At 40.2% G+C, this 72089-nt stretch overlaps 1 protein-coding gene and 1 long non-coding RNA gene across 2 annotated transcripts; one reads left to right on the top strand and one right to left on the bottom strand.

Annotated features, from left to right (window-relative positions):
• Positions 1 to 14884: 14884 nt before the first annotated feature.
• On the bottom strand, positions 14885 to 62488 carry DSG2 (desmoglein 2). The gene is made up of 15 exons (XM_046025293.1): positions 62430 to 62488; positions 42418 to 42453; positions 40520 to 40654; positions 36832 to 36993; positions 36555 to 36699; positions 35588 to 35754; positions 33489 to 33626; positions 33187 to 33372; positions 28748 to 29013; positions 27859 to 28001; positions 27328 to 27555; positions 22872 to 23099; positions 20909 to 21030; positions 19458 to 19787; positions 14885 to 17634 (listed from the first exon to the last, which is right to left on the bottom strand). Exons 1-15 carry the CDS (start codon positions 62466 to 62468, stop codon positions 16624 to 16626), a joined length of 3336 nt encoding a protein of 1111 aa, XP_045881249.1. The 5' UTR covers positions 62469 to 62488; the 3' UTR covers positions 14885 to 16623.
• Positions 62489 to 62562: 74 nt separating this feature from the next.
• On the top strand, positions 62563 to 71447 carry LOC123954267. Its single transcript, XR_006821055.1, has 3 exons — positions 62563 to 62692; positions 71140 to 71236; positions 71330 to 71447. It is a non-coding gene; the product is annotated as an uncharacterized LOC123954267 (long non-coding RNA).
• Positions 71448 to 72089: the final 642 nt, after the last annotated feature.

The raw sequence follows: 72089 nt of genomic DNA, 5'->3' as shown, positions 1-72089 counted from the left end.
CATTTGGCATTTCCCTCCCTCCTCTTCTTTCTAGGGACCGTGTTCCTGGCTGTGAGGGGAAAGGCACCCATCCTCCTGGTGGGGCCATGCGCTCCTGGTTCGCTGAGCTCTGCTGTGGTATGGCAGGGCGATAGCTGGATGCCCTGCCTGGCTCTCCCCTGACATGTGGCGACTTCCACATGGTCCTTTGGGCCAGTGTTCTGGACCTGCTTTTGACCTCCAAGGCCCCTGACATTTGCCTTCACTGACCAGGTTGTCGCCTGCTCTGGCCTCATCTCCTGACTCCACATCTCCAACAGCTCACCGGGCCTCCCAGCATCTCCACATACCTCCACTGGGGCCTCCTGCATTCCTGAATTCTGTCACAAGGCTGTGTGGAAAGCAGGGTGCCATGCCAGAACCAATCTGGAGGTTTATACATGGAAAGGGGGAATCCACAAGCAGGGAGGAAAAGGTTCCTAGAAGTCTCCAGAAGGTTGAAGGGAAGATGTCATGGGGACGGAGATGTGCCCTGGGAAAGCAGGGCACGGAGGTTGAGGTTTCCGAGGTGGAGCAGTTCCAGGAGCTGCCAGGCTCAGGGGTGTTCCCTGGGAGCAGGAGCATGACAGGCCAGCAATGAAGTACCGGGAAAGTCACCTTCTTTCATGCAATCTGATCTCGTTGACTGTGCTTTGGCAAGGGTTCAAGGAGAGCAGCATGGAAGCCCTAGGGTTTGGGGAAAAGCAAAAGGAGGCCTAGGAGAATAAAATAATTGTGGATTTTGTTAGCAAGCCTCCTGAGTTTAAACCTGGATATCTTGGGTCAAAGGTCTATTGTTTCTTCAAGCCTTGCTTTCCTCAGGTGCTAAATGGGGACAGTGATAGCCCTTCTGCAGGACGCTTGTGAAATGCTCAGCATACAGCAGGTGCTTGGTGCACTAAATCTGCACTAGGCACATTTGCTACTCGTCATTAGCTCTCAGTTGCTAGAAAGTGAAATAGTTAAGAACACATCCCTGTATTTCCTCAAGATGCCTGCACTTCCCGTTGGGGTCTAGAATCCAGAGGATATATAATGTATCTATATAAATATAAGATATACTATACCTTACATTTTGGCCTTTTATCAAAACAAAAAAATTACTATAATTTATAGTACCTTGAATTGAGGAAATATATTATTTGCTTCCGCTCCATGTAAGTACAAAGGATACAAGATACAAGTTTGGTGTTCTTGTGTTTTACCTCATTTTGTCATTAGATGGTGGGTCCATTCTCCTATGGCTACCCTCACCCCCTGCCATTTAATGAAAGAATATAGCTAGCACTTTGAAATGGAAAAATTACTGTAGTTTTGAATGGACAATCTTCAAAACACCAAGTTATAAAAATAGAGAAGTCCTGGACCTCACACGTCACACTGAGCTGCCATCGTTTCTTCAAATATCTGCTTCGCCCCATGAGACCGTAAGTTCCCTGCAAGCAAGGAATGTGTCATAATGATCTTTGAGTGCCCAGGATTTGGTCTGTCTAGTGTCAGGCTCAGTAAATACCATCCTAGTGAGTGATTTAAAAGTTGAACCTGGAGAAGAGAAAGGTCCACATGAATTCCTGATGCATGTCAAGTTAATGAAAGATTAAGAAAAATCTGAAGAAGGATAGATGCTTCTGTTATGAAGAGTACAAGAAGAGATTAGCTTGGAACAGTAGCATGAGGTATTCTAGTGAGACTCAAGGAAGAACTTTCTGACACAGAAGCTGCGAATGGGAGCTAGTAACAAAGAACGACGATAGTGGCCGCCCTCCTTTCATTGATCCGTAGGTGCCCCTGAAGGGGAGGGTAGAGCTGGCTGACCTTCCAAGCTTGATTCATTTCTCTTTGAGATTGCTCTTTTTTTAGTGGTTTTTCCTCACTTGCTGCAAACCATTGCTGTTTTCTCCACTGGTGAAAGCTAGCCTGGCCAATATTTTTGTAGTCTTCAGAGCATTTCACAGCTGATCTTCGTGATCATGGGCTGGTGTGGATGTCTGCAGGTGTTCAGAGACTCAGCAAGCTAGGGACCCCCCCACCCCCACCCCACCCTACCCACCCTGCCAACAGTCCAGAATCTGGTCTCTTTCAAAGACCTACATGAGTTTTAGAAACCAAACAAAGACAACTTGTTTTGCCCTGAAGGAAAATACCAAACCAAAGCAACAACTTTGCCTGACCTTTAAAACCCCTATAAGCCTGAGGGCAGTTGGCTGTACCTTGTAAAAACTCTGATCTTTTGACTAAGGAAGAATGCTAATCAGCTCGGCTTTGCCAACCTCAGTTTGTTGCCCGTTGCTAAGTGATAGCTAAAGAAGATTAGCGATCGTAGATCATAGGTGAATGGAAATTTCTGCCCTGGGCTTTTGTTTGCAGTGATGAAAAATAGTTTAGGGTATTTGAGGGGAAAAACCCCTCTTCTAAGTCTTTGGCTTTTGAATCGTTTTTAAAGAGCCCCTCTCTGTCTCAACAGACTCAAAGACCGGAAGAAGCAATAAATGGTTTTCTGCCTTCCTGAGTGCCCCTCGCTCTTGGTTTTTCTCCTGCTTGTTACCATTTCTTTGGCTACGTGTGTGATGATGGAAAAGGCACGAGATCACCCAGCAGGACCTATTATATTCCTGTTCTCACCTCAGCTTACTCCTCCATAAAATGGGAGAAAATAATAGGGTGTTTCTCTAAGATTGCTGTGAGGATAAAATCAGACAACACTTGGAGAAATGCTCAGTTAGCCTCATACCCGCAGATTGAAAGTGCCAGAGTGCCAGTACATAACACGAACTAGTCTTATTACCACCAATGTTATCATATATCCGTGTCTCTGTGTGGCTCCAGAGTAGTATTATTCCAAAGTGAAATGCACATTTATTTTCTGCTCTTAAAGACTACCTACAGTTGCAATTTTGGCTGGAGCGAGAACCACTGAATGAAAGGCCTTGCCTATCCGAAAGCTTTAGCTTGCCATGTGTGCCCGGGAGCTGCACCCCTATGAGATCCACTTTCCGTGGCTTGTCTCAAAAGTGGACCATTGAGCCTCCTGTAACTGATACATGTGGTTAGGAAGGGCTGTGTAGTGGCAAAGACCTGTCCCACGTTCCTTGGAATTACTGAAAGTAATTTAGGAGCATCTCTGTGCTGTCACTTTCAAGTGCCTCCTTAATCCACATGTGGCACTGCACAGAATTGCCCTTTATTTTTTTAGTTATTTGAATCTTTTAAAATTAAAAAAAAATTTTTTTACATAGAATTGATTTTTGGTTAACTCTGCCAGTAACCTACTGTTAACGATTTTTACCCAATAAACAACACTGTGATGAACATCCTTATACCTCCATCATATCATAATTGTAAGGTTATCTTTTGAAATAAAATCTAGAAGCTGAGCTGCAGAATCTGATGACCTTTTGATGGGTTGTTAGAATGACGATCGGATGCATCTGGTAGTGAATGTTCTTCATCTCCCCTTACCAGGGCCATGTGAGAGTTGGAGAAAGATCTGGAGAATTTGTCTGCCTCTATGTTCAGAAAGAACACTAATTTTAACTTTCTGATTTTTACTTATAGCAAAATATTGGAGAAAGAGAGAGAGAGAATATTCTTTTTTTAAAAATTATTTATTTATTTTTTATTTTTTTATAAACATATAATGTATTTTTATCCCCAGGGGTACAGGTCTGTGAATTGCCAGGTTTACACACTTCACAGGGCTCACCATAGCACATACCCTCCCCAATGTCCATAACCCCACCACCCTCTCCCAACCCTCCCTCTGATGTCAAAGTTGCTTATCCATTTTCATCTTGCTGGACATCTAAGCTGTTTTACAATTCTGTGTTATCAAGAATAAAGCTATATGGGCATTCTTATTCAAGTCTTTGTGGCCATATGTTTCCATTCCCCTTGGGCACATAACTAGGATTGCAATTCTTTCATCATAGGGTAAATACTTAGATATTTTCAGGAGCTCCTTTTTTTTTTTTTTTTTTTTTTTACTTTGTTTTATATTTATTTATTTATTGTAAATAATTTAAAAAAATTTTATAAACATATAATGTATTATTAGCCCCAGGGTTACAGGTCTGTGAATCACCAGGTTTACACACTTCACAGCACTCACCATAGCACATACCCTCCCCAATGTCTATAACCCCACCACCTCTCCCTACCCCCTCCCCTGGGCAACCCTCAGTTTGTTTTGTGAGATTAAGAGTCTCTTATGGTTTGTCTCCCTCCCAATCCCATCTTGTTTCATTTATTCTTTTCCTACCTCTCAACCTCCCACATTGCATCTCCACTTCCTCATACCAGGGAGATCATATGATAGTTGTCTTTCTCTGATTGACTTCGCTAAACATAATAACCTCTAGTTCCATCCACGTCATGGCAAATGGAAAGATTTCATTTCTTTTGATGGCTGCATAGTCTTCCATTGTGTATATATACCACATCTTCTTTACCCATTCATCTGTTGGTGGACATCTAGGTTCTTTCCATAGTTTGGCTATTGTAGACATTGCTGCCATAAACATTAGGGTGCACGTGCCCCTTCGGATCACTATGCTTGTATCTTTAGGGTAAATACCCAGTAGTGTAATTGCTGGGTTGTAGGGTAGTTCTATTTTCAACATTTTGAGGAAGCTCCATGCTGTTTTCCAGAGTGGTTTCACCAGCTTGCATTCCCACCAACAGTGTAGGAGGGTTCCCCTTTGTCCGCATCCTCGCCAGCATCTGTCATTTCCTGACTTGTTAATTTTAGCCATTCTGACTGGTGTGAGGTGGTATCTCACTGTGGTTTTGATTTGTATTTCCCTGATGCTGAGTGATGTGGAGCACTTTTTCATGTGTCTGTTGGCCATCTGGATGTTGTCTTTGCAGAAATATCTGTTCATGCAGAAGCTCCTTTTTACCAAATCCCCTCAATTGATATTCTAAGAGAAATCCCTGAATAAGAGCATGCATACAGGTCCATTGAATACTATATGCCCCACTGAAACTTGCAGAGCATCGGTGGGGCCCTTCCACTCCAAACAATGCACATATGCTGTAGACTGAGTGTGTCTCCTCAAAATTCACATGTTGAAAGCTAACCTTCAATGTGATAATGTTGGGAGGTGGGGGGCCTTCGGGAGATGATTAGGTTAGGTGGGTGAAGCAGTGGTCCAAATGGACAAAGACAACACACACACATACTGATGAGAGAGAGGGATGCTTGGCCCGAGAACAGTCATCTATAGGGTGCCCAGAAGCCCAAGGGTTAGACAGGTTTGAAGATCTGCCCACAACAGAATGATGGTGAATACCTGGTCCAGTTCATTCCTTCCTCTGAGAATTGAAAGGGAAACACTGGAAAGGGGCCTATAGTTAGAGGTGAATGCAGAAGAAAAAAGACATAGAAACAAAGCATTCTTCAGATTTCTTTGAGAGCTGCTAAATCAGAGATAGAAGGGGATTCTTGCTTTTCCAAGGGATGAGCTTGTCCATCCAGGAGCTTCCTTTGCAAATGAAGAAAAATAAAATTCCCACACAACCTGAACCATTCTCAGGAAAGGTAATGTTATCCACTGTGTTGTTACTAGTACAGGATTTAGTCTTAAAAATTAGGAAGATGGGGGCGCCTGGGTGGCTCAGTGGTTTAAGCCTCTGCCTTCGGCTCAGGTCATGATCTCAGGGTCCTGGGAGAGCCTGTTTCTCCCTCTCTCTCTGCCTGCCTCTTTGCCTACTTGTGACCTGTCAAATAAATAAATAAAATATTTAAAAAAAATTAGGAAGATGGTTTAGCAATATACCTACCCAATTCACGGTCAAAAGTAAGGAGGAAACAGAAATGAGGATAGATAGTGATTAAAAAGAATATTCTCTCTCTTGGGGTTGGGAGGGAGACAAAACATAAGTGACTCTTAATCTCACAAAACAAACTGAGGGTTGCCCAGGGGAGGGGGTAGGGAGAGGTGGTGGGATTATAGACATTGGGGAGGGTATGTGCTATGGTGAATGCTGTGAAGTGTGTAAACCTGGCGATTCACAGACCTGTAACCCTGGGGCTAATAATACATTATATGTTTATAAAAATTTTTTAAATTATTTACAATAAATAAATATAAAACAAAGTAAAAAAAAAAAAAAGGAGCTCCTGAAAATATCTAAGTATTTACCCTATGATGAAAGAATTGCAATCCTAGTTATGTGCCCAAAGGGAATGGAAACATATGGCCACAAAGACTTGAATAAGAATGCCCGTATAGCTTTATTCTTGATAACACAGAATTGTAAAACAGCTTAGATGTCCAGCAAGATGAAAATGGATAAGCAACTTTGACATCATTATTCTATAGGACACTAATGCCAATGAAAAGGAATGTATCACTGACACAACACAGGTGAATCTCAAAAACATGTTGAGGGGGCGCCTGGGTGGCTCAGTGGCTTAAGCCGCTGCCTTCGGCTCAGGTCATGATCTCAGGGTCCTAGGATCGAGCCCTGTATCGGGCTCTCTGCTCGGCAGGGAGCCTGCTTCCCTCTCTCTCTCTCTCTGCCTGCCTCTCTGCCTACTTGTGATCTCTCTCTATCTGTCAAATAAATAAATTAAAAAAAAAATCTTTAAAAAAAAAAACAAAAACAAAAACAAAAAAACATTATGTTGAGTGAAAGGAGCCTTATCCTAAGGGGCACACACTAGATGACTCCATTTACATGGAGTTCTAGAAGAAGCAAAACAAAATAATACAAATATTATAAAAAATTGGTTGCTTCTGGGGGTCGGGACTGGGACCGAACAAAAAGAGGCATTAGTATTTTCTGGTTTGATAGTAATGACTGTATCTTGAAAGAGCTGTGGGTGACAAAGGTGTATGCATTTGTCAAAACTTAGCAAATGGGCACTTAAAATTGGTGCCTATCATCCTGTGCAGTTCTTGCTAGGAGAAAAAAACGTAAACAAATCTTGAGCTCTCGTTTAAGATACGGACATGACATATTTAGAGTGATGTGTAATTATAGCTAGTACATCCTTTAAAATTCACGAAAAAGATGGGTTGATGGGTGGATAGAGAAATGGGTAGGTGATGTGATAAAGCAAGAATAGTAAAATGTTCAGTGCTGAAATCTAAGTGATGGACCGTGGGTTTTCACCAAAATGCTTTCAAGCTTGCTGTGAGTGTGAAAAGATTCCTAACAGTATTTCGGGAAGAATGCCTAGCAAAGCAAAATATACCATTCAATTAATTTCAAAAGTACCTAGTTTAATTTAGAGACAACTCAACAACAAATGATAATGATTGAGCATCTGTCATAGCATCATATATGTTATATTATATACTGAGGATACAAGAATAAATACAGACTAAATTTTTGGCTCAGAAACCTTACAATTTCATAAGGGAGACCAAAGTGAAATCAAACTGTCATGGGAGAAACCATATGTCAACCGTTTTTTTGGAATACTCTAATTTCAAATACTTTTACTTTTTAAGTGTTAAGGGATTCGTTAAGTAAATGGCCAATGTCACTTTGATTGCTTAACATTGCAAGACTTTTAATATAAATAAAATAAAAATCAGAGAAAAAAAAACTCTTGTCAAATGCTGTATTCTATTTTGTTTAGCACAACTTTTTTTTTCCCCCCATAACTGTACCCTACTTCTCTGTTGGTTCTGTGACCTTGTTGACATAATATTTAAAACTTATGGGGTGCCTGGATGGCTCAGTAGGTTGAGAACTGGACTCTGGGTTTTGGATCTGGTCATGATCTCAGGGCCATGGGATCCAGACCCACCTATGGCTCCCTGCTCAGAGGGCAGTGAGCTTGAGATTCTCCTCCCCTCCCTCTGCCCTCCCCTTCCTCCTTCACCCCCACCACTCTCTCTCTCTCTTTCAAATAAATAAATAAATAAATCTTTAAATGGAAACATGCAAGGAAAAAGGTACTAAGAATATTTGGAAAATTCAATGAAAGTCAGAAAAAAAAAGGAAGTGAATATTAACATTCACATGGGTTGGGAATTATCAATTTCCCCACCCTCCTCCTTTGATATCTCCCATCTGCAGTCCATCTCCCTCTATAGCCCAAGGGCTCTTTGATCATACCATTATCTTGCTCCAAAATTTTCTCTGACTCTCTACTGTGGTAATGTAGTCCTACAACCTTAGCCTGTGGTCTGTACCTGCCTTTTTCACCGTACTGCTGCTGGGCCCACTCAATGCCACTCTCCAGACACTAGCCACTCTCACTGGTGTGAGGGGAGCCTCTGGTCCAGCTGATCCCTGTTTACATATCTTCACTTTTTCCTGAAAAGTCCGTCTCTCTAATGAAGCCTCTTAGATAGTTCCGCCCCAACCTCACAGAACGATTAATCTCTCCAAGCAGTCTTGGAATTTTCTTTCTATCTCTGATGGTTTATTTATTGCAGGATGTCTTGATTTTCAGAAGAAGGTGTTTGCAACTACCACCTCCACTGCTGTGGGGGCCCTTGGAGGGCAAGGGCTGGGCCTTACTCATCTTTGGATGAACGTAAAGTCACTGAACAGTGCTCAGCACATAGTGAGAATTCAACAAGCATTGTTTAATTAAATCTCAACATTTATTCTTAAAATTAACCCACACCAGGCTGAGTGTATTATTTGTAAATGCACTGACCAGTATCATTTCTTCCAAAATGCAGCCTTTTTTCCCCCTTAAGATTTATTTATTTGAGAGAGAGAGAGAGAGAGAGAATGCAAGCACATGGGTGAGTGAGCGTGGAGGGGCAGAGGGAGAGAGAGACAATCTCCAGCAGACTCCCTGCTGAGAGTGCAGTGGGTCATCTGTTGTCAAGGGGCTCCATCTCAGGACGCTGAGATGGTGACCTTCGCTGAAACCAAGAGTCAGACACTCCACTGACTTGGTCACCCAGGCATGCCTAAAGGGCAGCCTTTCTAACAGAGCCAAAGGCTCATGACTGACCTTCAGCTAGACATTGTGTATTTCACCACCGAAGGAACCATATAAGTACTATTAGGCTTCTATAAGTCTGTGCCTAGTTTCCCAGGCAATCCTGAAACATACCACATTTTATCTGGGAGGAGCATGGTTCGCAAAGTCAGATATTGGCCTTTGTGGGTTTGCACTGCTTATCAACTTAATAATTTGCTTAATTCTTTTTCTTTTAAGCCTTGACGCTGATTGACTTTGCTTCTTTCGCTGCGTGCATAGTGCCATCTAGTGGCCAGGGGACATATAACACTTATTGACTGACAGCGAGTGAAACAATGGCTCTTGGATGTGCCCAGGCTTAGGTAATTGTGCTACTGTTACTCCATCTGTTTCTGTAGTCCGGAGGACCTCCAGGTGGAGACACATGTGAGTTATTACTAGATGAATGGTATACATAGTTTATGCCTAAGCCAACTCAGCATGGACTTTTTCTAGCGGGAGTATATTTAGAAGCGTTCAGGAAGTTTGTATTTTGTGCACTTTCTCACTTCTTTCGTAGTTTCCCCCAAGGGGTGTTTTCCCCTCCTCAACCTGGTTTTTGTCCTTTGAGAGAGAGCCGTGGAACACTGGGGCCACAGCACCAGTGGTTCTTGGAGGGGTAGGGAGTGAAAAATCTCTAGCAGGGTTCACCTCAAAAGGGTTGTATGACCAAACTCTCTGCTAGAGGAAGCCGCAGATGAGAGGAGGCGGGATGTGTGGGTTCCAACCTAACACTGGCCCTGGGTAAAAGGGCAGAACAATTCAACGTCCAAGCAATCAGCACATAGAAATTCTGGTAGAAACAAGAGTCTTTGAGCCCCCGCAAATCGTTTTCACTGTGCATTAAAATCTCATAGTTCTCTTCACACCAAACCCCCTCAAACCTTTTCTCAGAGTCCACTGATTAAGATTTTATAGTGAGAACAAAACTTGGGTTTGGTTTGGTATGCACGAATTAGAGGTTGCAGATTCAATGAAGTATTGACAGATGGGATGCTGACATCATCCATCATACACAGGCTTAGGAAATCCATTTTGAAAACTTGGTTGAATTTTCAAAATTCACAATTGTCCTATTTGGGTGTATCATGAGGAGACAAAGATCAAAATGGCCCATTCCTGCCTTCAGTGATCTCAGTTGCTAGGGGTAAGGGGATTTGAAGCAAGAATAAGATACATGAAACAAAGAACTAGAGAAAATCATTTGCTTTTTCTTCTTTCATCTGTATTTTGCTTTTCTCCAACAAAGTACATGTAATTCAACAAAATATTTTGATAAAATATCACTTTAAAAAGAAAATTTGGGACAAAATAAAGAAAGGGTTGAGTCCAGGCAGTACATCTTCCAAGAAAAATAATTAAATAGCCTCATTGCTAATTTTCCTAAGCCATCTTACCATTAAGCAAAAGACAATTAAAAAATTTAAAATATGGGGCGCCTGGGTGGCTCAGTGGATTAAGCCGCTGCCTTCGGCTCAGGTCATGATCTTAGGGTCCTGGGATCGAGCCCCGCATCGGGCTCTCTGCTCCGCGGGGAGCCTGCTTCCTCCTCTCTCTCTGCCTGCCTCTCTGCCTACTTGTGATCTCTCTCTCTGTCAAATAAATAAATAAAATCTTTTAAAAAAATTTAAAATACTGATATTTTCAGCTAGTTAGGGATAGATGGGGGCTATCCTAGTGATTTATTATAAAGCAAACAAATATGAAACCAGTTCCACAAAATGTATAAATATTTATGAGCAGACAAGCATGAACACAGCCATATAACCAGATTTTATAGCTCAGGACACATCCACTCATTTCACCAATGAAAAATCACGTCTATCCCTTATGTTAATTAGCAAACTCTCTAATGGTAGATTTTAATAATGATATTTGAAGGGCTAAGTAACCACCCCTGGAATTTCAATTTCTGATTAAGATTCCTCAAACACCACTCTTGTTAAGTGGGAAAACACTAGAATATAATTTGAATACATATTTATCACATACCTGATAGTGAAGTATTTTGAAATGAATTACCTCATGGGCATGACAACAGAAGTCATAATCAATATATTTTTATCTTAAGGTCTTTGTAGCCACATTTTTTTTTTAATTAGGTGGAAAGACCAAGAATAATTTACTGACTTAAATTAAACATATAAAAGAAAACAAGGAAAGGCCACTTTCTTTGCTATGTATAGAAACCTCAGAAGTAAGAAAAAAAATTAATCCTTAGAATGAGTGCCAAGGGAAAGAATCATTATGCTTCCCCTAGCTTATTGGAGTCATTGGTGGTGCACGTATTGCAAATATCTGAGGAAACTGAAAAGCAATGCAGAGCACGTTGCCAGGGCCACCAAGCTGGGAATGTCAGCTGTTGTCAACAATACTTGGGTCCATGGCTTGGGACAACCAGACGTGTTTTTGCTTTGATTACCTTTGAAATTTCTCTGTAGGCTTCATAGATACTCTGCAGCCTCCTCATTTAGGCTGCTTTCAACCCAGGTTTCAACTTTATTACTGCGACAAGCAAATTTTTATTAATAATTAACCAAATAGTGGGATGAAGAAATTCATGCATTTCGTGGGAAAAAATAGTACAGCTTTTCAAGTGAAGGCTTGTTGTGCACCAGGTCTTACCGGCTGATTTGTGTTCCCTCAAAAATCATGTTAAAACCCTAACCACCAATACCTCAGGATGTGACAATATTTGGAGATAAGGAGGTCTTTACAGAGGTAATGAAGTTAAAAGAAGTCATCAGGATGGGTCCTAATTCAATATGACTGGTGTCCTTATAAGAAGGGGAAGTACGGACATAGATATGGACAGAAGGAAGACCATGTCAAAACACAGGGAGAAGACTGCCATTGCCAAGCCAAGGAACGACGCCTTGGAAGAAACAGACCTTGCTGACACCTTGATCTTCAACTCCTAGCGTCCAGAATTGTATGAAAATAAATGTAATTTAATCCTCCCAGTCTGTGGGTTATGGTAGCCCAAGCAGACTAATGCAGCAAGATTTGTACTGTGTCACTGACTGTCCCAGGGGGAAGCAGACAAATGTGAGGGGAGTTTAGCGGATCATAGACACATGGTGAGGCAGGTGAGGAAAACTTCAAGGCAAAGGCCAGGGTCCTGAGTCTGACACAGTCGAGGAGGGAGCCATTACCACCAACAAGCCTCGAGGAGAAAGGAGAGGGAGTGGGTCTGGGAACTCAGAAAAGGAGTTTCTGTAAAGAGAGAGATGCTTGACAGGTGTCCGCAGAGGGAGAGAGGGGAAGACATGCCCTGACCTTGTATTTCTCTTTCTGGACATTCTCCAGCCAAGGTTTCCCACTGACCATACCCACCTCAGAGGCAGAGGGCAAGGATGCCCATCGAAGTCTCTGGAAAGAACAAGTTCCAGGTCTCAGAGCAACGTGAAAAAGAAGAGTAGAGAGTGGACATAAAGAGGCAAATGGAAAATGTCCAGCCAGGGGTATATCTGGAGTTTTAGCAGAGGCATACCTGCTTCATTTCATTGTCTCTACTGGGCTAACGGATTGGTGGAAGTTCTGGAAGCTGTGCAACAATGAGAGCCCATTTCCATTCACTAATGGACTTGATACAGGTTTCAGAATATTTGTGCCGATAGTACACGGGTATGGAGGAAGGTGTGGGGGACAGGAGGCAGCGGCTGAAGGTCTAGTGACATAGCAGGATGCACAAAGTGGAAGTTTAAGGCTCGGGTGCATTGTCTGTGAAGTAGTAGAAGAGTTGAAGGCAGACTCTGGTAAAGATACGCGCTATAATTTTAGAGCTATACCACCCCAAAAACATTTCCACAGCGGTAGAAATGGTCTAAATTTGTGCCATCCAATTGGTAACCCCTTGCCACAGGGAGCATAGCCCTAAAGTGTGAGGGTAAGAACAAATCTAAGAAACAAATTAAATTTTTCTTGGTACAAAAAGGGAGACACGTGCTCTCCCCTTTCCTCTTCCTCAGAGCATTTTCTTTAGAAAACTTAATCATTGCTAATTCTTTCTCTGCCCTTTTCAGATACTATAGAAAATCTTTTTAAAACTAAATGAGCTTTTTGTCAGATTTCCAAGCAGCAATGTCTTTCTCTAAGACCTGGGACTCGTCTCTTTGAACATCAAAGATGAGAACATCAAGGAAGAGAGCACCTCGATCTCTCCTTCTCCATGGCGTCTGGCTCCAGATTGTAACTAGCTACCTATCACAGAGATATTAGAAGTCTTATTATTTCTTTGGATAAAGTCAGCAACACAATGGCTACCTCAATTCCCAGGTGATTTTAAGACATGCTGTGTATAGCCAATGGTGCTGGCAAGCGTTGCTTGAGGACAAGATCTCATTAGGTAGTGAACACAAATGTAATGGGTTGTGTCTGCCGGGCTATATAAAACAGTGAGATTTCTGTCTTTGCAGTTTCTTAATGGGTTGCTGTGATGCACATCCCATTCTGGCATAATGCTTGTTCAGTAATAAAACTCTTTTCTGTCTCTTCTACTATTGCAGAGTTTTTTTGGGTTGGCAGGAGATTTTTATAATTAGATTTCTATAAGAGTAACCAGTTAAAAGGTCAACAGAAGAGCTACGGTGGCATCCTAGAACATTTAACACACAAAGGAAGGCAGGAAAGGAGCAGACAAATGATAAACAAACAGATGGACAAAGAGAAAACAAATACCAAGATGGCAGGCTTAAGCTCATCCATATGAATAAACACCCCCCTCCCCATTCTAAGCCAGGAAGTGTTAAAATGGGTAAGAAACAAGACCCACCTCTATATGTATAAGAAATACACTATAAAGTTGAGAGTAAGAAGATCCAAGATATAAACTATGTGAACACTAAGCGTAATAAAACCAGTGTGGCAATATTAATGTTAGGCAAAGCAGATTTCAAGACAAAAAATATAATCAGAGAGAAAGAGAGAGATTCTGTAATGATAAAAGGGTCAATTCTTTGAAGAGACACAATAATGCTAAATATATTCATACCCATTAACACAGGTCTAACACATTTCCAGATATAGGTAGCAGAACTAGAAAAAATTAAAACGAGGAGTAGTCAGAGCCACAATCAGCCAGAGATTTTAATATCCCTCTCTCAGCAGTTAATAGAAACAATAGACCAAAAAAATCAATGATGATAAAGAGGACTTGAACTCCACTAAAATAGTGAAGCCAAGTAATTTTGGTATGTTTAAAGAGGCAAGATTTAATTACCTTAACACTGTCTTTGGAAGCACCACATTTCTAGGTATTACTTGAGAAGCAACATCTTACTGTGAGCATTTTGATGTGGTGGTGGTTGGAATATGGTCTGTAGGGATCAACCAAATATTGTTGGGGTAGGAGCCCTGAGGTCACAGAAATACTGCATGGCTTTTGTGCTTTAGGATGTCTTGATGTGCCAGTGTTGTGAAATATTTATTATTAATGTTGCATTACAGTATAGGCAGAAACGCTGATCTTTTCTCTCGTAAACTATAATAAGTAACTAAAGCAGCTTAACACTGATTGAATGATTTCATCTCTTTGAGTTAGATGTGTGAGCTTGCTTTAGCTGAACCCAACAGCTTCCTCCAATGTTACTCTGGGGGCAGAGAGCGAACTCCAGTCCCTTAGGAACAAGGTTGCCAGACTTGGCCAAAGAGAAACACGGAGTGCCTAGCTAAATCTGAATTTCAGCTAAACAACAGAGAATTTTTTTTGTCTTTTTCTACTATGGGACATATTTATATTAAAATACATCTAAATTAAAATTTCAGCAGGCCTTCTGGAAATGATGCTTTTCCAAGGTTGTAAGCAGTTCTAATTCAAATACCGAAGTCAAACAAACGCCTCCGTTCGGGGAGCTGTCTCCTGTGATGCAGAACTATAGTCCTTGTAAACTATGACGGAGCAATAAAAAGATGATGGAAAAGTCACTCTCAAGGTCATCTTTTTATTTAAATATTTTATGATGATGCCCTTACAAATATAATTTCCCAAGGAACAAATGCAAAACTTAAATCATCATTTCAGGTACAAAAAACCATTTAGAAAATGTGATTATATTACATACGAGACAGGTTAGGTTTCCCGAGTCTGTCCAAGGAGGAAGGTTAAGATCAAGTTTGGATTTTTGGAGTATGCAGGTCATACTCACATTCCACACAGTAGTGAAATTCCTGTTGCATACATGGCAAAATATAACTACTAAGTATATAATGGGGGGAAAAAGCAACAATTACTAAGTAGAGAGTAAAAAATTTAGATCATAGAAGACTGACCTTCATCTTGGCCAATACTTATATTTAAAAAATTTGCCTTTTACCGATATATATAGTCAGTAGGGGCAAAACATATCAATCTTTTGTATAGCATAATTCATGTCAAAACATGCCTAAAAAAATAATTCTTGAAGATTCATTTCCCTAGCAAAATACCTTGAAAAATAAAAATTTACACAGTCTTTAAAGTTTACGAAAATTATTTTGTTGTGGGAAATATTCATATAAACTATTACTGATGTGCATGTATGCTTTGAAACTTTAAATGCCCTGTTTTTTCAAGGAGCAATTAAAATACAATCTACTGAGAAGTCAAAATACGCAAATAACTTTGCAAAATGAAAGGCACGGATGTTGTCCAATTTCAGGCCCAACTGTTCAACTGAATGATATTTAATATTTAATATTCACATAGTTAGGACTGTCCAGTCAGTGATTTTGAGTTGTAGAATAAACTCATAATTTCAAATTCACAATTCCTGACAGTATAGGGTTTTTCAGTATTTTTTCCAACTGCAAACAAAAGAGGATGGTCTAAAATTTGGTTTGATTCCACAAACATTTATTCGGCACTCGTGTTATGTACTGAGGATATATAGCAGTGAAACAGGCAGGTTCTTATTACAATGGAGAAGCCAGTCTGGTGGTTAATTTAGCTGTACAAAATCAGAAGACCGTGTATCCTGAGTTTGTAAAAATAGTATATTATTCTAAAGAGTAAAATGATTTTACATTTATGAACTTTGCCATGGATTATTCAACTGAACAGGAAGTGTTCATTATTTTCATGATTTTGGGGAGACACAGGGAAGCAATAATGCTATTTTTTACGGTCATACAAGACACACGCACAGAAGCATACAACGTGTGTTCTTTACCATGTCGATGTCCCCAAATTCAATCATCCTAAAACAGATTAAAAGGCCAGGCTTCTAGTCTTAAAGAAAACAGTCATCCGGACCGTGCACCTAGTTTTGGAGAAATGAGGTGCTGATAATCTACTAGGTGCAGTCAAGTATGGGATACAGAACAGCAATGTTCAAGGTCAATGCAGGAGGACAAGAGGCCCCATCAGCTTCATGGGTGGCTGGATTGGACAGCTGATGCCCCGGCTACCCTGTGTCCATTTGGTAAACTCTCACAAGCCAGACTGACTCCCTGATTTGCTTTGTGAATATTGTTTGGCCCTAACTCACTAAAAGGCACTTAAGACACAGCATCGTCCTTATGCCCCCAGCAAACTCTGGAGGCTGGGGCGGCGAGGCCAGTGATAGATTAGTACCTGAGCTGTGTTTTAAGCCCAATGTGTATGTCTCTCAAGTCTACAGGCTCATCCAAAGACTGGCCCATTGAACACATGAAATGGGACCCTGGGTCAGACTCTGGAGGACTACGGTTTAGGAGTAAGAATGCTGTATGATGCTGTGCTTGGAGACTCTGGCGGAAGGGGTGGTGCGAGTAGAAGTAGAATGACCAGACTCCTCTAAACTGAAATTTGGCAGAGGGCCACGGACCGCAGCTCCAGAAACCTCTGTCTTTCTGGCCATCAACGAGGTTTCAGTAGGAAATCGGTAACTGGAGGCAGAGGTTTGCACCCTTTCTGTCACTGTCATGTTCCCTCCCACTGCCGCAGCGGGCACGGCCAGAGGGGATGGCAGCCCCGAGCTGGGGGCCAGGAAGCGCTCTCTCTCCCTCACCATAACATAACTCCCGTCTGGCAGAGGCTGAGAGCCTTCCAGAGGACCAGGCAGGCCCCCGTTGGGCTGTATGATTCTCTCGGTAATCACGACACTACCGTCATTAACATACTGCTGCTCTACCAAGGGAGGGGCTGGTGCGTACACCCGCTCGGTCACAATAAGGGCCTGGGACTGGCCAGGACCCAGGATCACAGTGCTCGGCGGCATCGTGGAGCCCGTGGCGTAAGAAGTTTCTGTTACTACAACGTTACCAGAAGCCAGCGGATCAGGGAGCCGTGTAGCTACCTTCTGACTCTGCCTGGAAGACACAGAACTTTCAGTGACTATCTCCTGAGTTACTTTCTCTGTGTTTGCTTCAGGCAAAGGTTTTGGAACTTGAAAGCTACTACCAGCGAAGTAGGCATTCTCTGAATTAATCCTAGTTTGCTCACTGAATGAATGGGAAGTTGCTTTCGTACTTGACGCTCCCACAGGTTTTTGCCTCGGCTCAATTTCCCCATCCATATCTATTTTTTGACCCAAGCAAATTTCAGCTAGTGTCCTGAATTTAAACCCTAAATCATCTAGAAACCGATCATCGAGTTCTCCTTCAATAAAACTGCAGCAGCCAATGGAACCATGCAGAGACTCAGTGTCTTCCTGAGAATAAACCAGAAGGCAATCTTTGCCTGTGTGAATGTCGTCTTCGTCAGTGTAAGAGGCAGCTTTCTAAAATGGAAATAAAACAGAGGCACAGAATTAGTGACAGCTTCACTTAAGAATAAGACGGTATTTCGGGGTGCCTGGGTGGCTCAGTGGGTTGGACCTCTGTCTTCAGCTTGGGTCATGGTCTCGGGGTCCTGGGATTGAGCCCTGCATTAGGTTTTCTGTTTAGTGGGGAGCCTGCTTCCCCCTCCAGCCCCCGCCTGCTTCTCTGCCTACTTGTGATCTCTGTCATATAAGTAAATAAAATCTTAAAAAAAAAAAAGAATAAGGCAATATTTCTGTCCCAAAAGCATAACCAGAGTCTCCTTATAAGAAAACATCAGAGAAACACAAATGGAAGGGCATCCTGCAACACAGCTGGCCTGTATTCTTAAAAAAAATTCCTATCAAGAAAGAAAAGAAAGGCAGGACTCTGGACTGGGTCTCGGATGGGAAAAACAATGGCTATAAAAAGACATTACTGTGATAACTGGCAAAATTAAATACGGAATATGGCACTGTTAAATCTCTAAATTTGTTCACTCTATTGTTAAGAAAATGTGCATGTGCATGTGTGTGCCTGAGCCTGTGTGTGTGTGTGTGACAAAGAGAGGGGGACGGAGGAAGGGAGAGATTAGGAAAGCAAATAGCAAATACGGCAAAGGGTTAATAATTGGGTAATGTAAAGAATACACAGTAGTTCAAAATGTATATCATTCTCGGAAATTTTCTGCTAAGTGTGCAGAGATTGCTGAGTAAAAAATTGCTCACATACACACACAACCAAGTCTGACTGGAGCAGGATAAGAATGGAGAGGGAAAATCATCAAAATGCAACTAATAGGGCACCCCAGAGTGGAGCTTGCAGTGAGACTGAAAGGGGACGAGGAGAAATGGTTTTCCTGACATGAACCACATCACCATCTTCCCGTCAAGCTAACAGGTGGCAGATGGTCTGAAAGAAGGGAAGAGGGTAGGAGACAGGAAGGGGAAAAGCACTCTGGTAATTGGCTATCATGCACAGAGGGGACAGAAATAAACTTGCCTCCTCAGAAGCCCATCCTTCCACTCCTCTCAAGTATCCCTCAGATTCCCAACACTCGGACACTGCCCATCCCTGTGTGGGGCCCATGGACCTTCTCAAGAAAGGTACCCAGCCCTGCTTCTAATTCCTCATTCCAGGCATGAGATTTCTGACTGCATGCATCATCTTTCCTGTACTTCTTCTCCTGATTTTATGAACTGCCTCCACAGTGAAGCCAAGTAGAGAAAATTTAAACAGACAGGATGGATTGGGATTTTTAAGTCTGGTAGTCTCTCTGCTCCCCGCAGGCTCATCCCTATCAAGTCTGCTACCACAGAGGAACTGTACTTTCTGACCCACTGACATCTGGCTTCGTCATGGGACTTGCTCTGACTACTGAAATGTGAGCACAGAAAAGGCAGCTGTTTGAGGAGCTGGTCATTGCCTGGCTCTGCATGGCTCTGTTCCCCGTTCCCCGAGGACGGCACCTGCCCAGTCCAATCAGCTCTCTCGGTGTGTGTCTCAGAATGAAGGCAACATGGAGAAGAGCAGAGTTGTGTCAACTGACAAAAACAGGAATGTGAGAGATAAGCTTCTGTAAAAAGGAAGATTGTGGGGTCATTCTTTATCACTACATAATGGAGCTAACTGATTTAATGGGTCTCCTCTGTCTTTCCTCACAGCCTATAGGCATTCTCTTAAAAAACGACAAAATCCTACTTAGATCCAAGGCAATGATTACCCGAATAATACGACTTTCAAATATAAATGTCTGCCCTCCCACCCCCGCCCCGCCCCAGCACCTGTAAAAACCAACCCTTACCTCAGTGAAATAACTTCTTAAGAATTCTTCATTGACTGTAACAGCAGCTGCTTGAGCTCCGACCAGGTCTCTGGAAGATCCTGTGACTTTCACGATCCTTGTCCTATCAGCACCCATGTTGGCTCCTGTTGTCCCTGTCACTTCGGTAACTTCACCAGAAATCAGGCTTCTGTGTTCTTCCCACCTTCCATCCACCTCAGTCACCTTATGATGCTCTTTGCTGAAGGTAGACTCACTTTCTTTTGTGGTTTCCTTTGTCATTATACGTCCCACTCTCATGTCCGCTCCTACACCCTCTCTGTGATCTGTTGGCACAGGCACAGGCACCACCTGTGAGAGCAAAGACAGTTGAGAATTGAGAAGGACACAGGGTCGGTATCGGTGGTAAAAGGATCTGAGCTACGCGGGCAGGCGAAGGGAATGAGCTACTTCCACGGAGGCAAATTAGGAACAATACTTTGGGTTGAACAACATGTATTTGAGGCTTCTGGAGATCTCCATTCCAGCATCTTGTTTTGTCAGCTGATTATAACCCGGGGAGAAAACAAAAATGACTTAAATATGGTCTCAGTTCATTTATGCTATTGGCATCAATGGCATTTTGACTTTCCTTTGGGGTTTAATTCCTCCTTCTATAGATATTGTATTTCTGTCTCTCTTCCCCGCCCCCCGCCAGGTGGACACATGCTGCTCCAAATAAAGACTATCCTTGCAAGCCTCCACTGCTACTCGGAATAGCTACCTAAGTTCTTCTTAATGTGATTTCAAACAGAAGTGGGGTAGGCAACTTTTGGGAAGTGTTCTTTAAGCACATTTCTCCCAACCTGCTCTTTGGAATGTGGGGACAGCAACTAGTGTCGGGAGCATGACGACAGCATGGAAACGAAACAAGGAAGGAGGAGCCTGTAGAGGAATCATCATGCTGATCCTTGACTGCCCATGTTCATATCTAAGCCCCCGTTCTCTGAGTTCTCTGACCCTTGATGCTAAATAGTGTCCTACTGAACACAATGCTTACTGCAGATGGTGATGAAAGACCCGGGGGTGGGGGGAGAAGATGCAACAGAGAGACAATGGGGCCTCCTTCTATTAAGTAGGGAGGAGGGGAGGTTTTGCAAGATTTTATAACTGTTGTGGGGGTGGTGGGCTTCCCTTTCCCAACCCTATGTACTGGGAGGAGCAGAAATGGAGAAGCACATCCTTCATTCCCTGATCCTTTTTTAACATTCTCTGGAACATAAGGTCTACCACAGTAGAGCAAGACCACTTCAACTCTGCCCTGGCAACAAACACAAAATCATCTGAACTCTGTTTAACGAAGACATGTGAATGAAATCTTATAATGACTACTTGACTTTCTCATGACTTAGCTGTTCGGAACAGTGCCCAAAGGCCCTTTAAAATCAGGAAAAAAAAAAAAAAACAAGTTTCACAGCATCTGATTATCTGACCTTGTCTTCAGGTGGCGCCCCTTCATTATTCCAAGGATGCAGCATCTCTATCGTGCCAGGAATCGGGGTGAAGCCTTTGGCACCGTCTCCACATTGGCACATCAGCAATAAAAGTGGTACAACTGGATAGAAACACAATGGAGTCCAGAGAGGGTGAGTCCCAACATATTCTAAATTTATATTGCATGATTTTGGAATTTGTATCTTGCTTCTTAGAGTTCAGTCTTCACTTATTTACAGCCCTAGTTTTGCTTTTGTCTTTACTCCGATTTGACCTCACCAAGCTTGTTTTGGTGAATCATATCAAAGCCTGAAGGCAGCATGAGGGAGTCCTCATCCATCACTAAAAGGCTGTGTGTGGTTTCTGGATGGAGCACCAAGGCTGGGTTCAATAGCATACAAATCACCAAGACCAATTTGGAGACTTAAGTCTTTTGTTGTTCTTTTTCAATAGGAGAAAATTCACTATCCCCAAAAACATATATTCTAAAAGATCAAAAGCTCCTGGGGGTAGGAAATTTTAGTATGTTCCAATGCTCTAGAACACTGGAACTTCTACAATACTTCACCACTTCATCCTGGAATAGAATTTAGCAGAAGGCATGGCAAACAGGTTCAAATTAACATTTGAATTACCCGAGTATTATTTCGAAAATGACTCTCCATTAAAAGCCCTTAAAATATACATAACATTTCATCATGAATTCAATGAAATTTCAGAGCTCCCTCCTTACATTTTATTCTACCTTAGGGAGGAAGTGAAAGCCAAGGTTTTCTTCCTGATCGAGGCAGTAAAGAATTAATTACACCTGCAGGCAGTCCTTCCCAAATTAGTTTTTATGCCACTTCCATTTGCCAGCTTCCAACGGTGAACTGACTACTTCTTACACTCCCTTTTGTGTAAGAAAGCTGACAGCTCAGCAAATATAGCCACGAGTACCTACACCGTGTGTAAAAAACTGCAATTAGCCAGTGGCAACTCAACCATCTCGACAGATTTAACAAGGGCTTATCAAGGGTCTACCAGGCACCAAGCCCCATACGGGGCCCTGGGGACTATGGGATGAGAAGGCAATGTAAGGGGTCTCTGGGTAAAAGATAGAGTCCCAGTTCCAGTAGCCACCTACAGACCTGGTGAGCTGAGACAAGTCATTTCTCCATACACGTCTATATTTTCGCCAGTGAAACTGAGACGATGATACGAACGTACACTACAAACTGCTGAACGCTGTGCATGCAATTGCACATCTACTACGGGCTTTGACAAGCTCCTCCTTCATCACCGAAATCACTGGGGGTGTCTCAGAGGTGGTCCTCCCCCTTGCTCAGTGGCAAGTGGAGTGGGATTCCACATGACCCCACACTGTAGTACTCTGCTCTTTCGTGAAAGGAAACCGCAGCTCTTCGGAGGCCATGCAGGGAAGGCAGGACTGGCTGTCACTGTCAGGAAGCACCAAAGTACTCAGAGGTGGAGCTAATGTTGGCACCGGGGAAGGGGCAAGCTAAGAAGAGGGTTTGAGGAGGCCGAGCCCCGACAATTTGAAGGAGCAAAGCAAGAATTGAATAACTTTGTATCCATCATCCAAATTCATAGAACACATCTTTTCTGAGAGCCTACTATGGACAAGGCATTGTTCTGAGCACTGGGTGTGGACGAACGTGGACAGACAACGTCCATCACCACAGAGCTCTCACTAACGAGGCTGTCTAGAAAGCTTGATCATTTAAATCGGGACATGGCATGTTTTTATGAAACAAAAACTCATTTTTATGAAACAAAATTCTGAAGAGGGCTAGAATAATCTTGGCGAATGGTCACTTCTTGCTTCCCTATCACCCTCGGAAGGGTTCCAGTGTGGTTAAAGCATCACTGTTACGAAATCAATGACTGCTACTGCAACAAATCACTGGTAGGGCATGGAAATGACTAGCTGAGCTAAAGAGTGACTTTTCAAATACTTACGTAGCAAGAGCAGAAGGGCAAGAATTATTAGCACAATGGCTGCGGGTCCCAGGCCAATGTAGGAGTAATGCAGACGCTCCACACAACCACCGCCTTCCAGGCACTTACAGATGGTGAGTTTAAGCACCTGCTTTGCAGGGCAACTGAGACCCTGACTATCCGAAATCAGAAACTGAATTTCATGTCTTCCAGGCTTTTGTTCCTTGTGTTGCAGAAGCACACTGGTACCTACAAGGGGAGGGGGGCAAATGGAAATAGAAATGTGTGATCACCAAGGTAGGGGTGGAAGGAAACATTCTTGAATTGCCGACAATATTTAGTTCCAGAGAGAAGCTTTAATTCTTGCTTAGCTTCTCTACTGAAGTCACATTGTGGGCTTGTTAAAATTACTCCAGATCCTCCCAAGAGGCAGATTGATAGAAAAGCACTGGGTCTGGAAGCATTTTTCTTTGATGATGATTAATTTTAACAAATGTGTGTGATGTCTACCAAATGCTAGAAACCATTCTAGGTACTAAGGATACAGTAACAAACAAGTGAGGAGTTAAATGACATCTCCATTAAATGACCTTTATTTTACCATCTTAAAAAAACTCTGTTAAGGCAATTTTCAAACAGACAATAATAGAAGAGTGTAGTTAACCCACCCCCAGCTTTAGTAATTTTCAGCAACGGGCCAATCTCATTTCACCTAGTCCCCTCCTTTTTGTTCCCGACACTATCACTATATATCCAAAATTGTGAAAAATTTCACATCTACAGAAAAACTGTAAGACTATCACAATGAATTACAACCTACCCTTCATGATTTGTTTACATATGATAACAATATTTTCTTTTTTAAAATATTATTTATCTATTTGAGAGAGAGAGAGAGAACCAGAAAGAGCACGGGCAGGTAGAAGAGCAGAGGGAGAGGGAGAAGCAGGCGTCCCGCTGAGCAGGGAGCCTGACACGGGGCTTGATCCCAGGAGCCTGGGATCAATGACCTGAGCTGAAGGCAGACACTTAACCAACTGAGCCACCCCGGCACTCCAATAACAACACTTTCTATCCACTCACTTTTTTCTGAACTATTTGAAAGTAAGTTGCAGATATTATGGTACACATATCAGAATATACCTTCTAAGCCCAAGGGACATTAGTCCTCTCCAATAATTTAGTATTGATATAACCCACAGTCAAACTTTCAGCCTTGCGATAATGCCCTTTTATAGTTTTCTACCTGTTTGTTTTTTTTTCCCCCTTGATTCTAGATTCAATCAAGAATTATGCATTGCCTTACACTGTCACTCTGATCTCTATGAATGATCTAGGTCAGTCCCACCTTTTTCTTTGACCATCAAGATCTTGCATTTCTGAAGGCCGCCTATTTCAAAGGATGCTCTGCAGTTTGAATTTGTCTAATTGTTTCCTCATGATTGGATTCAGGTTACATATTTTTGGCAAGAACATGACACAAAGAGTTCTATGAATGCGAGACATGTAGACTTGGATGAACACAAAGATAAAAATGAAGTGTTTGGGTTTGTTTTGTTTATTTTTGGAAGTTAAAAAAAATAGCCTCTTTCCATTTAGGGTCCAAATTTTATGGAATTTGATCTGCATAGCTAGAATATACTTATTAAATCATCCTCAAAGATCTGGAGAAGGGAGAAAAGCATCTAGTCATTTAAAGGAGTAAGAACTCATAAAAAAAAATCCATAAAAATATGGCCTGTTAGAACATAATTAAATTCATGATTGGCTCTAAGGCAGCAAGCCGAGAGGGGAAAAAATGCAAAAAGAGGACTTCAATTTTATCCATTATCATTTAAAAAAAGAGGTCTCATTCAAATATGAGAAATTGTTAATATTCCTTTTAGGTGATAGGAACATGGATGTCTGCTATATTAGTCGCTGGAATTTTCTGTGCTTTAAAATTTTCCCAAATAAATAAAATAGATGAGAGTTATTTATTATCATGACAGCTAGCCGATCACCTTATTATGTAACTAAGGAGAAGAAAATTGGTTTACAGAATCCTCTCTAAATTGTCTAGGTATGTAAAGTACAAATCTTTATAAGACTTCTGCTTATAACACTCCAACACGCATATCCTTAAGAGTTTCATGTTCCTAAGACTACGAAAAATTCAAGGACCCATCAAATTCAAACATCTTGATCTTTAGATAGAAAATATATTTATGTATCCAGAAAGACTCCAGAGAGAGACCATTTGGGTTCAAATCCTAGTTCCAGCTTTTAACTAGCTGTGAACTTGAGAATTTTTTTTTTTTTTAAAGATTCAATTTATTTGAGAGAGAGTGAGAGAGAGCGAGCAAGCATGCGTGCACATGAGCAGGAGCAGAGGGAGAGGGAGAAGCAGACTCCTTTGCTTAGCAGGGAGCCTGAGGCAGAGCACAGTCCTAGGACCCTGGGATCACGACTCGAGCTGAAGACAGACGCTTAACTCACTGCACCACTCAGGTGCTCCTGACCTTGAGAATATTAAGAAAACTCTCTTTGCCCTGGTTTCTTCATCTGTAAAATGTTGATGACAGTGGGGCCAAACTTGTAAGGTCACTGACATTAGTAGAGTGCTTAGGACAGTGCATGGCACCTTCCAAACATCATATGTTTCTTAGATAAAATAAGTAAGAGTTGGAAACCCAGTAAGTTCAATGTAAAACATGTTTACACATCTTAGACAAAGAAAGGTCAGCTGCCCAATCAAGCATTCAGTCTGGGTGGGAGTCCCAGGCTTCTGTGAGTACAGAATTAGAAACTGAACGAGGACACCAACCACTTTTCAAGTTTTGAGGCCTGTGACTCAATTACCCTAAGAAGAATCATCTGGATGTCTGCCACCCAGGCCTCCTGCTACCTGAAAACTTGATCTTTTTTTTTTTTTTTTAAATATTTTATTTATTTGACAGAGAGAAATCACAACTAGGCAGAGAGGCAGGCAGAGAGAGAGGAGGAAGCAGGCTCCCTGCGGAGCAGAGAGCCCGATGTGGGGCTCGATCCCAGGACCCTGGGATCATGACCCGAGCCGAAGGCAGAGGCTTTAACCCACTGAGCCACCCAGGTGCCCCTGAAAACTTGATCTTAAGTAACCTCCGTTAATCAGGATGGTGACTGTCCTCCTCAGAGGGGAGGCAACTTTAGTTAACTGAGAGCATAACTACCCTCTGCTAGTGAGTACATAAACCCTAAGATTTAAAAATTAGTTATAGGATATTCAAGCAAATTAAAGACATGGTTTTAATATTTTTGTATCATATGGGAATTATTTGTAATCATTGCTGTACTTTTATACTTGCATCATTTTTAGGAAAATTAGCCCTGTTAACATGACAGCTTTGTAATTCCAATTTAAAACGTGTGATGATGTTACTGATTTGGCCTTGTAGCTGTTGGTTGAAATATCACTGGTTTGTTCAGTATTGGACCACTGAAGAGGGCTTCAGGTTCAGTGCATTTATAAGTCACATTTACTGGAACTTTAGAATACAGGGATCACAAGAAGTGAGACAATGCATTTGATTTGTTAATTCAGATAGTTGACATACATAGGCAAAAAATGAAATATGCTAAATTTATAAACGTAGTTTGAGACATTGAAGGTGTTTGTTTACTCTGTAATTTGTAATCAAAGCTTCTTAAAATGGTGATCAAATTCTGCTAGACTTAAAATAACAATAAATTTGTTGATTAAGAAAAGCTTGGGTATTATTTTGAAACTTTCCTAAAACGAACACTAACTGTTTGAAACAAAATGGTCTCCTGGATAGTTCATGGTATTCAAAACCACCCTGGAGAACACCCAGAAGCTCATATCAACAAGGGGGTATGTCTAAGACACAGATATATGCACAGGGTCACCTGGAATTGGGGGGGGGGTGTCAGACAGGCCCTTCTTCATACTGTGTTTATCACTGACCAGTTTTGTGACTTTGAACAGCTACTTAATTCTAGTTAAGCCAAGATCCATCAGCTGTAATCAGGGAATCATGTTATAGATTAAAGGATTAAATGCGATAATGCCTATGAAGGGCCAGCAGAGTGTCTAGGACTCAGTAAGTCATTCATAAATATTATTTTAATGGAATTGTGATCAGAGCTTAAGACTTTAGAAGGCATCTATTCTGCTGTGCTTAGACAGGCTACTCCTCCCCTTAGGAGGCAAAACAACTAGTTCAGGAGCCACTTAGAGAATGCCAAGCTATCTTGAAGACATCAGGTTGTTTCTCTTCTTTCCCTGTTCTGTGACTCCAAAATGGGGCATCTACTGTTGGCTGACGAAAGACACTATACCTGAGCTTCAGAACCTCATTTTATAAGCTTATAAGTTTATAAGTATCAAACTGTATCAGAAATATAATTCATGAAAAAAAGCACAGCCAGTATTATAACGATTTTAGATTTCTCTCAGATTCAATACTTAAATATATAGTCCACTGATTTTGCTTACTTTCTTGGTGTACTATTTGCCATTTTTCTGCCATTCCAGCCGGTTTGTTGATGATGGAGAAACTGAAAGGCCCACTGTTTGGGGATCCATCCAAGTCCTCTGCAGTCACATTCACGTACTGCACGTTGTCACAGACAGTCTGCACTGGGTCGACCAGTGTGGGACAGTTGTCATTGATGTCCTCCACTGTGATAACAATGGTGCCAGTGATGGTTTTTCTTGGATAACCTTAAAAATGAGAAAGAATAAATATGAAAATGCTGCCCCTATTGCTGACAACAGACACAGTCTGAATTCTCTTTCCGGTTTGGTACGGAGAATGTATTAACAAATTGTGGTGCTTTCCATCCTAGATATGTTTTAAGGTTCAGATCAAGTCATGTCTTTTAATCTGCTACATGAGTAGAAATGTGAAGGTTTGTCCATTGGAGAGATCTGAGTTCCTTACAAGAACAAAATGAAGGTCTCGGATGTTCCAAGATAATAACTTAGATAGACATAACAAGAAGAAATACATATGTAATAACTTACTTTCGGATATTGCCAAAATCTTTGCAGTGTATGTACCATTTTGGACATATCTGGATTCAAAATCAGGAATTTTTACAAGCTTAATTTCAGATGTAACAGAATTCACAGAGATCCAGTTGTCCATATCTTCCAATTTCACATATCTGTTATAAAACAAAAATAAAGATAATTCCCACTTCTGGATACATTGATAATCTCTAATAATCTAACTCTTTCAAGGTTAATTTTTGGTTCATTCTCTATGTTCTTGTTATAGGCATTAGTTTGAAATCGCTTTAATTTCTTGCAACTGTCCTGAAAGCCTTCTCTCTTTATAGCGTATCACATTTATTTGGAACATTCCGTATTTCTGTAATGTACCCAAGACATAAAAAAGGGCAATCCTTTTTGCCTACAAACCCAGGAAGTTTGCAAGTTGCTCTCTAGTCTGTTCTACAGCCTTTGGTCTAGTCTCCCTTAAATTTGGGGTAAACCTCTGGAGAGTAACGTAGTTACCCAACAACAATTGGTGGAGGAAATGTATTTGCTACTTTCTTGCCTCTAATACTTTCTTTCAGGAAAGAAGAGAGGTTTAGACAGAAAGAGACAGTAAATTTCCTTCTTAATTTTCTCTTTGTTGCTTTTCAGCTTTCTCTAGCCAGAATTACTTGGAGGTGAAACACCCAGTATCTGTCTCACACTCAGCTAGTGGAAGGAAGGTGGTCTGGGGGGAAATTTCTCCATGATTCTCAGTTGCAGGTACAACTTTGGATAATTTAACCTCCAGACGTTTGGGGGGCTGTAATACTGGCAGTGAAGGAAGAAAATGTTCAAATTTCATTATGACTTTTTGAAGACAGGGATTTAAAATCATTTAAAGTAAGGAAATATATTCATAACTGTCTCTTACCTTACGTGGGCTACTTGTCCAGTGTCTTCGTCAAAAGCTTGAAATTTTCCAATTATTTGGCCTTGGCTGGATTTATCCATGCTCTCGCTAACATGAACGGAGATTGTGCTACTTCTAAAATGAATGCCTTCTTTCACATTTTTCACCTTTACTTTGAAGGGAAAGGATGTAGGCTTATATTTATTCTTAATTGATTTGTGAAAAGCTGCTTTGTTGGTGACAGTAATGCTGAAATCAAGATTCTTTATTTCTTCGTAATCTACTTCCTAGGAAGACAAAATCAAAGGGAATTCTTTCAAAAGAGAAAACAACTAGAACACACATAGAGCGTACATACACACACGGATAGTTTTAATGTTAGATACGACAATTTAACATATGCGGGATACATTAGCATTCAGTAATCTAACTCATAACAATACCAAGCAATTACAAAGTCTGTCAGCTTGGATATTCATCAATGTTAAGGATGATTTAGGGCACATCCCCCATTTATCTTTTTAAAGTCCAGATCATTGAAAATATATTATATAGACACACACACATATTTAACAACATGAAGTGTTTCTTTTACTTAATTGAAAAAGGTTAGTGGACATGTGATATAATATTCCTTAAAACGTGTTCTATGGGTTTGTTCTGGTGAAAAAGGTCACATGCCTGTGGTAGCAGCTGGCTGTCCCCCTAGTATAGACTTTTACTGCATATGAGCATATCAAAAAGCTGAGACCTCCTGGTTGAACTTGCCTAAGCCCAAGTGTTTTCAAATTTATTTAAACAAAGAACCTATCCTCCACACTCTTTTTAGCATAATGTCTATCATTATCTGGTTTGCTATTAATGCCCTAAAAGATTAACTTTCCTCCAAATCCAAATATTGATTCTTTGTGAACTGTGAAATTTATAAAGTATATTTGTCCGTTTTCTTTTTATAAACATTTCTACAGTGTTCTACCATTTAGATGTATTTAGTTTACTTAGCCATTTGATTATTAGGCATTTGGAGTATCTGTAATTTTTAAATATAATTAATGCTGCTGTGAACATTTTTACACACATCACTTTTCCTCTGTTGAGCTGTATTCCACTATGAAAAGAAATACCTAGTCAACGTTTATTTAGGTCTTGTTGATTTTTATTTCTAGAGGTCCTGACCATTTAGACGCGGGGGGGGCACTTTTGCTTGTTTCTTTGGTATAATATTAAATGTATTACATGTGTTTACATGAATTACTGCAAAGCTATTCACTTTGTTTTTTGATGACTTATTACAAAATCATTTTCTTCTCTGTACGGTTCTGGATGGATAACAGTTTCTGCCCTCTTTTTTAAAAATCAGCCACCAGGGTGTTGAGACAAGGACTCAACGGAAAACGACTAGAGAGAATACAGTTTTTGTGACTGTATGATCCTTGTGAGAGTTATCTTCAGCTGCCCTTGCACTTAACATGCTTGTTTTAATAGCGTGATGTATGCTGGATGCGAAAGAAAATATTCCAGCCAGGCGTCATTAGAATTCAAAGACTACAGAAGGCCATAGCAATGCTAAAAAATGAGCGAGATACTAGGGCCATAAAAACTATTTCATATAATAGCCATATATTATAAATAGCCATAGTTCTCCAAAGAGCACGAAAAAAATTTTCAGCATCAAGAACAATGAATGAGGACAAATACCTCTCTGTTTCTAAAACTGTCAACATATCTTATCATTTCCATTTTTGCTACTTTTAACAGCATTAAAGATTTTAAATGTATTTGTTCATTTGTTAACAAAGCTTTGACTTTTTCTTATGTGATGACTATTATCTGTATTTGCACAGTTTAAAGTATCTGTTCCCAGGGTGTCTGGGTGGCTCAGTTGGTTAAGCATCTGCCTTCAGCTCAGGTCATGATCCCAGGGTCCTGGGATAGAGCCCTGCCTCAGGGAGCCTGCTTCTCCCTCTGCCTGCCACTTTCCTTGCTTGTGCTCTGTCAAATGAATAAATAAAATCTTTTTAAAAAATAAAGTATTTGTTTTCCTTTATGGAGAACAGCTTTATTGAGGTATAATTTACATAGAATAAAATTCACCCATTCTAAATGTAGAACATGATGATTTTTAGCAAGCCTACACAGTTTTGCAACTGTCACCACCATCCAGGTTTAGAACATGTCCATCACCCTCAAGAAATTCCTTTTTGCCTGTCTGTAGTCAGTCATCACTCACAGCTAGCCCTGAGCAACTAATGTCTATATCCATTGTTTTGCTTTTCTAGAAATTTCACACAGAAAAAATCATACAATATGTAGTATTTTGTATCTGGCTTCTTCTACAAAGCATGGTTTTGAGATTCATCTATGTAGTAGCAAATATGAGGACTCCATTCCCTTTCATTAACCAAGAATATTCCGCTATGTGGATATACTGCATTTTATCTGTTCATCAGCTGAAGGGCATTTTATTGTTACCAGTTTTCGACTATTATGAATAAAAGCTGCTTGTAAGTTGCATAGAAGTTTTTGTATAGATATACTTCTTTCTGGACATGCAAATGTTTTATTAGTCTTAAGTGTACAATGTAGGGATTTGATAATTCTACACACTATGCAATGTTCACCATGATAAGTGGTTACTACTGACATCGTACAAGTTATTACAATATATGTTTTTATTTTTCATGGGTGGACACCTAGGACCAAATCTTTGGGTCACCAACTCCTTGGTGTTTAACATTTGAAAAAACTGCCAAACTAGCTGTATCACTTTATGTTTTCACCAGCAAGAGATGGGAGTTCCAGTTTCTGCATAATGTTGCCGATGCCTGGTGTTGTCAGTCTTTTTGATTACAGCCACTTAAGCAGAGGCATTGTGCTATCTCTTGTAGTTTTAATTTATATCTGCCCTAATGGCTAATGATAGTGAGTATCCTTTATTTGCATATTTGCTAACAATATATCTTCTTTGTCTAACTTCTTTTGAGTGGGATCTGATTATTGCTCTTAAAATTTGGAAGCAATTCTTCATATAATTGAGACAGGAAACTTATAATTTTCTCAGTCTGCTGTGGTCGCTTTAATACTAATTGTACTATTTTTTGCTAAGCCCCCTTTGGCATAGCATCCCTTTTTGTGCTACCATGGTAGAGTGAGAATACTTCTAGAACTTCTATCATTCATCACTGACTTTCTCCTTATGTGTTAACTGGCTTTTTGTCTTAGGCATCTAGCAAGGTTATACTCACATTCTATGACTAAGAGGATTACTTACTTCTTTATAAGTAGGCAAGTCTATTTGAATGGCATCAATCTGATGCTATTATCCACTTCTTACATAATCATAAAATGTGTCTTCCCTTTAAACATGAGGTAATCTTATTCTATTTTCCTTTGCTTTACAAAGTGGCAGTCTAAGTAAGTGCATATAATAGCTTATTAATAAATGGTACACATAATTATTACCATGAAAATTCAAGTGAACATTTCTCTGTTATATGTTTATATTACCATTATTCCTCTTCTTATGGTTAGACTTTACCTACTCTTTCATATATTAAGTTTTTGTAAAAGTTTAGAACTTTGGGAATCAACTTTTGTCTGTGTGTGATTAATGGAATAGTATTTTAGAAGCTAGAGCTTTGCATTTTATTTCAAAATCTGATAAGGCGATTCTATCATAAGCCATTTAAAAATACACTGATATTCTTTCTTACTTATAATGTTAGATAAAATTATAATTATAATATTTGCTTTAAAAAAATTCTGTGGGGGTAATAAATTTCAAATGTATAAGACCCATATGCTTAATAGGACTATTTTTCTTTCACGGATTCAATTAAGCACAAGAAGTTAGAATACTGGGTTTCAAAATGTGACCCTCATACTAAACATTAGAATCACAAGTAGATTTCTGTTATAAAGGCAAGTTCCTGAGCTCTATCCTATCAGACTTGATTACAGGGCCCAGGAATCTGCATTTGGGGCATGTAACTTTACAAGGTGACTCTTAGGCATATTTAAGCATAAGGACAACTGGATTCGAGCTTTGTCAAGTGATTATAGCTTTTGTTTTTACACACTATTGGTGAGGTCTGGCTTTACAATAACTTGATCAATAAAGACATAGTAAATTGGGGATACTTAGTAGAGGCAAGAGGTCATGAGGTAAGGATGCTCTAGTCAGACATGGGCTGCAAGCAAGACGGGAAGTGTGCTGAGCAATAATGATTCTGTAACATGTTGTCAGATTAGGGTTCGGAGTCCCCTGATCTGAATTTGGACTGTGGTGCAACCATTTACTAACTATAGAACTTTGGCAAATAGGGGGAGTCTCTAATCTCAAACAATTGTGGTGTCGGTTGAGTATGTACAGCACTCTTAAGTGTCTGAGGCTCAAAATACAATCATTTCTTCCTCTGCACCAACTTTTCCCATTCCAATTTTGAACACGAAATACTTACCTTAATAAGAGTCACAATTCCTTCATTAGTTTGAGTGTCAGTTTCTATGTGGAAATAACCCAGTTCATTTCCTGACACGAATGTAAAATTTGCTAACCAATTATCAGAGCCTATTTCATCTGCATCAAACACTTTTATGCGCATCACTTCTACATTGGCTTGATTTTCTTCAACTACCCCTTCAGTCTGCAAAACACGAACATAGGGTTTTTATTTTAGTGTAACACAAACGTAATGATCTATTTTCAGGCAGGACTAAAATACGACTAAGTGAATACATCTGTTATAAAAATAACGGTTACCATTCCATTTTTGACTATAGGTATGTTGTCATTGACATCCAAAATACGAATCTGAACTTGAGCTTGATTTACTGGTTTATCTGTTATTTGTCCATTGCCGTCTCTTGCTTCTACTGTCAAAGTATAGCTGCTGTATTCCTGCAAGGCAATGAAAAATATCCATCTGGGGTGAAAATGAGTCACTCCCAAATCTGTCTTTCTAGTTCATTTCATCATCAAGAGAATGAACCACAGTATATTTTATTCACAAATACATTTTATGATCTGTTATTCATGTGAAGATGCTGTTAATTTGCTGTCAGAGCATTTCTAGAGGCCAGAAAAAGCCTAGAGAAGTTGCTGGTAGTCAAATTCTTAAATGTGTCATTGGCGACATTATCAGGAAATGAGTCTTTCCTTAAATAGTCTGTGTGCAAGGAAGGGCCATTCAAAATGCAGTTTGCTCTACGAGAAAGTGATTGGGGCAGGGGTGACTATAGGAATTGGTTCTTCATTTTCATTTTTAGCTAAGATTTAAGCAAGGAAAACCTAGTCCCCAAGAAAACTTGGCTGGAGAGGAAGAAATGTGGTTGACTTTGTCCAGACTTTCTGAGAGCTATGATTCTTAGAGAACCTGTCTTGGAGAATGGTGTCTCACATGCCACCCCAAAGTGAGCCCTTCTCTTCCCAATGGTCCCCTTATGATGGCTTCATTCGGTGGCTGGAGTGTAAGAAAAAGCGGGGGCAGCCAGGGCCAGTGCATGGGGGTCTCGTGTGGGACAGAACCCCCCAGTGCGAGTCAGGACAACTGAGGCCCCGGAGCCAGTTGCTTGGATTCTAATTCTGACTTTGTCACTTACTAGCTGTGTTGTAAATACACTTAATCCTTTTGACCCTTGGTTTCCTTCTGTGTAAAATGCGGATGGATAATAGGGAGGCTCTGCCTCGCAGAGTTTTTAGTTGGATTAAATGGATTAATCTATGCAAAAGGCTTCGAATAGCACTCGGCACAAGGTAGGTGCCCAATTAGTGACAGGCATCGTTATTGACTAAACTTGCCCTATTTCACAGACAGCAGCTTATCACAAATCAGGATAGTTAAAAATAATACTTTTCCATTTTAATTTTATGTGAAAAGGTAGAGAGTAGACTTTTAGGAATAATAATATTAATTTTATAGAGATCCAGTCAGTGATGTTGGGCACAATCTTCTCCTTCTCTGGGCAAAATGAAATCATTTTCCCAAGTAATACAAAATATAGTGACTGCACCCGGATGATGATTTATGCCTGATGACAATACAGTGTTCTTAGGATCGTCCACATTCTCCTCGTGCATTTAAAAAAATCTCCCATTTCCTGTTTTCACCCAAAATTTTCCCTTTCAGTGAGAAATAAAAAAGTGAAATGTTTGAGAATAGCCTGTCCAGGAATCCTATTGAAAATTTCCTCCAATTTGGGATTTACAACAATTCCTTCCTTTACGACTATTTCTATTATCCTGAGTAGGACTCCTGTGTCAGTCTCTGTTCTGTATTAGCAATAGAGGAGACTCCTGATGCTTCGTTACAGAAACACAAATTACAGAACATTGCTTTATGATGCTATAGCAAACAGAATCCTGCCTGGAGGGGCCCCAGAACAGAGCTGTTTTTATGTAATTTTAAGTTTCCTAACAGCCAAATTTTAAAAAGTTTTAAAAAAAGGTGATACTACTAATTTTAAATAAATGCATTTTATTTACCCATAGGATCTAAAATATTATTGTGTCCACATACAATCAACAGAATATTACTAAGGTAAATGTTACATTTTTTATTCAGGCTAAGTCTTTCCAAGTTGGTGACATTTTTATATTTATAGCACATCTCAATTCAGATGAATCACACCTTAAGTGATCAATGGCCACATACGTCTCATATGATATTGGGTTGCACCTCGCTAGAAGAGGGTATTTGTAGGAGTTATCCTATTAATGAAGAATATACAAGATAGTAAGCAAATTAGAAAATAAATTAACAGAAAGGAAAATCTAGAAAGAGAAAGACGGGTTTAAAAGATGAGCAACATAAAATATTAACTTAGTGTTTAAAAGATGAACAACATAAAATACTAACTTACCTCTCTGTCCAAGGTGTAACTGGTTGTATAAATCTCCCCTGTGTCTTTATTTAAGTGGAACACTGGAGGATAAGCAGGCTCCTGAGATACGATTCTGTAGGAAATTTTAGAATTCAGAGTATTGGGCTCATCTGCATCTGTTGCACTGATTTTCATCACAAGGGTATCTGGCATTAGAAACAAAAGGATTCGAGGTGAAACTCAACTTTAAGCACAAATCATGTACGCTATTATTCTCTTTATAATTTCAGCCTGTTCACAAAAGGATTTCAAGTGGTTATCAAAATCACAGTTTACCAAGATGAAAAACTTTAATTGGATGAGAAAGTAAGTGTGAATGGGTACAGAAATAAGAAAGATAAGAAGAGGGCAAGGCTGCAAATTTATTTCTAATAGCTCTAGTAATCAATACCAAGAAATAAGGATGAACAGGTACAAATACATTGCTTAGTAACATACAAACAATTCAGGAAAACAACTGTTCTCCAGATTACGGTCAAAGAGAAATCTCTCCTGCAAGTCTTCACATGGACTACTGCATTGGGCCATGTTATCAATAAACCTGACAAGAGATATAACATAAGCCAAAGGGCAGTGAACTACTGCTAGCCAGCACAGCCACCTGTTTCTGTACATAACATCTTACGGGAACACAGCCATACCCACTTGCTTACATGTTGTGTATGGCTGCTTTCCAGCTACAAGGCAGCACAGTGGCTACAGAAACCTAATCGGTTCCATCCATCTGCCATATCTGTTTTGAGGGTTTAAAAAAAAAAAAAAAAGATGCCATGTAAAGCCTTTAGAACTTATCACAGAAAACACAGTTGCAAACCTAGACTGATAGGTCTATTACCATGTGTCCTGTGGGTCTCCATCAAGATATAGGATTTAATGTTCAGTTACATAATGGGGTTAAAATGACAGGGTGGGGGGATACTCATTCATAAAATTAACAAACTCTGACCTGCGGCACTCAACTCTTCAATAGACCCAGCGAAGACATCCTGTGTGAACACTGGCTCGTTGTCATTGATATCAAGAACTTTAATGCGGAGTTCTAATGGTTTCTCAAGGTTGTTTCCTCTTTCATCCAAAGCATAACCAACTAGCTGAAATCATGACATAAATATAGAAGAGATTTAATGTAAGCTAAGATAATTAAATTACTACATATAAAAACAAATCATAACTACTACCGAAGAAAAACTACAAACTAATTAAAGTAAAATAATTCTTCCTACCAGAAAACTTGGTGTTTCTTCTCGATCAAGAATCTTGGTGATGTTCAATTCTCCCGTGTTTTTATTAAAGACAAACACACCAAACGGTGACTCTGTGATCCCTTTTCCAGTGTATCTGTATGTAATTTTTAGTCCTCTTTCTTCTGCAAGATCAGAATGTATCTAACATAAAAATAACAGAAGAATGCCCCAAGTTAAACTCTCTGTAACTTACATATACATATTTTTAATGGAAAATTTCCCTCCAAAGTTGTCATAATGTTGATAGGAAGAAGGGAGGACACAAGCACTCAAGAGAAGATGTGCTGATGTCAGAAAACCTGGTTCAAATCCTGTCTCAGCCACTTACTAGTTACGTGATACTAAGAGTTACTTAACCTCTCTGTGCCTCAGTGTTCCTCTCACTAAAGTGGAGAGATACTACTGCCTACCTCTTACAGTTACTATAAAACTAAGATATCATTAGGGGTATATCTTGGGAGGACAGATTTTTAAATTTAGCACATGAGGAAGGGCACATGGGTGGCTCAGTCAGTTAATTTCTTGATTCTGGCTCAGGACACGATCTCAGGGTCATGAGATTGAGTCCGGTGTTGGGCTTCACACTGGGCTTCATCTGCTTGAGATTCTCTCTCCCTCTCTCTCTCTGACCCTCCCCGGCTCTTGCAGTGTCAAAATTACCTCTATAAATCCATTCGATCATCTGGAAAGTATGAATAAGGCATCCTTCTATAGAAGGATTTAAAAAGTCAAGTGCCTTTCCTGCTTAAAATGTCTCAGGAAATTCATGCATCTAACCCATTTTAAATGTCTTCTGTAGTCATCATCTTCTTTTTCTATAAAAACTTCATTCCTGTCTGTAAATCTTCCTTAGTAAATGTGTTTCTGTGGCCCCCCACTGGTTCTTTATTTTCTTCTTCAGACATCATAGAAGCCATTGCCATTCACCTACCTGGTCACTTCTTTGTCCTGAAATCTTGGGATAGTCACACTTCCTACAGATTTCCCAACATGCACTAGGGCTGGGGAACGGCTGCTGAGAATGACCAAGGAGACAGCAGACAGGGGCTTCCAACCTCCTGCTACACCAGCTCTGCTCTTGGAGTGGAATGGTGAACCTGAGGCAGTCCATGATTACCTTTCACTGAGCTTCTGTCTCTGTTTGTCTTTCTCTTTCTCTGTGCTTCTGTCTCTGTTTTTTGCCAAGTATATGCATATGTATTTTAAACATATATGTGTGTGTGTGTGTGTGTGTGTGTGTGTGTAGTATTTCTAAAGAATTCTAGATCTTTATGTACTAATTATATATTACATCATGCTATTTAGATTAAAAATAAAGCAAAACTGTGTGTGGACATAACTGTTGGTTTGTTTATATATATATGTATATACATAAGAGTATGTAAGTATACACATATTTATGAATTTTTTAAGATTTAGAGAATATTACACTGTTGACAGTATTACCTCTACATAGAGAATTTGGAAAGTTGAGGAAATTCAATAAGACCTTTTACTTTTTATGTAATTTCTACGTATGTAACAACTTTTTATGTAAATTTTACATATGTAACAATTCATGCAATTAAATTACTAAGAACAACTCATGCTTATTGAATCCCAAAGAATCAATGCAGTTTAGAAAAACTTATTGAGAAAATGTATGAATGACTCAAACACCTCAGAAAACCAAACCCAACCAGCAAACTTAGTTGCTTATATACATACTATTATGTAAAGCCACAATTAAAAATTTGGATTTTAGAAGGCTTTTATGAAAAGAACATGTTGCTAGAGAGAGGAAATCATCTTCTGTAGTTGCCTTTCCTTTGAAGGAGCTCTTCATGCATGATATTTATAATGTTGGAAAGATAAAGATAACACTTGGATGTGAACATGTATTCATTCACACAAATGTTTGCTGAGCCCCCAGTGGATGTTGGCACTGCTTGGGGTACAGGGCATGAGCTGTGAGCCTAAGAACTAAGCCCTTGCCCCCTGGGAGCTTACAGTCTACCGAAGGAGCCAGATAGCAAGTAAGCTATGTATGGCATGGCATAGAGTGGAATGCACTATAACCAGGCTGAAATGGGAGTCAAGAGATAGAGAGATGGGGTGAGGCAGAAAAGGGAACAAGAGCTTTTAGGGGATGACACTTGGGCAGAGGCTTGATGCTATGAAATAATGCAGGTATCTGTGGGGAGGGGATTCCAGGCACAGGAAACAGCAAGGGCAAAGGGTGAGGAGCTGGGAAGAATTTGTGCTGGTTTAGGGATATAGGAGAGTGGGAGGTGGGGGGTGATAGGAGCCAAGGTTGGAGAGGAGATCTTGTATTAGTGCTCTTAAAGGTCAGAGTAAAGAACATTCCTTCCACTGCAGCAGGAAGCCATTGAAATGCCTTCACTTAGGGGGTGAACATGCTTTGATTTGTCTTTTATTTAAAAGATCACTCTGGCTGCTTTCTGGAGAATGGGCTGTGGCAGGGTGGGGGATGGCAAGAGCAAAGCAGGCAGACAAGGTCAGGGGCTCTTTTGCTAACGCAGCTCAGAGATGACAGTGACTTGAACGATGGGGGTGGCCGTGGAGAGAAGCGAGCAGATCTGGAATATATTCTGGAGGTAGAATTGATAGTACCTGCTACATTTTTGAAAAACCGGATAGAATTATGTGCCATTGACTGATATGGGTAGAACTGACAGCTTGAGGGGAAAAATGAAGGGTTCAGGTGTGCACATGCTAAGTCTGAGATACATACTAGCTGGATTACCATCTAATTTATCAAAAAATAGGCCACTTTGAGAGTGAAAGAGGGTTATTATTAGGCCAGGAAAATGGGTACCCACCAAGGATGTATGGCCACCCTCCCCATTAGATACCAGTTATTTTCATTTTGAAAATTACTTTTTGTACGCAGGGTGGCAGAATATGCCATCCCCAAATGTGTCGCTTTGGTGTAGGATTATTTTGAGCTGAAGGCAACTGAAAAGCAAGATTCAAGAAAAGTTTTCTGTCCTTCCCCTACATGCCTCAAAGCAGGCCATAAATTTGTCCTCCCTCCCTTCTCTACCAGGAAGGACAAAATTTAATTATCAGAGGCAACTTTAGACTCATCAGCTTAGAGATGGCACCGGGGCATCCACATAACAAACTGTATTAACTAATCTTTCCCCATATATTTACCTTCCCACAATTTTCCATCCCTAGAGATTCAAGGACCTTTTCCTTTGTCTTGTCACTTCTCCTAAAGTTTACTGTTGCTTTGCTAAGATGTTTTATAGGCCCCAATTCTAACCAGACCTTTGAATTATTCATCCCTGGGTACTCCCATGTGTTATAGGAGCAGTACACACATTAATAAACTTCTTTGTTATTCTCCTGTTAACCTGTCTTCCATCACTCCAAATTATAGGGCACCAGTCAGAGAACCTAGGGAAATAATCTTTCCTCCTCCACATACAATACCCTCTTTTGAGTACTGTAGCCCTCTCAGTTAAAGAAAGATTCAACTAGTGTCAGATCGCTGACTCTTAGGTGAACTGAAGCCCCAAACTGTATAATCCAATAGAATATTAAAAGACTCAGTAGGTACACTGCATTATTTTCCTTAAATTTAAAAATGAACATAAAAGTCTTCTCCCACTATGTGTCAGTAATATACATATATTTCCTATTTTTCTGTAGAAGGTACCTTGGCGATTGGATTCTTTTTGGACAGATCCTCTCCCTCCCGAAGAGCCACAGGGGCGGTGATCCAGGCCCGCTTTTGCCGCACTAAGTGAGTGTGTTTAGGAAGCAGAGTATTTTCATTTCCTGGGTTTAAAACCTACAACAATAAAATATCGTCAAAAAAATTATTAAGTACCCTAAAACAGTATGGTATTCTGTAACTTATTAAGACTTTAAAAATAGTTGTGCCGGGGCGCCTGGGTGGCTCAGTGGTTAAAGCCTCTGCCTTCAGCTCAGGTCATGGTCTCAGGGGCCTGGAATTGAGCCCCACATAGGGCTCTCTGCTCGGCGGGGAGCCCGCTTCCCCACCGCTTCTCTCTGCCTGCTTCTCTGCCTACTTGTGATCTTTGTCTGTCAAATAAATAAATAAAATCTTTAAAAAAAAATAGTTGTGCAAATCTTAAGGTATACATTTCCTATTTCTTAACAGGTTTCATTTTCAAAGAGGAAGTATGTACATTCTAACAAATGCCACAGGCATTCAGGAAATGGTCTCTAAACCAGTAGAAGAGTATGGTTTTACTTTTATCAGTTAGAATAGATTTCCCAGACTGAAGAGTAACAAAAGTCTTATTAAAGTGTCCAGACTAAGGCCCAAGATGGAGTCGCCCATGCCAAGCCCTTCATCAATACACTGGAACCTAACTAAATTTCTGTGCTTGGCCTTCCTAGAAAAGGCAGGCCTAGGCCAAGCAGTCAGCACTGACCTGCTCAGGACCCTATCTCATCTGCCCCAGTTCCAAAGTGACTCTGTTCTACCCAATCAACAAATACCCAGTGAATTTCCTGTTCTTGTTGGCTTTGGTCTATAAAACCCTTCTGCTTTGTACAACTGTTTCCAACCAGATGTCTTCACGGTATATGATCGTTGGATTGTTCTTTTAACAGCCTAGAGTAATTGAGTGACCATACAAATTGGCAAATTAAAAAATAATATTGCATGTCAAAAATTCTTTCCTTACTGAAAATGAAGTTTCATTTTTCTGTGGTGGCTTATAGTTTAAAAATGAATTATCCAATGTTTTAAAACTAAATCTTAGTAACTAACCTGTGGTATCAATATAACTAAAACCTAGTGAAACTGTCAGTTAATGAATTTTTTGTTTGAAGGATGACATAAAGGATTAAATTATCCATCTTTTGTTTTCAAGAACTTTGAGTAGAACAGATTTATCCGATATATTTTCAGTTGGGCTTTATAGAAAAACATTTATGCAAGGAAAATTTTGATACAACTGATCTAGTATATTAAGATCAGAAATCATTTTTATACTAGGTTTATCATCTTATTTTGTTGCTCTACATAACATGCTTTTTTTTCCCCCAGAAATAAAGGTTATCACTAGGTCATTATTTTTTGTCTTGTTTTTAGTTGAAAAAATTTTTCTAGAACTCAAAAAATTAAATTATGTAACAAAACAGCAAAATAACATTATAGTTTACAGTGTAAAAATAAAACTTTATTCTACTTTTTCTCTCACACTTCAGCGTATTCACTGGTAACTGCTTGATGATCTTATCTTACGACCATACAGTTGCACATGTATAAAGCTCTTTGTCCTATAAAAATGGAATTATACTATACATCTTATACTGCCCCTTGATCTTTCATTCAGTACCTCATCATGGACATTCTTCATGTACCATAAGTTGTTTTACCATTCTATCAATGAACATTTTGATTGTCACAAAATGCTGCATTGAACATCCCTGGATATATGTTCTGTGCACTTGACTGAGTGGGAATGGCTAGGTCTAAGGGAGGGTACATTTTTAATCTGGTAAGGCATAGCCAAATTGTCTTCCCTTAAATTAAGCCTCTGAGTCCAAAAGACAAAAATAATCCCCTCAGTTCCTTACCTCTAAATGGAGTCCATTTCCAAAGTTAAAGAAGATCTGGAAAACAAGATCATTTATTTGTTGTTTAGTTTATCACTCAATTCAGTTTAAATACTTATTAATAACTTACAATAGTATAAATATTAAAAAAAAGGTTTAACCTCCACCACCACTACTATCCTCCTTTGTAAAAAAAAAAAAAAAAAAAAAATTATTTTCCCTTTTGTCCACCACCACCTCCCCCCATGACCAGGGCCAGAGACAGGAATCTACTTCTTCTTGGTCCACACTGCCTCTTCCAGGAAACTCAGAACACAACTAATAGTTGAAAAACAAAACCAAGAATGCTCCATCTTGTGTTCTCAGGGACCCACATAACTTTCCGCAAGGTCTTTAATGGAAATGCACCCTCCACTCCTGGCTCTGCTCCATAATTTCCAGGGTCACCCACCTGACTGTCCACATTCAGATTTCACACTTAAATCTCACCAATTCTTTTCTTGTTTTTTTTTTTTTTTAAGATTTTTATTTATTTATTTGACAGACAGAGATCACAAGTAGGCAGAGAGGCAGGCAGAGAGAGAGAGAGGAGGAAGCAGGCTCCCTGCTGAGAAGAGAGCCCCATGCGGGGCCCAATCCAAGGATCCTGGGATCATTACCTGAGCTGAAGGCAGAGGCTTTCACCCACTGAGCCACCCAGGTGCCCCTCTTTTCTTGGTTATTTTCAAGCACTGCCACACTTTGGGCTTAATCATCACACAGAACTAAATACAGTTATTCTTATTCTAAAACCTGCATAATAGGGGGGCACCTGGATGACTTAGTCAGTTGAGCAGCCAACTCTTGATTTTGGCTCAGGTCATGATCTCAGGGTCATGAGATCCAGCCCTGCCTGGGGCTCCATGATCTGTGTGGAACCTGCTTAAGATTCTCTCTTGCTCTGCCCTTCTCCCCAGGTATCTTCTCTCAAAAAAAAAAAAAAAAATCCACACAATAAAATTTTATCTTGCCCTCTGGCTTTTGCTGCCCTCTTTTTTTTTTTTTTTTTTTTTTTAATTTAAACTCAATTAGTCAACATACAGAACATTCATTAGTTTCTGATGTAGATTTTATTAATTCATTAGTTGCATATAATGCTCATCACATCACATGTCCTCCTTTTTGCTTGTCACTCAGTTGCCCCATTCCCCCATCTACCTCCCCTTCAGCAACTCTCAATTTGTTTCCTATAGTTAAGAGTCTCTCATGGTTTGTCTCCCTCTCCGATTTTTTTCCCATTCAGTTTCCCCTCTCTTCCCCTACAATCCTCTATGCTATTTCTTATATTCCATATACGAGTGAAACCAAGTAACTATCTTTCTCTGATTGATTTATTTCACTCCTGCTGCTCTTTCTTTCCAGTCCAATAATCTCTTGATTTCACTTTTCCGTTGACTTAATTTAAATCAGTTTTTTTTTCAAGATTTTATTTGTTTATTTGAGAGAGAGACAGAGAGAGTACAAGCAAGGGGTGGGGCAGAGAGAAAGAGAGTGGGAGAAGCAAACTCTGCGCTCAGTGGGGAGCCCATCGCGGGTCCTGATCCGAGGACCTGGAATCATGACTCAAGTGGCAGTCAGATGCTTAACTGACTGAGCTACCCAAACACCCCTAAACCAATTCCTTCTAACATGGTAGCCTCATGTGGGTATTTACACTTAAATTATTTTAAATTAATAATTCATTTGCTCATTATCCACGAGGCAAGTGGCTTAAAAACATTCCCAACACTGTAGATGACTCTATTAGACAACGCAAGTAGAGTATTGTCAGACATTCCAAAGACATTGTCAGTGACTCTGGGACCCCTCATTCTCTTGACTTTCTAATATTACTGCCTCACTTTTTCCCCAACTCTGTGAGCCTGTTAATCTCTTTGATTCTGGCCCTGTACTGGCAACAATGCTAGACGGGATCTTAGAGGCTGAATGGACCCATCACAACCATTCACTTTCTAATAGTTGCTCCCTCCACAGAGGTGGTGACTTCTTTCTACAGTGATCATATGTTTACTTTTGCCCAGGAGAATCCAGATGGTGCCTTCTGTGTGGGCATGTGGCCATCCCATGTGTGTAACTCCTTCAATCTCAAAAGTGTGCTCATTCAGACCATAAATTGTATAGTTGCCTTATCTTTGTATAGTAGCCCTATCATACCATTCCACACTTCAGCAGACTACCCCTATTGCATGGACCACACCTCTGAACCCACTCACTCTTAGATGACTCCACTTCTTATCTGACTGAGATTAAAATATTAATCCACTCTGCTTTTCTAACCAGCTCTCAGGGGATGCTGACATGCCGGTTCTTGAACAGCAAGGTTGTAGAATGTGACAGAGTATCAGTTGTTCATTTAAAGACAATGAAGTTTCACTTATTCATTACTGTCTCAGTATTGACACAAGAAATGTTGTCATTCTTAATTACTAATATGTAATGCAGAGAATCTTATATTTAATGCATTTAACATTAAACAATTTTAACTGCAAATATATATAAAAGAAGAGTGAATGATAAAATGACTATCCACAAAACAACACCTAGTTCCAATTATCTGGATGGATTTTTTAGGGGCACCTGGATGGCTCAGTCAATTAAGTGTCCAATGCTTGATCCCAGCTCAGGTCTTATCTCAGGGTTGTGAGTTCAGTCCTGCACTGGGCTTCACACTAGGCATGGAGCCTACTTAAAAACAACAATAACAACAAAAACAAACCCACAAATGTAAAAAAATTAAAAATATATTTTTGAAATTTAGGGACTAACATTAAATTTACATAAATGTTGCAAAGATAGTGCATTTCCCCCAATGACATCTTAAATAACTATTGTGCACTTGTCAAAATTAAGATAATGACATTGGTATATTTATATAATGCAGAGTTGACTAAGTTCCAGACTTTTCCCAGATTTTATCATTTACCCCCTTAATGTCCTTTCTCTGTTCCAGCCTCCATTTAGGAACCCAGACTGGATTTGGAATGTCTCCTCTGGTCTGTAACTGTTTTTCAGTCCGTCCTTGTGGATGATCATGGCAATTTTGATATTGGCCAAGTATCCTGTAAAATGTCCTCCAGTTTTGTTATAGCTGTTGGTTTACTTCACAATTAGATGAGAGATGTGTTTTTGGAAAGAACACCATGGAGCTCTGAAGTACCCTTGTCACCACATGACATCAGGGGTAAATGATATGCATTTGACATTATTGGCGAAGGTAGCCTTTGCAGGTATCTCCACTATTAAGTTATCACTTTTCCCCTTCCCTACTCTATTCCACACAAGTGAGTCACTAAGGCTAGCTCTCCTTTGGGCTGGGGACTGGGGGAGGAGAGAGACTAAGTCTCACTTCCTACAACAGAGACATGCATACATATTGCTTGGAATTCTTTGGCAAGAAAGCTTCGTCTCTTCCTCCCCCATGACTTTTTCTGTTTAATAATTTACATCAGTACAGACTCATGCATATTTATTTTATTCTGTGGGTTGTAAACCAATATTATTTTATTAATTTTTTTCAAGTAGTTCCAGCTTTGGACACTGATAGATCTTTCAAGTTAGATTCTGTTCCTACGCTTGACATGTTCCCATTTTTCTGTTTTGTTTTTTTTTTTTTAACCTTCCCTACTGTCTAATATCACAAGATGCTCCAGGGTCATCTTATACTTCTCCCATCCCAGCTTTATAATGAGCCATTTCTCCAAGAAGCCCTGATTTCTAATATGGGAGGATGGTATTAAGAAGCCAAGATCTGGATACCGATGTAGCACACACATTACAAAATTGTTCCCTGTCTCCTCTGTTACTTTTTTCAGGAGAATCATAAAGATAGAGCTTTTCTTTTTTTTTTTTTTTTTTTTTTAAAGATTTATTTATTTGACAGATAGAGATCACAAGTAGGCAGAGAGGCAGGCAGAGAGAGAGAGAGGGGAGGAAGCAGGCTCCCAGCTAAGCAGAGAGCCCGATGCGGGGCTCGATCCCAGGACCCTGGGATCATGACCTGAGCTGAAGGCAGAGGCTTTAACCCGCTGAGCCACCCAGGCGCCCAAGATAGAGCTTTTCTTAACTTTGTGATTACAAAAGAGACTGTTTTAATTATCTTTGGGAAGCGGTATCACCTGGTGGAAAGTGCATGACTTTGGAAATAGTCATACCTAGATTAAAATCCCAATTCTACTCAATAAATTGATTTAATCAGTTTCCTTATCTGTAACATAATACATGGGTGGCAGACATTTTCAATGTATGGGTAATTACCATTTCCTGTTATTTTAGCATTGATTGAACCCCATTTTGTTCAGGTAGCAAGTAGACCCTGCTAGTTAAGTAATGACTGGTATATGCCAAAGCATCAGTCTCATTCACTTTGATGGTGACTACGCATAAATGTGTGTATGAGTCAGCTAAGGCTGCCATAACAAAATACCATGGATTGCGTGGCTTAAACAACAGAAATTGGTTTCTTATAGTCAGGAAGGCTGGAAATTCCAAGATAAGGTACTGGCTGGGTCAGTTCCCAGTGAGGGCTCCCTTCTGACTTGTGGAGAGCAGCTTTCTTGCTATGTCTTCACACGAGGAGGAAGAGCTTGAACTTGAGCTCTCATGTCTCTTCTTATAAGGGCACTAATCCCATCACCTTGGGAGGTAGGGCATCAATAAGGGAATTCAGGGCAGGGAGGAGGCAGGAGGAGATGAACATTCAACCTATAACAATGTGTGACAGAATTCTGGCCAATGAGATAACTGGAGAGTCTGGAAAAGATTTTCCTCATGCGTGATTCCTCATGCATGGAAGAGATGCATATGCACAGCCTCTCCTTTTGTTTGGAGATTGCTGGAGATTGCTTCTGGAGATTGCTGAGCAACCTCATGACATCTGGAATGGAGCCATCTGTAACTACATGGAGAGAGCTGATAAAATGGCAGAGAAACGAGGCTGACACTGTAATATTTTTGAGGTACAAAATTGGTCAAAGCCAGAGCCACCCCAACCCTGGACCACTTTTTATTATACTAAATATTCTTTTTGTTTACTTTTACTTGTTCACTTTTTGTTTTACTTTCACTTTCAGTTGGGTTTTGTTACTTGAATCTAGGTTTATAGTGCATATTAAAAAATGATATAGGACTGTAATTATTGCAGTGACTGGCATACAGTAGGCACTCAAAAAACAGAACTATGATGAGATTTCCTGAATTCTATGACTTGCATTCTCCTCATCTTAAAATTTCTGAAATTTGGATTCACTCATGTCTTCAATTTCTTGAGCTCCTATAATGTGCTAACAGAATGTTCTTATCCTCTTGGATTCTTACTTGATAGAGAAATAGACAAGAATACGTTGTGACAGCTGTAAAGAAAATTAAAGCAGGGACAGAGTGGTGGAGTAATTTAGGACTGTGAGAAGGAACTCAGAAGAGGTTTTATCTTCATAGAGATTGAATAGAATGGGGGGAGCAAGTCAGGCCAACTTTTCTGCAAATGGAAGAGCCAGGCATGAGGTGGGAAGGACTTTGGTGATCAAGGCTGGTGCTGTTAAGAGGGAGTGAGATGGGCTGGAGATGATGTCAGGGCTTCTGGGGTGCCGGTAATCTTGTTTCTTGATCTGGTTGCTGGTCACTCGCTGTGTTCAGTTTGTGAAAATTCAGTACACTTGTGATATGTACACTTTTCCATGTGTTACACTAAAAAGTTACAGAAATTGATGTGCACCTTAAAGTCAAGCACATGACAATTTTCTGCCACCAAGCTCCCGTGGAGGGTGGAGAGATTGTCAAACGCGGGTGAGCTGCTACTGGCACTTAGTGGGTAGAGACCGGAGATGTAGCTAAACATCCTATAAGGCACAGGACAGCTTCTCCAACGCATCATCTGGATCCAAATGACAAAGTGCTGAGGTTCAGAAACCCTGATTTAGAACTTGGGTCTCTGATTGGAAGTTTTCTTAATACTCGAGTCAAGAAAGTTTTACAAATTTCAGAGCACTGTGGATTTATGTAAATTTCTCAACTGGTAGCATATTGCAGAGAACATAAATGGAATAACTGACATTTTCTGACTTCTGTCCTCATTCCCCACTCCTTCCCACTTCCCTTTGAACATTTCCAGCTCTGTAAGTTTGAGTGATGTCCTGTGGGGATGTGGTAGAAGGGTTTCAAACATTGGAAGAATGTCTGGACAAAATGATCATTACGGTTTCTCCCAAGTATGAAATCTATAGCTTTTTTTCTCATAGGAACTTGGTGACAGGAAAGTGTCATATGCAACATGCCTTTAGACTGACGAGGAAAAATAAATTTCTAGTCTCTCTATCCAAAGAAGTAATGTTTTTAGATGAAACAGAAAAATCCTACAATACAATTTAGTGAAGTTAAAAACAAGTTTTTATTTTTACCATTGGATGCTGTGCATCTTGTAAAAACTGGTCTACCTGGTATCTGGCAAGAATTTTTTTTTTTTTTTTTTTTTTTGGCAGAGGCGAGGGAAAGTCAAACATCACTGCAAAAATACTATCAATCAATGTACTGTTTGTTCTCAAGGCTTGCACTCTTAGAGACTTCCTGCTCTGAATCACCTTGATGATATAATAAGCAGAATCCAGGAGGACTTATGCGTCCCTGAATGACAGCTCTCCCTGACTGCTATGTTTTTGTTCTGGAGGAGATGATCTTGAAGCTTTCTTCCATGTTTCCAAGTCAATGGTGAGGTGACCCCTTAAGCTTTAATAACTCAGACTAATAAATATCTTACTACAGATGAACTGTAGAGGGACACAACTAGTTTATTTATTTATTTTTTTAAAGATTTTATTTATTTGATAGAGATCACAAGTAGGCAGAGATGCAGGCGGGTGGGGGGGGAGGCAGACTCCCCGCTGAACAGAGAGCCCGATTCGGGGCTCAATCCCAGGACCCCGGGATCATGACCTGAGCTGAAGGCAGAGGCTTTAACCCACTGAGCCACCCAGGTGCCCCTACAAAGTAGTTTAAAAGCTGTTTCAACTCTGGGACAGTCTAATGGCTTATTACTTTCACTTAGCCAGAATTAACTTTAGAGGTCAGTAGACAATCTTTAGGACTCAAATAGAGATGATCTAGCATGCATCTGCTGTTGTTCTTCAAACTCATGCCCACCCCCTGGATAACCACAGAAACACCTGTGTTATTTCCCTTTCTCACCCAATCTTCCCACGAAGAAGAATGTTTTAAAATTCTTCATTTCTCCATTTTACTATATGGAAGACAAAATCAGAAAGTGCCCTAAGGATCCTTGGTTTACCCCAATCCATTCCTAAAGTGTTTGCAGCTTTAGCTAAAATAATCCAGAGGAAATAAAAATGAGATAAGGGTCATGGATGCTACTTGTTTATTTCCATTGACCCCATACCCTGACTTTTCAATTTGTAGAAACTAAAGCTAGAGGTCTGGTTCATAGTACCACCTTTGTAGGCCCAAGAAAGTCATGGCAGAGCCTCTGTCGTGGCAGAAACTACAGATTCAGAAAAGTTTAAATGACACAGTGCAGCAAGAGTGGACCAGTGATTTTGGTGAACTTCCCTGATCAACCTGATGTAGGTTAGACTTAGGTTAGAGTTTCACCTACCATACTCTTTCTCTTAATCTTCTTTTTTTCTAAATTTTTTATTCTTGAGGGGAGGTAGTCTTTATAAAATTTCTTTTTAAATGGTTAAATATTATAATTTATTTAGACAATCCCAGCTAAAATATTTATATACTACATACTGGTTGATATTTTATACAACTTACATATGACTGATACGTAAGCACAATTCCTAGAGTAGCTTTATGCAAAAACTAAATATACAACTGGTATTTGTTTTCACAGTTGATACTTTAAAAACCCTCAATAGCCAAGAAAAACAGTATTTTGAACTTTAATTTTTCAATTCTGAATTTGAATTTTAGACAGTTAAACTACATACTTTAAGTCTGAATGCAATACATTATATGATTTGTCATAAACATTTACCTGCTTTTCCAATGTTTGCACTAATCTTAACCTATAAAATAGGGTGAGTCATATTGAAGCTAACTTTTTTAAAAGGATTCTTAGGGCAGTTTCTGATTTTGCCTTCCACAGTAAAATGGAGAAACAAAGAATTTTTTAAAAGCTAGCTTTAAAAAAGAGGAAGATATTTTCTTCTGGAACATTTATTGTCCCCCCAAAATTTTAAAATATGGATTTGGCAATGTGTGCTACCCTTGATTGTTAGGTCACATGGTTCTTTCTTTCTTTTCTTTCTTTCTTTCTTTTTTTTTTTAAGACTTTATTTATTTATTTGACACAGAGAGAGATATCACAAGTAGGCAGAGAGGCAGGTAGAGACAGAGGGGGAAACAGGCTCTCTGGCAAGCAGAAAACCCAATGCAGGGCTCAATCCCAGGACCCTGAGATCATGACCTGAGCCAAAGGCAAAGGCTTAACCCACTGAGCCACCTAGGCGCCCCTCACATGGTGAATTCTTATTTCAAGGTGAGTTTTGTGTAATCATAGACAGCTCCCATTTCTTCCTTGATACAGACATATAAACTGAACGTCCAAAAAAGTCAATGTTATTTTATTTAGTGTACATTTCTTTGGTTCTTAAAACTTAGTTTATTTTTTTTTAAGATCAAGACCTGAGCTGAGATCAGAGCAGGATGCTTAACTGACTGAGCCACCCAGGAGCTCTGGCCCTTAAAACATTTTTTAAAAAAATCAGAGTTGGGCACCTGGGTGGCTCAGTGGGTTAAAGCTTCTGCCTTTGGCTCAGCTCATGATCCCAGGGTCCTGGGATCAAGTCCCACTCTGGCTCTCTGCTCAGCGGGGAGCCTGCTTCTCCATCTCTCTCTGCCTGCCTCTCTGCCTACTTGTGATCTCTGCCTGTCAAATAAATAAATAAAATCTTTTTTAAAAAATTAAATAAAAAATCAGAGTTGCTAACAAGTGATCAAATGTAAGCTTTTAAAATATTTAATCTTTTCTTTTCCTGATTATTTTCTAATAGGGATGTTAGTAGTGCTTCTCAAGCTTGAGTGGTATCAGAATCACCTTGTTAAAACACGGACTGCTGAGCTCCACCAGTTTCTGATTATCGATTACTAGTCTTAAAGTAAGGGGACATAAGAATTGGAATTTGTATTCAGAGTAGCAAAGGAAAAGGAATAAGATAGCCTGAATAATTTATACACTGGATAATAAATCCTCAATTACAAAGATGTGTGAAATAACAGATTCTAAATTAGAAAATACAGTAACTGAGTGATTTCTATCCCAAGAAGATTCTTCATTTTAGAAGAAATAATCAATATAACAGAATTACTCAAAATAGGGCTTTCACTGATTTATACTTTTTCTAGTTTAAGTTTTACTGATCTTGAGCATTTATCATTTTTGAAATGTTTTACTATTTTATTGTTATGTGTTTTCTCTAACTACTGATTCCGAAAGCATTTGGAATCAGGCAAAAATATCAGTAAATCTATATAGTACCTCTCACATTTTGATAGACAAAAATGATGGTTTTTTCTCTGTAATACAGTCCTGAAATTTACAGTAAAAAAAATAAAGAAAACTAGATTCCCATCCATCCTCCCTAGTTTAAGAACCAAGAGCTTCAGATTGTCCCTTTTCACCATTAGATGGCAACGGTCAGTGAGGTAACAGTTGACACCAAGGTTCCAAGTGGAAAACAGGATTTTTAATTGACTTCAAATAAATGGAGACAAAATTTTAAAAAAGTGAAAATCAAGGGCTTTAGAAAGTTGTATGCATCTTTTTGGAGGACTATTACCTGTGAAATTAGGCAAATCTTAATTTACGTCTCCTCTCTCTCTTTTCCTTCTTTTGAATAATTCTAACTTGTAATGAAATTAAACCAATATCTAGAAAGAAGTTCAGGCCAGACTGATGACTAATTGGGCAGTAAATACTTATTATAAACAAACGAAATTCAGATTATTCGTCCAGCTTTCCCAAACATAGGAAGATACTTTGACTCTTGGGATTTTAAAGAATACTTCTGGGTCCCAGACAATTAACTAGTATAGAGACAAGTAATGTACAGATCCTGCTCTGAAGCTTACAGTTTAGTAAGAGAGATAAAGACTATATAAATCACTATAACGTAGGGTAGAAAAACTTAATTGTGGGAATGATAGCTGCAAAAACAGCTCTGGGGACCTGGGGAGCTCAGAAAGGCAGGGAAATCAGGAGAGGTTTAGGGCAGGAAGTGGCAATGGGCTTGGCCTTGAGAGGGAGATGAATCCATGTTTGTGCAAGTCGGAGGCAGAAGGAAATGATCTGTATCAAAGGCAGCATGTGCCAGAACATGAAGATCGAGGGCAATGAACAAGAACTTTGGCAGCCGGGCACCTAGACTATGTTATGGTGACAAGGAGAAAAAGGAAAGGACAAAAAGTTATGCTAAGATTCTTCACTGACAGCTTCTGATTAGGGATGCTCTAACACTAGAGCTCCAGAAAGTTTTCTGGCAGTGCTGTGTAGGATGAAAGACAGTCTGAACATTCAAGTAATAAGCCAGAGGAGATAGCATGAGGACAAGCATAGGGTAATGGCAGGAGGACGGATGGGTAAAGTGAAACCTTTCAGAGGACCCAACTAATCCTTGGCAATGCCCTGTGTTGCCAGGGGAAGGGGTCAGAGATACTGAAATTTTAAGTCTGAGTGGCTAGAGGGATGCAATTTTCAGAGCATAGCTTGTAGACATGCTAGGCTGAGATCCTGGGGAAAGATATTAGACAATAAAGAGTAAAGCACTATGGCTCAAAGGGTGGCAAGGGTTACACGCACTCTCTCCTAAAGGCAGCACTCTCCGAGCCTCAGCTGTTACCACCCACTCTGCACCTCCCCTGCCTCCCAGTCATATCCGTTATGTCGCCAGTGGTGTGTGTACAGCACGCCCCTCTACAGTGCCAGGCTGGAAAAGGAGCTGCGAGTCACTGCAGCTTCCCAGAGGTGACAGAACTCCCAGTAGAGTATTATGGAAGCAAAGAAAGGAGATATTTGAAAGAAGAGCTGATTGACAGTATTAAAATATGATGATTGACTTAGGTATCTTGCATAACTTTTCAGCTAGCACCTTCGGGGTCTAAAGAGAGTAGATCTCTAAGACGAGAGAGTGGATAAGGGCAATTTAATTTAATGTTTTTATTTTTAACTTTTAAAGTACTTTTCACTGAAGAATAATGGATAATATTTTATTAGTTTCAGGTATACAACATAGTGATTTGATATTTATATACATTACAAAATGATCATCACAAGCCTAGGCAACTAGGAGCTCTCATTATACAAGTTGTTACAATATTATTGACTATATTCTCTATGTACAGGGTAGAGAATATAGTCTTGTGTATTTTGTAACCAGAAGATTGTATTTCTTAATCCTCCCCTTACCTATTTCATTTAACGTCCCAGCCTCCTCTGGCAACCATCAGTTTTTCTCTTTAAAAAAGAGTGCTTCTGTTTTATTTTTTTAGATTCTACACATAAGTGAGACCATATGGTATTTGTCTTAACCTGTCTGACTTATTTCACTTAGCATAATATCCTCTAGGTCCATCCAAGTTGTTGCAAATGGCAAGATTTCATTCTTTTTTATGGCTGAGTAATATTTCATTACACACACACACACACACACACACACACACACACACGCACACGACGCATCCATTTATTGATGGACATTTAGACTGCCTCCATTCCTTGGCTTGCAATGAATATCGGGCTGCATATGTATTTTTGGATAAATACCTAGAAGAGGAATTCCAGATCACATGGTAATTCTATTTTTAATTTTTTGAGGAACCTTCATACTGTTTTCCATAGTGGCTGTACCAATTTACATTCTCAGTCTTGGAAGACTATATGTTTCCAGGAATTTATCCATTTCTTCTAGGTTGTCTATTTGTTGGCATATGAATTGTTCATGTAGTCTCTTCTGATCATTTGTATTTCTGTGGTATTGGTTTTAACCTCTCTTTCATTTCTGATTCTATTTGGGCCCTTTTTCTATTTTTCTTGATGAGTCTGGCTGAGAGTTTATCAATTCTGTTTATCTTTTCAGAGGTCCAGCTCTCAGTTTCTTTTTCTTTTTTTTTAAATCTCTGTTTTATTTTTCTGCTCTAATCTTTATTATTTCCTTCCTTCTACTAACTTTTGGTCTCTGTTCTTTTTCTAGTCCCCACCCCCTTTCTTTAGATTTATTTATTTATTTGAAGAGGGGGTTAGGGAAGAGAGAAATCTTAAGTTGACTCCGTGCCTACCTCAGAGCCTGAAGCAGGACTCGATTTCACAACTCTGAGATCATGAGTTGAGCCGAAATCAAAAGTCAGATATTTAACTGACTGAGCCACCCAGGTGCCCTCTTTTTCCAGTTCTTTTACGTGTAAGGTTAAATTGTCTATTTGAAATGTCTCTTGTTTCCTGAGGTGGGCTTCTATTGTTGTAAAACTCCCTCTTAGAATTGCTTTTGCTGTATCCCACAGATTTTGGAACATTGTGTTTTCATGTTCATTTGTCCCAAGGTACTTTTTGATTTCCTCTTTGATTTCTTAATTGGCCCAAAGCTTGTTTAGTAACATGTTTTAGTGTCTATGTGTTTGTGTCTTTCCCAGTTTTCTTCTTGTCACTGATGTCTAGTTTCATACCACTGTGGTCAGAAAAAAAATGCTTGATAGGATTTCAACCTTAAATTTACCGAGACTTGTTTTGTGGCCTACCTTGTGGTCCACCCTGGAGAATGTACCATGTGCACTGGAGAAGAATGTGTCTTCTGCTGTTTTTGGATGCAATGTTCTGTAATAATCTATTAAGTCCATCTGGTCTAATGCATCATTCCAGGTCAATGTTTCCTTATTAATTTTGGGTCTAGGTGATCTATCCATTGATGTAAGTGGGGTGTTAAAATCCCCTACTGTTATTGTATGACTGTCAATTTGCCATTCTGTGTCTGTTAACATTTGCTTTATATATGTAGGTACTCCTGTGCTGGATGCATATTTACAAGCAATATGTCTTCTCGTTGAATTGACCCCTTTATCATTACGTGGCACCCTTCTCTCTTTCTTGTTACACCTTTTGTTTTATAGTCTATTTTGTCTGATACAAGTATTGCTACCCCAGCTTGCTTTCTGCTTCCATTTATATTGAATATGTTTTTCTGTCTCTTCACTTTCAGTCTGTGTGTGTCTTCAGATCTAAAGTGAATCAGTCTCCTGTAGGCAGCATATAGGCAGGCCTTGGTATTTTTCTATCCATTTAGCCACTCCATGTCTTTGGATTGGACATTTAGTCCATTTACGTTTAAAGTAACTATTGATAGGTATGTATTTATTGCCATTCTGTTAATCATTTTCTTGTTGTATCTTAAAGGGGAAGATTTTTAAAAAATGAAATTGAATATAAACCCTTACACATTGAAACTTCATGCTTCCTGATTGAAAATTTTCACTTTTATTCATTCATCTTTCTTGTAAATCTTCGATTTAATAAACATTCTAAGAGTTAAAAAAAAATCATTTTCTTGTTGTTTTTGTAGTTCTTTGTTCCTTTCTTTTCTTGTTCTCTCGTGATTTGCAATTTTCTTTAGTGTTGTTTGGAATCCTTTCACTTTATTTTTTGTGTATCTATTATAGGTTTTGGTTTATGGTTACTATGAGGTTCATATATAACAACCTATGTACATAGCCATTTATTTTAAGTTGGTGGTCACTTAAGTTTAAATGCTTTCTAAAAGCACTACACTTTTGCACTCCCCCTTGTTTTATGTGTTTTTTTTTTTAAGATTTTATTTATTTATTTGACAGAGATCACAAGTAGGCAGAGAGGCAGGCAGAGAGAGAGAGAGAGAGAGAGAGAGAGAGGGAAACAGACTCCCCGCTGAGCAGAGAGCCTGATGCGGGACTCGATCCCAGGACCCTGAGATCATGACCTGAGCCGAAGGCAGTGACCCAACCCACTGAGCCACCCAGGTGCCCCCTTGTTTTATGTTTTTGATGTGATATTCTTATTTTGTGCTTTCTTTAACTAGTTATTACAGATATGACTGATTGTACTATGGTAGTCCTCTTCTACTTATCTTGTTGCTGTCCCTTGTTGTGGAGGCTCTGTTGACCTAATTTCTAGGCCCCTATACAGTCATAGATTTGTTGTGTCTGTGGGAGGAGGTGAGATCAGGATCTTCCTACACGGCCACCTCCCAGTTTTATTTATTTATTTATTTATTGGTTTGCTTTGTAGGGAACTTGAAAGAATAATGGGATGGAGGTAATTTAGAATAGGGAGAACCTGAACTCTCTTCTCATTTCATTTCTACCCAAATCTCCCCTCTCATTCTCCAATCAGCTAGGCAGTACCCACTTGACCGATGAGAGATATTTGCATTTTCAAAAGAGAATAGAGATAAGTAAGATGAATCCCTCATTCGAAGCTCACTCTGTGTCTATCACCACTTCTCAGTGGGGGTGCTATTGGCATTTCCAGGAAGAAAAAATATTCATGAGCAGTCAATTCTTCTTGATGGTTCTGAAGAATGCTGGAGGCTTAGCATCCCTGGATTTGGGGTATTAAACATCAATATAATCCTGGGCCTCATGACAACCAAAATGTACCTTCCAAATCCCTGTCCCCCCAATTTTTCTTGAGAATCATTATTCCCAAGCCAACCCTCCTGCCAGGCTAAACCCTCCCTCCACTGTACTCTCTGAGTTTCTGCCTGTCTTTGATCACAACACCCCAAATTTTGGAACATCTCTTCAAAAAAAAAAAAGAGGAAAAACTGTTCCTAACCAGTCAACTACCATCACTTCTTTCTTGACCTTTTTCTGACCAACTCAACCAAAATTCATGTTTTATTTTCTTAATGAGTTGAACACCTCCTTAAATATGTTTATTAGCGTTATTAGCCTTATTAGCCTTCCTCAATATATATATTAGCATTCTGTGGCTTCTCTTGGTATCAAGAAGGCTGCACTCATCTTTCTGCATGGGTTTTGTCTCACATTCTATGTTCCACCTACAATGAACTCCTTCTCTTCTTCCAAAGAACCATGCACCCATGTCTTTAGTATATTTGCATATACTCTTTTCTCTACCTAGAACATTCTTCCCCCTTCTTCCTAGAACATTCTTCCCCCTTCTTCTCATCATATCATCTTCTCACTAATTTATAAGTATTCTCAGATATTGGCTGGGATGTTCAGTGTTGGAGCTCCTTCTGTAGGTTTCCTGGTATTAACTGTTGTTTTATCATTACTCTCCTTACTATAACCCAATTGGAATTTAGCCATTTACTTGTTTACTAGACCATAAACACCATGATGGCAGAACATGTCTGGCTTTTTCATGGTCTCCCAATGTCCAGTATGCTTAAAATTGAGCAAGGCATTACTCAACAGTGGTCCTATATGGTTAGTTTCTATATAGTTCCTCTTCTTATGAGCACTACCATATTACCATTAGGCGACAATATAAATCCTGATATTCTAGCTTATTTTACTTTAATCACTAAGCTTTACATATAATAAAAAATCCCAATAATTTTTAATAATTTGAAGTAAACAAAAATAGTACAATGGCATATGTGGTATATAATTGATACTTTAAGATAACCTTAACTAAGAAAATAATCTCTTATATATGGACTATATGTTTGAAAAGTGTTATTCAGCTCCTAATCTGTGGCACTTTGAAAAACAGGGGGAAAAAAGCTATGATTAAGAAATACTCAAATTGATCTAAAGCTCATTTATGATTTCAGTTAAGGTTTCTGATTTTTCTATAATTTGGCAGTTTAAAAAAATCCCTAGTCAATGTGTAATTTTTTCCATATAAATATTTGTATGCCTCATTCATGATTAAACTGTTTTATAAAATTTAGACCAGTAATTCCCACTCTTATACCTGTCTGATAATTAGATTAGCTGCAAAGTTTCTATCAATACATATTTCTGGACCTCAACCATGGGGATTTTAATTTTCTCATTAAGTATGTCTAGGATTGGGGAGAATTAGGCCAAATGAATGTGCATAGGTAAGGTGGTAAGAAGAGATATAAGAAGAATGTGATGTGAAGTTGGAGGATGGCAGTGAGGTGTCTAAAAGACAAGGAATGCCAGAGATAGCTGGCAAACCGCCAAACACTAGGAAGAGGCAAGGAAGGAAATCTACAGATTTCAGAGGGAACACAGCTCTGCTGACACCTTCACTTGAGACCTCTAACATCTAGAACTATGAGACAATAAATGTCTACCGTTTTAAGCCACCCAATTTTTGGTACTTTGTTACAGCAGCCCTAGCAAACTAATATACCAGTAGATATAACTGTTCATAATACAATTTATCACTGAATCCTTAAAATGTAGTTTGGTTTTTAAAAACAAGCTTAATTAGTCAAAGGCAAAAAGGAGGCAACCATCAGAAAATTCCCCCCCCCCCCGCCCCCCGCCTTTAGCAGTCTTCCCTCTTTAGCAGTCTGCTGAAGCCTATGGACCCTTTTTCAGAATAATATTTTGAAATTCATAAAATTAAAAAAAAAACCATTGGATTATTAATGAATTCCATTACACTGAAATGGTCAGAATTTAAGAAACACCAATTTGTGATGTAGTGACATCATTCTTCATTATCAGTACATTAACAATAAGATTTAGAAGTCTATTAGTGGTGAGGACAAATGGAATTTTCAGGTAACTACAGTACAACATGACAATATTTGTGACAAAGTCACAGGTACTGCTAATGCTAAGGCAGTGTCTTTCTTATCCTCATGATATAAAGAAATGCTAAATTTCAGATAGAGATTAGTAAACACAGATATGTAATTTATTCCCAGCCATGTCTAAGGACCCTCTGAATTCTATCTGTGGAGCACTTGGTAGTGGGTAGGTCTCAGGTAAAACACTTTTGAAGAGGAAAGACTGTCATGAAATTGTTTCTGTCTTCCATTTTGATAGAGTTGGCCTAAATGACTGTGTGATAGTTGTGTGGGGGCTACTCAGTATCTCCTTCCTTGTGTGTCTCCCTGAATTGCAAAGGAAAGCTAAAGACCACAGGTTAGATTCCCTTGCAGCTAAAGTTCTAAATGTGATTTAGGTTCAATCAATCAGCTTTTACATAAGATCTGAAAGAAGGAAGTGAAGTAGAAGCTATATGCATACTGGCAAGCCTAGTATGTAGGATGCAGTTGGGTTTTTGCCCTAATCTTATTACTGTCTCAGTGCCTACCATTAGATTAATGGGTGCCAAGAGGCAGGATCCTAATACATTTAGTTGGCATGCCTCCTAGTAAATACGGCATGGTTCTGGGCCTGGCAGCAAAAGTAGCATCCAGATCATGGCAACTTCTGCATTGTGGGATTCGCAGTGTTGGTTTCTGATCACAGGAGAGACAGCAGCTCCCTAAGTGCTTGGGTTTGGTTGTGTGGCTTGGAAGTCATTACTGACAACTCAAAATGAAGTCTGTTTCCTCAATCCTTTCTATACTTACACAATAAACTTAGCACCCTGAAATATATCCCTTCTTGCTTTAACTAGTTAGAATGAATTCTGTTATCTGTAACTGAACTCTGACCTGTACATAATACAATTTATATCTCCTTCTATAAAAGACTCATTTCCTCAAGAACTCCTTCTGACAGATGAGTTGCTTCCCACTCTTTACCAAAGAGTAAACTTTCAACTTCAAATACCTGGGGGGTAAAAATGGAGAACTGTCCATTGTTCTTTGACCAAAGACAAACATACTCAAATTTGTATCACAAAAGCATAACAGGGGAACCTGGGTGGCTCAGTGGTTTAAGCCTCTGCCTTCGGCTCGGCTCATGATCTTAGGGTCCTGGGATCGAGCCCCGCATAGGGCTCTCTTTTCAGCAGGGAGCCTGCTTACCCTCTCTCTCTGTCTGCCTCTCTGTCTACTTGTGATCTCTGTCCGTCAAATAAATAAACAAAACCTTAAAAAAAAAATAACAGAAAATACAAAGAATAGTCTAGAATCTGTTCCAGTTCAGTTAGTTATAATCACTTCATAAAGAAGTCAATTATTGCCTGATAGAGTAAAAATACTGGATTGCTAATATAAAAAATACGCATAAATTATTAGCTCTTTCCTCAAATATATACATGACTTGGCTTGCTTGGTATACCATTTGAGAATTAAGGCAGTTCTTTTCCTATGTGAAAGGAATTTAATATTTAACCCTCAAGGTAAGCCAGGTGCTATGTTAAGTTGGTATTCTACCTAACCAGGAGTTATCACAATGAGGGAATTAGTTGCTCTATTATTCCAGAGGCCAGTCATAGTAAAGTTTTATTAACAAAATGAACTTGACTGAAAATTACCTCAATGACTTCATCAAAATGAAATGGATAAACAGAGCATGAAAATGAACTGGTGTGCCAAAGGTCTGGAGGTCTTAATTATGCTATTCCAGTGAGACTTCACTAAAATTCCTGGATTGAATTAGTTTTTTTTTTTTTCTGTGATAAACACACATACACAAAACAGGAAAAAATATATATTAACATAATTAACTAATATTAATACTATTAAATAAATAAATAAATGTGTGTGTGTTTACATATATTTATACATACATTTTTTTTTCCCCTCCATTGCAATTCTGGGAGAGAGAGAAGGTACTCTTCCGGAAGTTAGAGCTTTAATTAATCAGTTAATTAATTTTTAAAAGATTTTATTTATATGAGAGGAAGAGGGAGACAGAGTGTGAGAGCATGAGCAGTGGGTAGCCGCAGGCAGAGGGAGAAGGTGACTCTCAGCTTAGCAGTGAGCCAGACCCGGGGCTGGGTCCCAGGACCCTGGGATCATGACCTATGACCTTAGCCCAAGGCAACCGCTTAACCCACTGAGCCCCGCAGATGCCCCGGAAGTTAGAACTTTTAACACAGAGAATGAACTTGTGTTGTTTTTAGTAAAATTTAACCATTATATAAGAACACTGAGTATGACTTTGTATCTGATCTCTCTGAACATATTTAAGCCTCAAGAAGGTGAACCTGCACTTATATTAGGAGAATAACTCACTTTATCAAAACCCATTTAGCAAAGCCCCATATGCCAGATACATTTCTTAGCCACGTGCAATTCCTCTACCAGAGAGCAAAGATACTTAAAATTTAATGGGAGCACTGAAACCAAGCATAAGAAATGTAGCTCGAGAGACCCAACACTACTTTCCAGTAGTTCAAGCCCTTTTCGTTAATAAAGTCTGAAAATCCAAAGTGACTTGTGGCTCCGCACTTTGGTTTGTCACCTTTTAAAATGAAGGGAAAAAAAAATCTTCGAACTATTACATACATTCATTATCTTTAACACCCGGAAACAGCTTTAGAACACCAACTTTGTGAACTTTAAGTTAAAACTACCTTTATGTGGGTGATTTGGACAGTAACGTGGCTTTAACAACAACAAAAAATTAAGCTCTGTAAGATGCGTTTTTAGAAAACCCTATTCTGGGCCCTTTGTTGCCGTCTAGGAACCAAGGCCTTTCTCGGGTTTCTCCGGCTCACGGACGCGGACCGGACGGTGGAGAAGCGGCCCGAACCCGCACGAAGGCTCGGCCGCGGTCTCCCCTGCGCCCGTGTTGCCCGTCGGAGGCAGAAGACTGCGAACAAAGCGCGGATCTCCAGGAAAGGTGCTGCGGGCCCACGACACCCACGGACCACAGCCAGAAGAGGCGCTAGGGCCGGCGTGTGGCGGCCAGCAAAGCAGAACTTCAGGCGGGTTCCCACACGCCCGCGGAGACCCTGCGACTTTTCCGAAGCCTCGAGGTTCGGGCTCGCCACAGCCTGCCCAGCCCTTCCCCACCTCGGGGCACAAAGCCGGAGCGCCCGGCGCCGGGCTCCGCTCAGGCGCAGGCGGACAGGTCAGGGCGCGAGTTCGGCGCCCGCCCGCGCCCTCGCCCTCGCCCTCGCCCTCGCCCGCCCGGGGCGCCGCGTCCCCGCTGCCCGCACTTACCAAGAGAAGCAGCGCGGCGCCCTCCGCACTCCGCGCCATCGCGCCCCCGCCTCCGCCGCGCCCTCGCCTCGGGCCGCTCGCCCAGCTCTCACCGCCGGCTCCCCCGCGCCCCTGCCAGCGCGCACCCGGCCCCGCCCCGGAGCACCCGCCCCGAGGGCCGCTCTCCGCGGCCGCCGCGCCGCCCTACGCAGGGGCGCGGTGCCAGGTGCGGCCGCCGCGAGGAAAACGGAACCGTGAGCCCGCGGGAGCTGCTGGCGCCCGAGGTGGGAATTCCTTAGAGGAGGGAGGCGCGCGGTGGACTCCCGCCCCTCGTCGCACACGCACCTGGGACCGTGACGTCCCTGGGCTGGGGACTTTGGGTGGCAGGCCCCGCCCCGCCGTCCTGTCCTTCCCGGTCTCTCCCTCTCAGGAGAGTGGCCGGGACTAAGGGAGGCTCTGGGTCACGCGGTGGGACTCGGCCTGAGCAGCCCCAGAGCGGCGCGGGCCACCCGGCCCCGGCGCAAGCCCCGGCCCAAGGGCAAAGCCGGCTCTCCGCAGCCAGACCTGCGGTGTCCAGCGAGCGCCCCCGGCCGCCCGAGGCCGCTCAGGGGTCCAGCGCTTTGTGAATGTGCGCGGGCCCGGAGCTCAGGTGGCGCCAAGGAGACTGTGGCGCGGGCATCTGTGTCCTCACTGCAGGCAGGGGAGCCTGGGGCCTGCTTTCAGAGAGCTCGGGTTCTGGAGCAGGATTTAGGTGGCTGGCTCCATGAAGGCTTCTCGGTTCTTCCCAATGCCCCTTCATTGGTTTCAACAAGTTTGCCGTTTATCTGGTTAAGGGAGAAAAAGAAAAATCACAGGTGATCTAAAGGGACACTCCTTTGACTCCTTGTTAACTAGACACAGCTAGGAGAATATTCAAGGGGTGTTAAGGGGGAAGATAGACTCTTCGATATGTTTTACAAAATCTCTTACACAAAAAATAACTAGAGGTCAGAATCCTTGCTCCAGTAGTTACTAGCCGTGTGACCTGGACAGCCTTGCTGTGCCTTAGTTCCAGATCTGTTTAATGGAATTAATAGCACCCAACACGGAAACTGTTGTGAAGATTAAACCAGAAAATCCATAGGATGCCTTCTGCGGTGTTTAGTACATTAAGTTCAATAAATGTAGTTTTTAGTAATATAATTGCAAGTGTGAATGTTAAGTTGAACTCTTCTTGATTAAACAGAGACAATGGAATCAGCACCAGGCTAGGAAACGTCTAAGAAAGGTTAACTATTGCTGTTGGCGTAGTGGAAGAGCCTATAAAAGTATAAAGGATTTGGTATGCTGCTAGAAAGAGAAGTTTGGCATTCAGTTAGAACACAATAGCAGAGTTCCTTCTGTGGTCAAAAGTGCCCTCCTGTTCCTCTCCCAGTTTATCCTACCCTTCTCTCCCCAGCTCTGATCTTGCCAGTTTTTCAGGTCCCGTAGATTTGGCATATCCTCTTTATTCCCTTTCTTCCCTAGCTGCCAAGGACCACTCGGTCTTTGAATGGAGAAAACCATACTCTCCTCTGTTTGGTTAGGGCTTAACTGTTGAGTGACTTCTCTCATAGTATTATTTAAGTGTTAGTGACTAAGTTAGCAGAGGACTAACTTTCTAGGAAGAGTGTGTTTAGTTTTCCACTGTGTTTCCAGTGCCTAGAACAGTGCTGAGTACCAGGGAGACTTTTAAGCATTGGGTGCATAATTAAATCAGGAGAGAAGTATGTCTTCTAGTTTCCATTCCTTTCTCTTGAGCTAGATGTGGGTGGTAGCACGTTGATGATTCTCATTCCCCATCACTCTGGGAAAACTCCTAAATAAACAAGGCGGGCTTTACCAAAACACTTTCACAAATCAACCCTGGAGACTGTATATAAATCCTACCTAAAATTAGCTCTTGTACCTGAGTCCTATGGGCAAGTATTTATGCCTCATTATTGAGAGTTTGGTTTCTGTTTAGTAATGAACATAACTGTAGCTTTCAGAATAAGAAATAGCTAAAGCAAATTTTATTTCTGTTGGATTGTTCAGCTCCCTCAGAGGCTGACAAAGTCAGTTTCAATATTGTATTCTTTTGTAAGACATTTACTCCAAGGCTTTGAGAGAAGGTGTGAATACATGCATTATCCAGTACCATTGTATGTCATTCTTAAAATCGTTCCCTTTAAACTGAAATTTATGACTCATTGAGTTAAAGGCAGTTGTTCAGAGTCAAATGAAATACAGCTAGTACTCTAGCTCCTGACTTCTTTCTCCTGGCATGAGAGTAAATCTATTTCACAAATCTCTGTACATAAGAGCAAATACCATTACCGACAAAGCACTTGAGTGCCTTAAAGTGTTAACAAGGTGTGAAAGATTTAACTTACACGGTTTTTCCCCTAAATTAGTTGAACATTATGGTAAATGTACTTTTCTTAAAACATGTACTTGTTAAAAAAATAACAAAAACATGTACTTACAATGTATCAGTTCGAATTATACTTTGTGCAAATAATTAACTTTAATGTCTAGATAGATTCAAAACACCTACCTGAGTTATGCTTCCCATAATACTTTGGTTTACACATACACACAGATGAGAATAAGTTTCAAGTGATTGGCTTATTAGAGTCATCTCTTAATATTACCTAAAACATAAAAATTTTGTAGAAACAAAAACTAACATGTCCTTTATCTACTATCACTGGTTCTTTACTCCCGACACGTTGCAGCATCAAAGAACACTTTATGCATCAGGAGTTCTTGGGAAATAGTTCGATAGATGGCTGACCCTTTAAATCTACTGAAAATCTCAGTGCATGTATTAGAATTAATGTCAAAAAGATGAGAGCTAAATTGGGCAATTTCTGATTTCTAAATCATAACATATGGCCATTACAACATAAAAATGGTCCCTATGATCAGGAGGCTTACTAACAGGACATCTATAGATAAAAGGTATGTAGATACAAGAGAAAATATGAAATACCGCTACATAATACGAAAAGGGCAGAAAAAGAAGGAATCTCTTTTCTAGTATCACTCCACTCATTTATTCGTTAATTTACTCAACATTTAGTTTGTCCCTGTTCACCAAACATCTCATTTGCATTTTACTAGGAATATACAAAGATTAATAAGTATTTCTTCATCCTAAGAAACAAAAATAAGTACTTATGAAATAATATAACTACAGAACTTATAAACTATTATAAATGCAGTGATCAAACTATATGCAGGGTATAATGCAAACCTAGGATTTGCATAGTCCCAAATTCACACTGACGACCATGATATTAGAGAAGGTTTTCAGTAGGGACTGTGGGGTGGTGTGGTGAGCTGATTCTTAAAGGATGAGTAATTGTGAAGGAGACACTGAACTCACCAGGACAGAGGAACTCGAAACATAGACACTGCTGGTGGGAAGAAACCATTCTTTTAATCACATTAACACAAACAAGGGAGTCAGAAGTAAAAGCTTTTATTTTTTTCTTCAGTGAAAATTGTATTGAGATACTAGAGCAATATCTGATTAGAAAAGTCTAGCAAGTACTTTGAAATGAGAAGGAAAATATAATTGTAGGTAGATTTAGGAGTCAGAAACAGTCACCTAATTTTCTTTCTTTCTCCATCCTTTTCTTATTGTCTGTCCCCCTGTTAAATGCTATGGCTTTTGAGCTCTTTCCTTTCCTTCTTTCCTTCTTACTTGGTACTGAGATGACTCTGTAGGCACTCTCTTTGTGCAGGCTTTTGCTCCTGAGCTTCTAACATGGGAATACTACCATTTGGATATTTCATTGGGACCTCAAAGTACCGTAATAATCCAAACTATCATACTGACCAAAAAAGATTTTGGCAATCCCTCTACACCCGTCCAGTTCAAGCCGACAACTTCCTTATATGCCTCTCACATGCTTTGTCAGCTTGGCCACCCCAGCCAAGAACACGAGAGTCATTCCCAATTCAACTTTTCCCATACTCTCCATCTCCAGTTAGTTACCTTTCCCTTCATTCTCTGGGCCGCTCTTTGAAATGATTCATACAACCTTTGTAGCAGCGATCACATTGTGGCTCCTGGTGATTTCACCCATGTCTGCTACTCCACCCATTTCTCTTTCTCTCAAGACTGTTAGTACTTAGAAAGCAGAGGCCATATCATATTTCGAGTGGGCCCAACCCCTCATATCCAGCAAATATTTGGTGATCAATAAAGATTTGTTTAGGGGCGCCTGGGTGGCTCAGTGGGTTAAAGCCTCTGCCTCCAGCTCAGGTCATGATCCCAGGGTCCTGGGATCAAGCCCCGCATTGGGCTCTCTGCTTGGCAGGGAGCCTGCTTCCTCCTCTCTCTCTCTCTCTGCCTGCCTCTCTCCCTACTTGTGATCTCTATCTGTCAAATAAATAAATAAAATCTTTAAAAAAAAAGTAAAGATTTGTTTAACTAAGCCCATGTAGTAGAAGGAACTGATTAGAAGTAAAAAGCAGGATTATAAGGGAAGGTGTTTGAAAAATGCACTGTGGATGAACTAATGGTGGATCTGGTCAGAAAACGTTGGTCTGGGATTGTGTGTGTGTGTGTGTGTGTGTGTGTGATGTGCACAGGTATATATGCATGCACACATATTCACACATGTAGGTTGGTCTATGTATGTGCGTTTTCCCCAACCACACTGCAGCTCAAGAACAGGAGAAGGATGGCAGATGGTGATGTGAGTTGGGGCTACAGAGTGGCCTGGCTGATAGTGAAGACGTGTGTCAGTATACATATGGAACTGAGTGTGGCACGAGGGGATGGACAGGATGAAGCTGGAGAGTTTAGGGGACAGTTGAGAAGACAGTGTGTTACATTGGATATGGAGAAATGGGAGAGGATCCCACTGCCCCTTAATCCTGGGGAAGGAGGCCTGGTCCTTTTCCACAGAAGACAAGGCAGGAGTGACATGACAGACACTAGAGTCAGGATATTGAGATTCTCACGGACTTCCCAGTCAGATGGATCAAGAGCCACCTCCACCTTGGGCAGTGAGAGATGGGAACTGGCCAACTTGGGGTGGAGGATGGCTTTATTGCCTTTCTGAACTAGAACTAACAGAGTAATAATGAAAGCCTAGCAGACTGCAAGCCCTGTGGTCTAGCATGGAGAAGCCAGCACGTCCTAATGAACAGTCATCACACTCTGGGGCAGTAGCAGTCAGCCGTGAGAGCACAGCTACTGACACCAACACCCTGAAAGAGTGAGAGAGCCCCGTGCAGTGAGTCACAGTGTCTAACAGAGCTGATCCCCCCAGGCTCCTCCTTGTGAGTCAGTATATGGAACTGGCTGGAGGCAAAGTCCCCGAACCAGACGGTGGAAGGAGATCCTTAACATTGTTCACAGGGCAGAGGAGAATTGGTGGGGGATGCTGCGATTGCAAAATGCTATTTGGCTCAGCCAGAAAACCAAAATTGCCCACTCTTGGGTCTAAGTAGAGTACTGATGATGTCTTTTTTTTTTTTTTTAAGATTTTATTTATTCACTTGACAGAGAGATAGAGAGCACAAGTAAGCAGAACAGCAGGCAGAGGGAGAGAGAGAAACAGGCTCTCCCCGAGCAGGGAGCCCGATGAGGGGGCTTGATCCCAGGACCCTGGAATCAAGACCTGAGCTGAACGCAGCCTCTTAACCAACTGAGCCATCCAGGTGCCCGGAGTACTTATGATATCTTAAGAGATTTTTTTTTTTTTTGAAATGAATCACACTAGTTTTAAAATGTGATAGGGCTATAATAATGCTGGATCACAGTGTGCCCAAAGAAGCGGTGTCTAGAAAGCCTCAGCAAGCCGCAAATGTCCCATCAGAAGCCCCTCCCTCCCAATGACTAATGTCTGGAATCCTCTAGCTGAAGGTTCCCTTCGCTGTTACATGCGTCGCACTGGGAGGGCGGCATGTTAATCTCTCATTGGTCATTTACACCATAACAGATACCACAGATTGGACAGGTATGCTCCACCTCCGAGTCTTGGTGCTTTCCCTTCCCTTTCCCTAAAAAGTTGAGGGAAATTGGAAGGGGAGATGAACCATGTGAGACTATGGACTCTGAAAAACAACCTGAAGGTTTCCAAGGAGCGGGGGGTGGGGGTGGGGGGTGGGGGTGGGGGGGGGTGGGCGGGGAGGTTGAGGGAACCAGGTGGTTGGTAATAGGGAGGGCATGTATTACATGAAGCACTGGGTGTGGTGCAAAAACAATGAATACTGTTACACTGAAAAGAAATAAAAAAAAAAAAAATGGAAGGGGAAAAAAAAAGGTTCTGTTCTAGACCTGTACAGTGTTTACTCCCTCACTCTTTACTTTTTGTGCCCCACAAATATGACCGTATCGGTGAGGCCTTCTCAGAACACTCATTTACAAATCAAAATACTTCCAGCCCCAGAGCTCCCCATGCCCCTTCCCTGCTTCATTTTTTTCTTCGTGGCACATTGCTATCTAAAGACTATGCATGTATGTATTATCTGTTGCCATTTACTAGATTGTAAACTCCGTAAGGGCTGGGGGTTTTCTCTGTGAACTGCTGTGTATCCAGCACCTAGAACTTTGCTGAACCTTTGTAGGTCTTCAGTAAATATTAGTTGAGTACATGCATGAAGGAGTAAGTGAGTACATCTTTGAGGTTACTTTGGAGGCTGTGGTGTTCAGTGTGTGCATGCATATGTGGGTGTGCCTTTAAAGTGAGAGTGAAGGGGAAAGAATAAGAGACAATTATATTCCTGGAAAGATGTCAGTAAATGTCTCCAAAATAAGGTAGACAAAAATCACTCTTCCTCACCATTTTTTTAAGGATGGACCTTGCTAAGGCTGGCTGAACAGTGTAAAGTGAAGTTCAGAGGCCAGTAGAGAACATTGCTGTGTTAAGACTCCCTTTCAGGGGTAACAAAGTGCAAAACCATAAACCATATGGAAAATCTCTTTCCTTCTGGAGGTGAACAAAGTAAGCATTCATTAACAGGAGTGTGACACTTGGGAATGTTGATTTTATCTACTCAACTACATTTTCTGCCTTTTTTTTTTTTTTTTTAGTAGGCTCCACACCCAATGTGGGGCTTGAACTCAGAACCTTTAGATCAAGAGTTGCATGCTCTACCCACTGAGCCAGCCAGGTGCCCCCCCCTCCCCCCACTACAGTTTCTGACAGTTTCTGAAAAAAAAAAAAAAAAAATTCAGAATAAGTTTCTGGGCTTGGTTTTTACCCCAAGATTTGTTTGATTTGTTTATGGGAATTCTTGGAAAGATAAGGGAAATAGCAGTGGCTGGGGATGATGGGGGGGAGAGTATTTGGTATTTAACAGCAGCTCTGGACTGCAATCCATCCCCAGCGTGACAGGACATGCCAGGCTTACAGGCAGGCCTGGGAGTGTTTACTGAGGGTGTCAGGCAGAAACCATCACACTGACTCAATGTGAGTAATGAGCCTACGGAGACACACAGGAAAAAACCCTCAGAACACAGAAAAGAGTATTGGTTTCTTGGCAGTTATTTCATTCTTTTGCACGTAGACAAGGGATATTCTTATGTTTGAGGAAAAAGTGAAAGAGAAGCGATTCAGTAGTTTTGGAGAGCAAACTTGGAAGTATAACATCGGTTGTTAAAGATCTTTCCAAATAATCCAGAGCGATAATTTTAAGTACTCTAGTAGAGAGAGGCAGAATCTCAAAAACAGTGAACAATTTTCATTTTAATGAAAAAACAAGGATTGGAGGAAATGAAATTTCTTTTATTTACCTTTCAGAATTTATCTTGGTGATGGTGGTGTTTTATTTCAGCACCATACCAGTCGATGTAGTAATCTGTTAATAATCAAGCTCTGTAATTTGTGAATGGCTTACTTGTTAAAATGATTAGAGCACATCTGAAGTTATTCAGTAATGATGTTGCTTACTTACATTTTGACATCCATCTCGGGTGGAGAGAGTTTATTCCAGCGGGAAGACCTTTGCAGCCTCAAGGGGATCTTGTCCACAGGAGGATGTGAGCTTGTGAATGTCGTCTGTCACCTGTGTCATGGAGGAAAAGAAAATACGGGGAACCACTATTTTGGAACACATTTACATGAGCTGTACTGACTAAAAGTTATAATGTAATTCTTGAGTCCCAAATTATATATTGTGAATGGCAGATTATATCTGTGTACTAACTTCACCGTTGTAACAAAAGTAATTGAAAATATCTTAATATGATAAATAATAATTTAATTAACTCAGGTACATCTATACACACCCAGGGAATTGGAGAGTTGAAGCAGTCTTTCAAATAGAAGAAAAGAGATTCAAAATGTCTCTAGTGCCTGAGCATTTTAGGAAGATGTTTGTTTTTAAACCTGATTTGTTTGAGCTGTACTTTTTTTTTTTTTTTTTTTTGCTTTTTGTTTTTGTTTTGGCAGTGGACTGATTTTGAATTTCACCTCCCTCTCTAGTTCCCATGTAGAGATTTTACTAGACAGAAATATGTTCAAATGCTAAGCAAACCAGTTAAGCAAAACATTGATACAAAGAAGGCAACGGGAAAAAAATTTCTCTTGATAATTTAACTTTAAATATCACAGTGACCCTTACTAGCTTCTCTAAGCACATTTATGGTTAAAGACTTTTTTTAATTCATAAAGATCATTATGAACATTACTATATGCCTTGAAAGCAGACCTCTTGTTTGACTGGGCAATTGTCTGCTAATTTACCATGACATTTTTTTTTTCAGGTGGACCTCTCTTAACGTTTACTGAAACAATATCTGAGTGATGTCATACCTTTTGGGAAAGTCACACCCGTTTCATGGAGACTCAGCTACAACTGAGGTAAGTCAGTCAACAAAGACTTCTTGTGACTAATTCTTCTCCGGGTATGAAAGAGGAAGAGAGTGTATCATCATACTTCTTTCTTAATTTTAGGATTAGAGCATTCATCTGAAGTAATCAGGACATTTGACGACAAGTCAACAAATTAAGCAGAGCAGTATTACAGGGGAGACTTAGAGGTGAACAAAGTAAAACCCGTGTGAAAGCTCATGTTAAAGGATTGATTTATGGTTCATAAAAGTGCCATTCTGAGTTTCCATTGTTTGGCACTGTGGGAGAATCCGTCTACATGGTGGAATTTTCAATAGTTGGAATCATAAGTCTACAGAGTGTGGTTTATGTTTATTATACCTTCAATTTTCACCTCAGGAGTATGGATAAGCCATCTGAAACAAACAAAAAAATCAGAGGAAGATTGGGTCTTCTAGGTTTTAGGAAACAAGATGGTGGGATGTCTATGGAACATGTCATTTACTTTTATTTCTTAGAGACTAGATGCCTTAGGTCAGTTTGTCAGAATGTGAAACCTGAGTCCCAGGTGTGTTCTGTGGCCCTACATGGACAGATGCCAAATATGTGATTTGAGGGACCCTGGAAAGTGTTTATGCTTAAAACACCTCACCTCCTGACCTGTGACCTAATGATAATGGAAATCACTTTATTTTCTAAGTGAACAGATATTCTGAGTATTAAAGATATCTACTCCAAGGAGGAATAACAACGTGCTTCTGTGGTTGATACTTTATCTTGAATTAACTTACCAAAACAATTTAAAAACTTATCAACTAGTTATGGTCAGTTTTTTAAAGGAAGCAGGAGGTAGTGATTCTCAAAACATTAGGTATAGCATGTT

This window comes from Meles meles, chromosome 12, assembly GCF_922984935.1.
Source record: "Meles meles chromosome 12, mMelMel3.1 paternal haplotype, whole genome shotgun sequence".
In the NCBI taxonomy this organism is placed as follows: Eukaryota; Metazoa; Chordata; class Mammalia; order Carnivora; family Mustelidae; genus Meles; species Meles meles.
This window is presented reverse-complemented; position numbering and strand designations above follow the sequence as displayed.

What these genes read in the sequence shown, in the direction of transcription:
- DSG2 (XM_046025293.1), bottom strand. Translation starts at nt 62,468, where the DNA reads ATGGCGCGGAGTGCGGAGGGCGCCGCGCTGCTTCTCTTG. An exon ending in GTTACACCTTGGACAGAGAG is followed by an intron (nt 33,627 to 35,587) that starts GTAAGTTAGTAT and finishes ATTGCCTTGCAG; the next exon opens with GAATACAGCAGCTATACTTT. An exon ending in TGCCCTTCTGCTCTTGCTAC is followed by an intron (nt 21,031 to 22,871) that starts GTAAGTATTTGA and finishes GTTTCTATCCAG; the next exon opens with TTGTACCACTTTTATTGCTG.